At 39.9% G+C, this 72089-nt stretch overlaps 1 long non-coding RNA gene across 1 annotated transcript; it reads left to right on the top strand.

Annotated features, from left to right (window-relative positions):
* The first annotated feature begins 2753 nt into the window (after positions 1–2753).
* On the top strand, positions 2754–27864 carry LOC311081701. The gene is made up of 5 exons (XR_014605972.1): positions 2754–2818; positions 8015–8171; positions 11523–13748; positions 16226–16382; positions 27444–27864. It is a non-coding gene; the product is annotated as an uncharacterized lncRNA (long non-coding RNA).
* Positions 27865–72089: the final 44225 nt, after the last annotated feature.

Consider the following 72089-nt stretch of genomic DNA (forward strand, 5'->3'; position numbering starts at 1 on the left):
ATCTCCTGTGACGCTTTACTATTTGGATATGAAAGTAAGCGTCCTTTAAATCTACTGAAGCGAACCAATCCCCGGGGCGAATTTGCGCCAGGATCTGTTTCAGAGTAGTCATCCTGAATGCGCGCTTGTGAAGCGCTCTGTTGATGGGTCTCAGATCCAGTATAGGGCGGAGACCCCCTCCCTTCTTCGGCACGACGAAGTAGCGGCTGTAGAACCCGCTCTCCCGTTCGCTCGGGGGAACCGGCTCTATTGCCTTCTTCTCGAGCAAACTGCACACTTCCTGCCTCAGCACATGAGCGTTTTGGGGCAAAGTTAATGACTGGATTACGCCGCGGAAGCGGGGTGGTCTGCGTTTGAACTGAAGTGTGTACCCGTGCCGAACTATATTTAACACCCATGGTGAAATGCCCGGAATAGCTTCCCACGCTGCCTGAAACCGACTGAGTGTGGGCCGATCTAAACCTGCGGTCATCGCCGCTGCGGTCATCGCCGCTATATAAGGGCTGGGAACATTTATGTTTAATGACCGTGACTCTGCGCTGCTCGAGGGCAGGGCGGGTAACACAGTGTGTGGTGCAAGAGGGGAAAAGAGCTCTGTTTGTGAAGTGGTAGTTTGTTTTATTGCACAAGAAACAACATTTACAACGTTCACAACATAACTGCACTTGTCGCTCGCAGAACGTTGAGAGACTAAATGCTCTTGAGCGCGTCGCTTGGGCGCGGGGCCAACTTGACGCTCTCTTCTCCTCTTGCCCGAGCGGTCAGGAGGACTGCTTGGGTCTCGCAGGGGGCGCTGCGGGTTTTCTGCGCGGGCTCCTCCGAGCCGTCCTCTTGCTACCCGCTCCCTGCCACTGGCCGCTTCGGCCTCTGCGGGCATCCGGTCCCGGGCGAGGCGCTGGCTGCTGTCTAGCTGCAGCCTGAGGTTGACGGCCCGAGGCTGAAGACGAGCGAGAGCGAGGCGGCGGCGGCGGCGGGGGCGCCCTCCACGGGATAACATGGCTCATTGCCCTCGCTTAGAGACCCCTGTCTTATAGTGGCGCTGCACTTATACTGCACAAGGTTCAGTATTAGCATATTTGCGTCAATTGGCCAGCTCTGCTGGCGTTAGCCTATAAGATTTCAGCGGAAGTGAAGGATGAGAGGAGTTCCCATATACGACATCCGTAATGTCGAAGTTCCGTAGCCTTGATAGGGAACTCAGTTGCAGCACGTACGAAAGATAATTAGTCTTAAATTCGTTTCGTTCGTGAATACACTGAAGGAAAGGACAAAATATCAAACTGAGGTAGATGAAAGAAAAAGACTTAGAGTAAAACGAAATTAGAAAACAAACGAAAAGCTCCAGTTGGAGCTTGTAGTGGAGGGGGTGGACCTCTCTCTGGCGAACTGCCCAGAACAGAGCGTGGTTCCGTGTTTAAGCCACGCCTTTCTCTGGCGCATGACCCAATCATCTGGGAGGGCGCGTGGCGGCACACTTTCTTTGTTCGCGAAGTACATGCCCTCTGGGACGAGGTGCAGAGGAGATTTAATCTGTTCCAAATACATTTATAAACTGATATTGCTGACAGAATGCATAATTTTGTACTTTGTGTTAGGGATTCGACACCGTTAGGTTTTCTTGAACAAAACGATACCACGAATGGTGATTCTGTGAGCCATAATTGCTATTTTTTTTATTTGTAAATTAGCAACTGAATTTTTTAACCATTGCACAGCACCACTTTATCACCAATAATTTTGTATAACTTTGTGGTTTATTGTTTTATGTCACATGTGAGAACAAATGCAAGTTTTTCAGATGATGTAATTTCTGTAATAAAGTCTGTATCATAGAATGGTAACTTCTTTCTGTTGTTATTTTGTAGATGTTTGTTGTAAGTAAATGGCTTAAATGTAATTCAAGATAATTTTGTAAAACCATGGCTACACTGTGGTAATACTACAGTAAAACCATAGTAATCATGGTTTTTGGAGAAAGCCACGGTCACTCCAGTCATAGTTAACTACAGTTTTACTATAATATTACTACAATATAACTGTAGTAAAACCATGGTATCAAAACTGCACCAAAATACCACGGTTACTACAGTCATAGTTAACTACAGTTTTACTATAGTAAAACCATGGTTAATTTTCGTAAGGGATACCATAGAGTTCTTCTAACAATGTTTTATTTTCATCAGATGTTTTTCACTTTCTGACTGTAACAAAGAACATATACAACTTGTATAATCAAATTGCTTGTGTTAAAGGAGCTATTTCTTCAGTGTCATGGCCCTTTACTACAATGCACTTTGTTTTTTTTTCACATATAGTTTTGTTTTCTATCTTTAACTATTTTAGTTAATAAATTACGGTCAAAAGTAGTAAGATTTCTTTCCTATCACAAATTTGATTTTGAGATAAAAATTCTTAATTTGTGTAAAATATTTAAATTTAGATATAAATATTTATATGAAAAATAAAATTTAAATATTTAGGTATTTATTTCTTTTCAATCTTTCATAAAAAGATCAAAGTACTTGACTTTATTCATGATTGAGAATATCACAAATGCTCTGTAGTTTGTATTATAATTATTTACATTTAGATATAAGCCAGAAGCTTTTGGAAAAATCTCGGTGTTGAAAGCTTTGGAAATCTGAAAAGCTTTGGTAATTCATACATTAAATCAATTCTTTATCTTATCATTTGAATATGTTTTCTGTATGTGAATTTGTATTATATTATATTTTGAACGGGACTTTTATTTTGGTGTGGGGGCATGACGTCATAAGGCTGCGCCGCGCTCCTGCATCTGTGATTCTGCTGAAGAAAGGTTTGTGTTTTTAATCATCTAAAGTGTTTAAATCAATACAACCTGTTCAAACAATGATATGGAAAACTGTGAAATAAGTTAATTGTTAATGAATATAACACTGTATTCTATTTAATAGCAGTAATGAGCATTGCTTTTTTAGTAGAGTGCATAAATAACGTTAGCATTAGTAAACAGTTTGTGTGAGTAAAGCGCATCCACACGCGACTAACAGAAACAGTGCGTCTCATTTCGCTGAGTCAGTTCATCATAAACACACTGTTTGCTCTCTGGAAAGTAATAATAGAGAAAATGACTTTTTTTAAGTTAAAACAAAAATCTGAGTCAACTGTAACAAATGCTTATGGAAACAGTGTAAATACAAAGAGAACAAACAATGATCTTTAATGTCAACTTAAAAAAAAAAAAAAACTATTGAAAATGTTTTAATGGAAGGTGCAGTCCATTAAATATAATCTAAGAGTTATTAGATACCAAATATAAATCACAACAAAATAATAATTGTAAGATATGTGTTCTTTTATAAATTTGTAGTGCTAGTTTTGAGTGTTCGTTGTCTAATCAGATCAATTAAAGAGGTGATGACATGAGAAAACAAATTTGCCTTGATCTTTTGGCATATAAGAGGTCTTTGTACCATTAAAACCTCCTGCGAGTTTCATAGCTTAAGACGTCCTCCCTATTATAAAATAAGTATTTATTTAATCAAGCTTTAAACACGGCTGGTTGTGGATCCTAAGGGTGCTAGCTGACGGCACCTCGCTGTCGTTAACTACGCCTGATTTTGGCTCTGAAGAAGTGCCTATTTACAGTAAGATTTTGACGCGTCCCACGTTCCTGGCTCTGTGGAAAAACAGCATGTTTGAATACGCTGCCGGAGGATCCAGACATCAGGGAAAAATGGATTCAGTTTATTTTTTGCGGACGTCCCAGTCACATCAGTGTTCATTTACGCGTGTGTTCACTACACTTCACGGATGACTGAGAACAAATCGCAGTATGATGCTGGCTTAGCCATAACACTTTTGCTCAGAGATCAGGCTGTGCCGACTATTCTGGACCCAACGATGATGCCACAAACTGTGAGTAATGTAAAAACTACTTACTAAAAGGTTAATTGCAGTTTAATTCATGATGAATAATCACAGTGTTTTTACTTGGTGTTCTTGCATATTGTTTTCAGAGTCTGTCATGTTCAGACCCCGCGTTGAAAGATGAAAGACACACACACACACACACACATCAGTGTGTGAAATACACAGCTTGCACTTCAAACCACGAGACCCAAGTACCGTCGCAAAGGTATTATTTATATAATCATACCTTGTCATAATTCTATTCATAAGAAGCTTAAAAGCTTTTTTGACTAAAAACTGAATTATTTATAGTCAATTTTTTTGTAGTACTGCATTTGATAAAAGAAAACTTTATATTGTATTTTCTAACTCTATAGACACACAGACCGAGTCAGCTGGTGTCTGCATTTAGAGCACATATTTAGAGGTGCTCCAGCAGGGCTCAGCGCCGAGGATTGGGTCAGCGGACATTGCATATTCTTTACTGTATAAATTAAATGTAGATGGATCTTGCGTGCGGTTTCATTGTGATTAATTGTGCACTCCTGGTTAACTTCAAGGCCGATGCCTGCTTTCTGAGCGACATATTCAAACACCTGAATGATCTCAATTTGGCACTACAAGGCAGAGACAAAACTGTCATCGACCTTGTGGAACAGATGCGCGCATTCCCAGTTAAACTGGACCTTTTCGCAACTGATTTGAGCACAGGCCGAATGCTGCATTTTCCGACACTCCGCAAATGCATCTCATCCCCCACACAAATGACGGATGTGATGACAGATTTCATTGCAAGGTTGAAAATGAACTTTGGATGGACTTGTTCTGCCCACAGAGTTGGCCGTTTTTGTCAGAGACCCGTTCACTGTTGCAATAGAAGGGGACTTATCCGCCAGAGCAAAGCAAGTGGTTCCTTCCATTGACGAGGGGAAATTCACACTCAAACTTGTTGACATGCAGTCATCTCTAACCATGGCACAGGAGCTTTGCCCCAATGGGCCTACAATGTTTTGGACTGATGTCAACGTTCATCAGTAGGGCTGGGTACCGAGTTCGATACTTTTTAGGTACCGACCGAATTGCCTCGATACTATCGAGTATCGAAAAATGACTTGTTTTTCGGTACCAGATTGCGATACCTAAGGGGTTAACTCGTCAACGTCAGTGCTCAAACAAATACATATGAAATGCACAACGACACACCTAAAGTCGCTCACGCACATACACGCAAACTCTACACACACGAGACGCGCGGAACTCTCCGCACATACTCATATGAGACGCGCGCACACAAACTCTCCACGCACATACTCATATGAGACGTGACGTGAGCACACACACAAACTCGCGCACAAACTCAATGAGACGCGAGCACACAAACTCTCTGCGCACATACTCATATGAGACGCGAGCACACACAATACCCTAAAGATGTGGAAAAGTCTATCAAAAGTGTGGCTACATTTCTCCAGGCTCGATGCAGTATTTGCGGTAAAATAATTGCTGCAAAGACCGGTACCACGACAGATATGATGAAGCCCTTGACAGTGCACTGAGTAAACATAAGAGCAGAAAGTTGCTCCGTCTTCGACTGGTAAATGAAGAGATACCTTGTTGATCACTCTGACAGTGTTTATTATTGCAATAATGACCTACTGAATGTACACTGCCGTTCAGAATTTTTTTCAGTAAGGATGCATTAAAGTGATCAAAAATGACCTTAAAACATGTAATGTTACAAAAGATTTCTGTTTCAAATAAATGCTGTTCTTTTGAATTTTTTATTCATCAAAGAATCATGAAAAAAATTTATCATAGTTTCCAAAATATTAAGCAGCAAACTGTTTTCATATTTCTGTAGGATCATGTGACACTGAAGTAATGACTTCATTTTGAAAATTCAGCTTTGACATCACAGGAATAAATTACATTTTGAAATATATTCAAATAAGATTTTAAATTGTAATACTATTTCACAATGTTACAAGTTTTACTGTATTTTTGACCAAACAAATTCAGCTTTGGTGAGCATGAGCTCTTTATAAAAAAAATTGTTTCTTTGTGCACTGGCTAAGGAGCATGAGTCAAACTGAAAAAATAAAACCAAAGTTTTTCTGAGGTAATTTGTTATGTAATCTTGTTAAAATGGATTTCATAAAATTGGTATCGAAAAAAAGTATCTTTCAGGAACCGGTATTGGTATCGAAATTTTTTGAACGATACCCAGCCCTATACATCAGTTCCCTAACATTAAGAAAGTAGCGATCGTCATGCTCAGTATGTTTGGATCAACTTACTCATGTGAGTCAAGTTTTTCACACATGAACTCCATTAAAAGCAACTCGCGTTGCTCCCTGACTGACCGTACTCTCCACCAATGCCTTCGGATTGCATTGACAACTTACGAGCCTAAAGTCACTGCTCTCGTTCAAAACAAAAAATGTCACTTCTCCCACTAAATCAGCTGGGTAACTGTAGCCTACATCAATATAATGTTGGATGTGTAACAAAGGCATGCCTAATCACAAATGTGGTGATTTAAAATATGTTCCCTCAGTATGTGCTGTAGTCCACCTTGTATTCATGTGTTAGTTATAGCCTAGTTGTGAATACTGTGCACTCTTTATTTTATGCACTTTGAGATGTTCCTGGGTCAAATGTGAGCAAGATGTTTATTTTGTTTCAAAAGGAAACTTAATGTTATTGCTTAATTACTACTGTGCACTATTTTGTTTTATGCTCTTTGTGATCAGATAGGTCAGATATGTAACCTAGGCAGGCCTAGGCACCTCTAGTTTTTTTTTCTTCTTTTGTAAGTGGAAAAAGTAGGGGCTACCTCAGACTCTGTTCAGTTAGCTCTTTTCTTGTATTTTTATGCACCTTTTGATGTGCAAACTGCCAAAGTTAAAAGAGAAACAATGAATAAACCTTACATGTATTCAATAAATTTGTTTGTGTTGGTTTTAAAATGTGTCATTACGAGTTGCTTCGCCGCTGAAATAACTGGCCCAGCTAACCTTCTTGGTTTGAAAATCTGCCCCAACTGAATTTGTAATTGAATAGCCCTGACCTAACCCTTGAAAGGTCTTTGAATTAGAAGTTAACCAAGGTGTGGGAACCCTGAGATTAACATAATTATTTTTATGTCTCCATGCAGCATTATGTTCTTGCTCATTGCAGCACAATTGCCCATTTGAGTATTTATAGCAATTGATTTTTATTTAATATTACATCTTTTTGCGTAGAATTGTCATTTTAAGGGTCGTAACACTATTACTTTTTATCACCTGCTAATATAAACTATAAGCAAATTATGAAAATGTTGCATCGTTTCTAGTACATGTGATACAAAAGTAAGATTTTTCCGTATCAATACTGCGTCTTCAAATTCATATTTGTGCATATGCGCTACCTGTGCATGCATTTTTTCCATGGTACTCCATCATTTCATCAAAATTAGTTAAATATTGTTCACCTTGCTAACAATAACCCGTTTTCAAGTGTCTCAGGGTACAAATGACATGAGATATACAACACCAAATTCCAGATGAGGAATTCAAAATATTTTCACACTTTCCATTTGGACACGGGCTGATCCATTCTTAGTTGTTGTGGAGATGGTTCATTTTCTTCTGATTCCTCATCTGATTCTGGCTCAAATATATAGGGCTGTATCATTGCAAGAGCCATCGCCCCGCAGCAATCGGCAGCACCAGCTACTGTTGTAAACAGCTCCACATGTGTTCAGACTAGGGGCTGTTAATAATTAATGCATAGGCACTGACGCTAGCCAATCATAACAGTGGGCGGTTACACTGAACTCTTAAAGGGGAAAACCCTCCAAAACTGTTTGAGTCAGAGGATGAGAAACAGGGTGGAAAAAGGTCATAAATCACACACATTTTTACGTTTTTCGTCCAAAAACTATAGTAATATTATAATTGCACCTAAGAGAACATAATAAAACAAAAACATGTCATGAGCCCTTTAAGTCCATCTTTATGTCCCTTTAAGACTCTCTTACCAGTGAACTGAACTACGAACTAGATCTGATTGAGACGCTCTCAGAGATTTAGTTTAGAGTGTTTTTCTTTCTGCTAACTATTCTCCTCTTAAACAGGACAGAGTGTCCAAACACACAGAAAAACTCCTGGTGAAGTGACTGAGATCCACGTGACACACTATTATAAAGATGGCGTTTATTAAAGAGGAGAGTGAAGACGTGAAGATTGAAGAAACATTCAGAGTCAAACATGACAATACTGAGGAACACACAGGTTAGTTTCATTCTCAAAGTCTTTAATCATTCTGTGTCATGCATCTCTTTATCTACTACACAACTTGTGACTAAATAAATGACATGTACAAATTAAATTGTGAAAAACAATTAAGAAATAGGATTGGGCTGATCTAAATGCTCAAGGGGTGCATTTCCCAAGAACATCGTTAGTCAACTATGGTTGCTTATTTCATCACTACCAATGTAATGTAGACTTGTCACAACCAACCAAAAGTCCTCATTTGTGTGGTCTCATTACGATTATTTTACTGCTCTCGATTGCATCAGAGCTCCCACGATCCCAAATCGTAAATATCACGTTTGATATTTCGACTGTTGATTGGGGTGCCTCTAACGTTATATCCCCAATATCCACTTGGAGCGAGTGAGCGTCACCTGCCAGATGTTGCGTGCTTCTATAGCTGAAACTTGGCAGCCACAAACATGTCACAATAATGGAGTATTAAGAAAGAAGATCGCCTATGTTGTTCTTCTCCTTTTGTTTTTCGCTGCAAAACTGAACACATGCCTGGAGAACCAGCTGACAACGTTGATTGTCCTCCATTTGATCAAACCAAGCTAGATTTCTAACATCAAATAGCACAGAAACATACCGACAGTCTTATCGTACTGTTATGTCCAGATAAAAATCGTTATCCTAAACATCCACATGCTTCCATGGCATATCTGATCTACACTATATTGCCAAAAGTATTGGGACTCCCCTCCAAATCATTGAATTTAGGTGTTATGATCACTTCCATGGCCACAGTTGTATACAATTAAGTGCCTAGGCATGCAGACGCTTCTACAAACATTTGTGAAAGAATGGGTTGCTCTCAGGAGCTCAGTGAACTCAAGCGTAGTATCGTGATAGGTTGCCACCTGTGCAATAAGTCCATTTGTGAAATTTCCTCACTATTAAATATTTCACTGTCAACTGTTAGTGGTATTATAACAAAGTGGAAGCAATTGGGAACAACAGCAACTCAGCCACGAATTGGTAGGCCACGTAAAATCGCAGAGCGGGGTCAGTGCATGCTGAGGGTCACAGTGTGCAGAAGTCGCCAACTTTCTGCAGAGTCAATAGCTACAGACCTCCAAACTTCATGTGGCCTTCAGATTAGCTCAAGAACAGTGCGTAGAGAAATTCATGGAATGGGTTTCCATGGCCGAGCCGGTGCATCCAAGCCTTACATCACCAAGTGCAATGCAAAGCGTGGGATGCAGTGGTGTAAAGCAGCAGTCCCCAACCTTTTTTGCGCCACGGACCGGTTTAATATCAGACAATATTTTCACGGACCGGTCTTTAAGGTGTGGCGGATAAATTCAACAAAATAAAATGATACGACCGGCATAAAAACTGGGGTATTTTTTAAATATTATAATAAACGTGAATCCAATGTGTAGGCTTACTCGCAACTTTATTAGCAGCGTCCTCGTAACATTGTGCCACTGAGAAAGTCATAATTTAGGACACAAAACTTTTGTCATAATGGGGAGGCGGGTTGTGATTGCGCAGAAATATCATGGGTCTCAACAGCCTCATCCTGCTCTTGTTGGCTTGAAGCCAAAAGTGCACTTGTTGCCGGATCAGACAATGCAAGAGATAACACACCATCGTCCTCCAGGAGCGCCCGCATCAGCCCCTGAAGATTGAGAGATATTCATACCTTCCTAAAATTTGTCTGCGAGCTCCGTCTGCAAAGCCCCATGATTTTGATGTCCTACTCACCTCAGCAGGTCCCGAATGCAAACCACAGATGATTGTCCCAATTCCCTCAAGAAAAGGGACAAACAAGGGTGGAGTTTCTGCATAGAAAATACATAAATATCAAGCTAAAGTAAAGCATCACACATGACAAATAACTGGGCCTGTTTTTATTAGCCTAATAAAAGTCTGATAACTGACAGCTTGTAAGTACACTCACGTAAAGGATTATTAGGAACACCTGTTCAATTTTTCATTAATGCAATTATCTAATCAACCAATCACATGGCAGTTGCTTCAATGCATTTAGGGGTGTGGTCCTGGTCAAGACAATCTCCTGAACTCCAAACTGAATTGTCAGAATGGGAAAGAAAGGTGATTTAAGCAATTTTGAGCGTGGCATGGTTGTTGGTGCCAGACGGGCCGGTCTGAGTATTTCACAATCTGCTCAGTTACTGGGATTTTCACGCACAACCATTTCTAGGGTTTACAAAGAATGGTGTGAAAAGGGAAAAACATCCAGTATGCGGCAGTCCTGTGGGCGAAAATGCCTTGTTGATGCTAGAGGTCAGAGGAGAATGGGCCGACTGATTCAAGCTGATAGAAGAGCAACTTTGACTGAAATAACCACTCGTTACAACCGAGGTATGCAGCAAAGCATTTGTGAAGCCACAACACGCACAACCTTGAGGCGGATGGGCTACAACAGCAGAAGACCCCATCGGGTACCACTCATCTCCACTACAAATAGGAAAAAGAGGCTACAATTTGCACGAGCTCACCAAAATTGGACAGTTGAAGACTGGAAAAATGTTGCCTGGTCTGATGAGTCTCGATTTCTGTTGAGACATTCAGATGGTAGAGTCCGAATTTGGCGTAAACAGAATGAGAACATGGATCCATCATGCCTTGTTACCACTGTGGAGGCTGGTGGTGATGGTGTAATGGTGTGGGGGATGTTTTCTTGGCACACTTTAGGCCCCTTAGTGCCAATTGGGCATCGTTTAAATGCCACGGCCTACCTGAGCATTGTTTCTGACCATGTCCATCCCTTTATGACCACCATGTACCCATCCTCTGATGGCTACTTCCAGCAGGATGATGCACCATGTCACAAAGCTCGAATCATTTCAAATTGGTTTCTTGAACATGACAATGAATTCACTGTACTAAAATGGCCCCCACAGTCACCAGATCTCAACCCAATAGAGCATCTTTGGGATGTGGTGGAACGGGAGCTTCGTGCCCTGGATGTGCATCCCACAAATCTCCATCAACTGCAAGATGCTATCCTATCAATATGGGCCAACATTTCTAAAGAATGCTTTCAGCACCTTGTTGAATCAATGCCACGTAGAATTAAGGCAGTTCTGAAGGCGAAAGGGAGTCAAACACAGTATTAGTATGGTGTTCCTAATAATCCTTTAGGTGAGTGTATTTGGGATGTGTCCTAAAGAAAGCAAAAAATTTACAATATTGATAAGAGGGGCTGAGATTACAGGTTACACCATTTTCAGTTGTTTAGTGGATATAGGATTGAGCATACAGGTTGTTGGATTTGTTTTACTCGTCTAAATGTTTTCATGTCTTTGTGCCATTAAACTGGTGTTAACTTGGTTTTGTTTCTGTTCACCTTAGACCTGATGGAGCCGAAAGAGGAGAGTCAAGAACTGAATGAAGTGGAAGAGAAAAATCATGATTTCATGACTGAGAAAAAATCTTTTAGTTGCTCACAGACTCATAAAAAAGAATTTAGAAACCTTAAAGTCCAGATGAGTGTTTACACTGAAGAGAGCCCTTTGACCTGCCAAGACTTGGAAATCCACCCTGGAGAGAAGCCGGTCATATGCCCTCAGTGTGGAAAGAGGTTTACACAGAAAAAAACCCTTACAACCCACATGAGAGTTCACACTGGAGAGAAGCCTTTCGTATGCCCTCAGTGTGGGAATAGCTTCTCTCAAAGCAGTCATCTGAAGACTCACTTGAAAAAACACACTGGAGAGAAGCCGTACGCCTGCACTTTGTGTGGGAATCATTTCTCACTAAAAGCACATCTCAAGAATCACATGAGAATTCACACTGGAGAGAAGCCGTACGTCCTGCACTCTGTGTGGGAATCATTTCTCACTAAAAGCACATCTCAAGAATCACATGAGAATTCACACTGGAGAGAAGCCATTTGCTTGTGATCAGTGTGAAACAAGTTATAGATATAAATCACATCTTGATCTTGACATAAAACAGTTCTCTCCTGAGTGATTCCTCATGTGAAGACTGTGGAAAGAGTTTCATATGTAGAACAAACTTTAAAACTCACATGAGAGTTCACACTGGAGAAAAGCCTTTCACCTGTCCTCAGTGTGGAAAGAGCTTCACGATTAAAGGAAACCTAAAGATTCACATGAGAGTTCACACTGGAGAGAAGCCTGACAAGTGTCTTCAGTGTGACAAGAGTTTCTCATTTCACTCAAACCTGACACAGCATTTGCAAACTCATTCTGGAAAGAAATCGCAATCAAAATAAAAATCAAATTTTAGCAATCATCTGCAAATTCGCATATCGCGCCTGACGCGCTATTCCTTGTCCGGTGTGAACGCACCATTACAATTGTCTTCAGTGTGAGAAGAGTTTCTCATTTCACTCAAACCTGACACAGCATTTGCAAACTCATTCTGGAAAGAAATCGCCATTTTTCTCAGTGTGACGAGAAGTTGAAAAGGAGAAATTTTAGCAATCATCTACATATTCCCTCTGGAGAAATACAATTAAATTGTGATCAGTGTAATAAAATCATCACACTTAGAAATACAAATGAAAAAAGTCATGTAAATGTGAGACCTTCTGTGTTCTTTGTATCAGAGTACTCTTTAAAAAACAAGTTTATTCAAGTGTGCTATTAGTATACTACTTTTTAAACGCTGGGCCCAGCCAGCTCAAGTTCAATCCTGCTGAAGATATCAGTTTGAGTGACAGATCTGATTTAGCCCATTTTTCTTTGTGACATTATTTATGGTGTTTACATTATCATAAGAAAAACGGTTCCACTTTACTTTTCAACACATTGCTTTATTTTCCCTTCAACACATTCTGTTGACTGTAAGTAACGTTGCGCCTGGATGTCTACTAACTCTCAGAAGAGTATCAGTAGACTGGTAGGGTTAGGGTTAGAAAAAGTTCACATGTACAGTACTTGCAGATGTTCTTATAGTCAGTAGAATGTCTGTTGGGGAGCATCAAAATAAGAGTTCGCAGATATTAAGAAGTCAGTCCACAAATTCTCTAATGCGAGTTAGTTGACATGTAGTTGTTACTCATAGTCAACAGAATGTTTAAAAGGGACCATCACAATAAAGTGTTACCGACAAAAATAACAAATACAATTATTGTATAGCCAAAATTGTATACGTGTTATCCCCAGTCACTCTTTCTTTAGGGGAAATTTTAATGTGAGATTCTGGAAATGAGATCTAAATTCAGCGGCGTCGGTCGGGGGGGCGGTGGGTAGCGGGTGAACACTGAGTGAATTTTAACCGGGAGCGGGTGGATATTTATATTATGATAAGGATTCCATTTTAGTTCAATTAAATAGTTGAGTTTCACTCTGCAACCAAAAACCTAGTTTTTAAATACAAACTTTTTTCCAATCCTTTATAATAATGAAGATCAAGATACTTGACTTTATTCATGATTGAGAATATCACAAATCACCAATTTATTCTTTGAATGAATCCTTTATCTTATCATTTGAATGTGTTTTCTGTATGTGAATTTCTATTTAATGTGAACAGGACTTTTATTTTGGTGTGGTGACATGATGTCATAAGGCTGCGCCGCTCCTGCATCTGTGATTCTGCTGAAGAAAGGTTTGTGTTTTTAATCATCTAAAGTGTTTAAATCAATACAACCCGTCAGTACAATTATATAGAGAACTTTGAAATGAATTACTTTTAATGTAAAATTATAATGTATCTAATAAAATTAATGAACCGGGGGTTTTTGTATCAGTGAAGCACATCCACAAATGAGTAACAGTAAAGGTTCCTAAGCTCCCTATATTGTGAATCAGTTCATCATAAACATGCTGTTTGCTCTCTGGCAAGTTATGATAGAGAAAGAGATTTTCAAAACCAATTGAGATTCAATTGAATCAAATAATGTAGAGTTTGGAAGCACTTGATTCACAGCATGTAAATGCAACAAGAACAACAACACACACATGTGGAATGACAACTTCTACAAATCAACTGAATGTTTTCATCACAGTGTAATCCATTAAATATAGTCAACAAATCAATACATACATGTGAATTATAAATGCCTAAATATGAATTGCCTGTATATAGAGTGCCGAAGTTATGACGTCACTTTGTAGGCCAACCCGGAAGTTAGCGGCGCATGGGTTCCCTCGATCGAAAAGCTATGCATTTTCCCCATAGACTTTTGGAAAATCGCAAAAAATAAGATCTGTGTTCAACAAAGAGTTGTGACCCTTACATGTTTTGTCTATCAAGATAATCTTTACAAGTTAATCCAAAATGTATACATTTTGAAGCCTAAATAAAGCCGTCAGATATAAAATGCTAACGGTAGGCTATAAACGGACTACAGCACACCATGGTCGCGGATCAACGTCATCATCAAGCTTCCACAAGCTTCAGCTTTAACTAATGCTATTTACAAATACAATAAGTGGGTAAAAGCCAAGTTCACAAATATCAGGGTGCAGGACCCACCCTTTCTATAATTATATCCAAACAAGTTACAATAAAAGTCAATAAACCAGGTATTATTTTGAATATTTTAATTAAACACATTTTTCGACGTAACGTTAGCCTTTAATAAAACTGCAGCGGATCTAATCTATTAAACAGTGGCAAAGTAAACAAGCTTTTAGATATTTTAAGAGAAAGACAAAAGGTATTTTAGCTGTTGATTTGGTTATGAAAAACGTTTGTTCTTGCTAGCCTTTATAACTCCATCAGACCGTCAAAGTAACATTAGCGTGTTAAGCAATATGCACCATTAAAGTTTCGTCGTGGCCACATTAAGGCAGTAACGTTAAATACGGTGTTCACATGGAAATCATCGTTGTGTGAGCTTACCTTACGGCACGAACCCAGAGTCTCTGCTGCTGGGTAACATCGGACGGAAAACGGTAAAACGAGCATCTTTCATTTGACGACTTGTGGTTGCATCTCGGGACAAAACAAAACACCATTGTCAAACTACAGTCTCTCCACAAAAATAAAGAACTGGTAATCGGTTACCTTAATATCACATAATTCTGTGTACAACAATATTTGGAAAAACTACAATTTGAAAAGAATAAATATATAACGTTATGTATTACATTTACATTTATTCATTTAGCTGACGCTTTTATCCAAAGCGACTTACAATTGCTATACATGTCAGAGGTCGCACGCCTCTGGAGCAACTAGGGGTTAAGTGTCTTGCTCAGGGACACATTGGTGTCTCACAGTGGATTCGAACCCGGGTCTCTCACACCAAAGGCATGTGTCTTATCCACTGCGCCATCACCACCCGTATTATTAACTGAAAGGTAAACTTCTAAGAACGTGAGGCTGAAACGAACTTTATTATGAACAATGCACAGGACAATATGTACAGAGAACACTACAAATACTGTGCAACCTGCACAACAAAAAATGACATGTACAGACCAGAGGATAATAACATATGAATTCATATATAGAAGGGGGAAATTCAAAATTACACAGTTCCTTCAGGAGATGAAATGTTCTTGTAGCCTTCATATTTTTGAAACGCGGGCAAGTGAGAGATTTCCTGTTGGTCATGATGACGTCTAAAGTCTCCGCCAAAGGATGTAGTCCCTTTTAGCAACTTGTTAGCAACCACCGTTTTTAAGACACAATAAAGTTAAAAAAAATCACAAGCAGGTTATAACTGGTATGTTTTATGTCATAGATCAAAACGTGAAAATATTTAGAGGCTTTGTTAACCACAGACCTTATTTCAGCCGATTTAGCAAAAACCCATTAAAAAAACCCATAGACTTTAGGGCGAGGGAACCGGAAGTGCTAAAATGCTAACTCACTTCCGCGTTTTAACCTACAAAGTGACGTCATAACTTCGGCACTCTATTCTCTGTTCCTTTAATTTGTAGTGCTAGTTTTGAGTAGTAATGTCAAATCTGATTCATTTCTGCGAAACGGTTCTTTTGGACAGTTTATTTCAAAAACAGATTAATCGGTTCCTTACGTCATCAAGAAATGATGGCAGTAGATCTGACTGACACACACTCAGAGATTTAGTTTAGAGTGTTTTTCTTTCTGTTAATTATTCTCCTCTTAAACAGGACAGAGTTTCCAAACACACAGAAAAACTCCTGGTGAAGCGACTGAGATCCACGTGACACACTATTATAAAGATGGCGTTTATTAAAGAGGAGAGTGAAGACGTGAAGATTGAAGAAACATTCAGAGTCAAACATGGCGATACTGAGACACAGACAGGTTGGTTTCATTCTCAAAGTTGAACTCAGTTGTTTGATCCTTATTGAAATGTCTAGCTCTACAGAAATAAATGATATTTTTGAAGAGTGTCCTAATTAAAGTGGTTTTATTTTTATTTTATTTGAGCCGGTCGCCTCATGTGGACAGAAGAACGACATGACAGCCAGTTATATCTTTTGATAGCTTTATTTTCCTGCACACCAGTACAGTAACAAGTCAAGTCACCTTTATTTATATAGTACTTTATACAACAGAAATAGTTTCAAAGCAGCTTCACCTTAACCCTCGGGGGTCTGAAGGGGGGCGCACACCGGACGAGAAGCGCAGGCTGAACATTGAAGGTTGACGTGTTTGTTCATCTGGTGTCGATTACACTGTACATCAAGCTCAATGATGACTCCACTACAGGACCTTGGACGATTGAGAGTGCTACTTTCACCACTTGGTTGAGGGCTGGATACCTCCCTGTTTTCATCACCACTCCACCACATTTCTCCCTGCTTGTAAGTGGCCAGACCGGGATCCACATTGTACCTGATGGATGTGCATCACCTCAGTAGACCTCAGGTGTTCCTCCACAACCTTCTCCAGATTTTCATGGTAGTAGCTCACCAGCAGTCTTGTTGCTGTTACTGGTGGGCTCATCTATGTTAGTAGAAAATTATCTCTTCCTCAGGTTGTTAAACATTCTCTCTGAAAAGGTCCGTCTCAAGCCAAAGATAATCTTGTATGTTGCAGTTGTGTGTGATTAATTAAATTAATTCCCTATTATCACTGTAAAGCTGCTTTGAAACAGTCTGAATTGTTAAAAGCGCTATATAAATGAAGGTTTTATTTATATATATATATACAGTTGCAATCAGAAATATTCAACCCCCTCTCCTCAAAATACATTATAGTGATGTAGATGAACGACAATGACAATAAATGACAAAAAAACTCAAGCAACAAAAAATATTTATTGATGCATGTTTGAGTTATTTTGACAACAGAAATTTATTTAACTTTGAAGTTCAAATGAAACATTTAACTTTTAACACATGCATGTGCAGTATTATTCAACTCAGCTTCAGTACTTTGTAGAGCACAGGGTTGCCAACTCTCACGCATCTCGCGTGACAGTCACGCATTCAGCCTCAATCTCACGCTCTCACGCTCAACAAAGAAATCTCACGCAAAAATAGACATTCTTCTGTGCTGTATTTTTTTTCACTCATGTGCACTAAATTTCAGAATTACTATAAACAATTCAGGCTCTTAACTACTGGATGGACCACTAGTTATGGCGCAAATGATTTAAAAATCTCCCACAATCTAGAGCGAGCACGCATGCGAGACAGAGACTGTGCTCCAAACCAACCGATAGCGCGCGCACGCACGGCAGAGAGGGAAAGTCTTACCCCCCCCCGTTTGAAGTCTTTTGCCCCCCCCCCCCCGTTGGAGAAGTCTCACTCCGAGCTAAACTGAAAAGTTGGCAACCCTGAGAGCATCCTTTAGCTTTTATAATTTCTAACAAAGGTTTTCGGTAAGTTTTCTTACACCTCTCGATCGGAATCGTTTGCCTTTTGCTCAGTGATGTTTGATGGCTTCCGTGCTGCAACTGCCTTCTTTAAATCCCACCAAAGATTTTCAATTGGATTTGAATCTGGTGACTGAGAAGGCCATTCTTGGACGTTCCTGGATCTTTTACTAAACCAAGCTTTGGTTGACTTGGAGGTGTGCTTGGGATCATAGTCTTGCTGGAAAGTCCAATGATCACCAAGGTTTAATTTGTCAACAAAAGGCATCACATTCCTCTTTAACCCCCTGAGGTCGACGGTATCGCCGGCGATACCAGCTCGCTTTTTTTTTATCAGTGTAAAAGAAACTCATGAATACTCTGTTGACTTTGATTTTCCATAGGAGTTCCATACATCAATCGATTCTGTTAAATGTGTATTATTTTTGTGTATACTCACAATAAAAACATAGTGTTGTGCTTTTCGACAAATAAAGAAAAATAAACACGAAGCGAGTTCTGCCTTCTCTCTGTCCGTGTAGTCCATTCTGAAACGCGTCCGAAAATGAACCATAACTCAGTGAGTACTTCTCACACATACACGTGATATATGTCTTTATGAAGCTTGAAATCTCTTCTTTTAAATGAAGTAATTTATATAAAAAACAAATATTCTCATCTTGTGAAATCTGTATTAAAAGAGAGCGATTCCAGTCGACCTAATTAGAGCTAATTCAAATGTAATGTGACTCCGCCCACGGAGAGCGCACGCTATTCAAACGCAAATGGCTGAGGTAATCCGCGCAATCCTATGAACGCCCCCGTATCAGCTCGAGAAAACCAAAACTCAAGTTTATTCAGAACATTACTTGCTTACACCGTCTCGCAGCGCTGTGAGGAATAATGAGGAATACAAGGAATACGAGCTGAGGAATACTAGTAAGTTTTTCCTTCTCGGGTATCTGTTTATTGACGAATGAACGGCATAGATGCGCGCTGTTTACCACAGCTGGCAAAAAACATATTACGTGACAGTTCTCCATTATGGACGCGAGCTCTAAAAAAAAAAACACTAAAAGACTTTCAAACTTTCACAGAGACCTCAAAACAGAAAGTACAAATCCTTTCTTTAAAACGAATTTCGTTTTGTATCAATTGTATCTTAATTTTAATAATATTTTCATTAACAAATTTCCTGGATTTAAAGTAAATAAGCCTATCGTCAACGAATGATGATGTTTTAGCAAACTGTATTGCTATACTGAGATGAGTAAAAATCGACTGAAATATGCAAATTAACATTTATATGCCCTAATATTTCATGAAAACAACTTTACAGTCAGGCGAAATATGAAAGACAACATTTTGTTTAGTAGATTTGGGTACAGTTTTTACTGTAGAATATACTGCCTCGTCAAATAAGCTTTTGTTTAGCAATTTCTATATATAAAATAGCCTAATATTTTTGTCAAAAATAAAGTCATCAACTAAGATGTTAGCTGTTCCAATGTTGGCTATATTCAAAGTAATGAATACATAGATAAAATGTAGGCCTATAATCTTTCTTTTTTTTTTTTTATAAAGAAAGAGTACACTTGAAATATTGTTGAAATTGTAATTATTGTTGTAATTGTAACCTTTTTAATAAAATAGCACAACATATGTACAAGATAGATGTAAGCAAAATCTTAAATGGTCAATATAAGTCTTCTAAATATCTTTTGTCCTTTGTGGCTCAGCCAGTTTCACACCTGTGTGAATGGCTCATCATTATGCAGAGTGGGTGGTAATTCAGGTGAAAACCACTCCTCGTTCACGCCCCCTCGCATATTGGCTTTCCAAGCAAAACCTGTTTTACATCAATTTAAATCAATGTATGATTTTATTTGAACGATAAAGCAAGACTATTTTCACATAATTTTGAAGAAAAAACTATAGGCGAGGACATCCATTGGTCAAAAGTCTTATTGACACATATTTACTATGTGTTTTGTGGCCTTATTTCAGAATTTTTAGTTTTTAGTTTTTTCAATATCCACGCATAAACATTATTCTCTCAAAAATTAAAACATGTACATACACGTGGCTCACATATTATGGTAGCCCTGTTTGTGCTTTATAGAGTGAATTTACACCTTTGCCATTAATATGTTTATAAGCAACTGAAAAAAGCACAAATGTCAGGGCATGTCAGAACATCTCAAGGGCCCAGAAAACCGCTCAGACTCCAGAGGGTTAAAATGGCCTGGTATTTCTGGGAATCCACGATGCCAGGTACACCATCAATATTGCCAGTTCCTGCCACAGAAAAACAGCCCGACGTCATCAGTGACCCACCTCCATGCTTGACTGTGGGGATGATATTCTGGTCATAAGCCTTTCGCATGCCAGACATGCCGCTGGCCCAAACAGTTTCAGTTTGGTTTAGTCAGTCCATAGAACTGTCTCCCAAAACTCTGTAGTCTTATCCAAATTCCTCCTGGCATATTTTAGTCGACTTCAAAGCTGAAGCAAATGAAGGATCATTATAGAGTTCCCAAAGGCTTAATTATGTTCCAACTCCACTTTAGGCCATAAAAACTTTCAGAAAGCTTTAAAAACAACAATATTATATATATGGGTTGAATAACTGTGACATGGCTATCTTTGCAAGATATCCTGTTTCACACAAATACTACATCATGCATTTTCTGTGCTGATTTTATTTATCCCCTCCTTGAACTGCCACCTTACCGTGGTGGAGGGGTTTGAGTACCCGAACGACCCTAGGGGCTATGTTGTCTGGGGCTATATGCCCCTGGTAGGGTCTCCCAAGGCAAAACAGGTCCTAGGTGACGGGTCAGACTAAGAGCGGTAAAAAAAAAAACCTTATGATGCCTATAAATTTGAGGACCGTGACGTCGCCCGGCATGGCGCAGCCGGGGCCCCACCCTGGAATCAGGCCCGGGGTTGGGGCTCGTATGCGAGCGCCTGGTGGTCGGGCCTCCCCCATGGGGTCCGGCCGGGCTCAGCCCGAAGGAGCGACGTGGGGCCGCCCTCCCGTGGACCCACCACCTGCAGGAGGGACCGTAAGGGGCCGGTGCTTAGTGGATTGGGCGGCAGTCGAAGGCGGGGGCCTCAACAACCTGATCCCTGGACACGGAATCTAGCTCTTGGGACATGGAATGTCACCTCTCTGGCGGGGAAGGAGCCTGAGATTGTGCGTGAGATTCAGAGATTCCGGCTAGAGATAGTCGGGATCACCTCCACGCATGGCTTGGGCTCTGGAACCACACTCCTTGAGAGAGGATGGACTCTTCACCACTCTGGAGTTGCTGATGGTGAGAGGCGGCGGGCTGGTGTGGGTTTGCTTATAGCCCCCCAGCTCAGCCGCCAACAGTGACACCTGGAGGGGCGTGATTGGGAGGAACGGCCCCCCTGATCTGAACCCGAGTGGTGTTCTGTTATTGGACTTCTGTGCTAGTAACAGTTTGTCCATAACGAACACCATGTTCAAGCATAAGGGTGTCCATCAGTGCACATGGCACCAGGACACCCTAAGCCGGAGGTCGATGATCGACTTTGTGGTTGTTTCATCTGACCACCGGCCGTATGTCTTGGACACTCGGGTGAAGAGAGGGGCGGAGCTGTCAACTGATCACCACCTGGTGGTGAGTTGGATCCGATGGCAGGGGAGGAAGCTGGACAGACTCGGCAAACCCAAACGTACTGTGAGGGTCTGTTGGGAACGTTTGACCAAATCCCCTGTCAGAGAGATCTTCAACTTCCACCTCCGGCAGAGCTTCGACCAGATCCTGAGGTAGTCTGGAGATATTGAGTCAGAGTGGACCATGTTCTCCACCTCCATTGTCAACGCTAAGGTCTCCGGTGCCAGTCAAGGCGGCAATCCCCGAACCCGGTGGTGGACACCGAAAGTAAGGGATGCCGTCAAGTTGAAGAAGGAGTCCTATCAGGCCTGGCTGGCTTGTGGTACTCCTGAGGCAGCTGACGGGTACCGACAGGCCAAGCGGACTGCAGCCCGGGTGGTTGTGGAGGCAAAAACTCGGGCCTGGGAGGAGTTCGGTGAGGCCATGGAGAAGGACTATCGGTCGGCCTCGAAGAGATTCTGGCAAACCATCCGGCGCCTCAGGAGGGGGAAGCAGTGCCCTACCAATGCTGTTGACCTCGACTGGGGATGTCATCAGACGGTGGAAGGAATACTTCGAGGATCTCCTCAATCCCGCCATCACATCTTCCATTGAGGAAGCAGAGGCTGAGGGCTCGGAGGTGGACTCGTCCATCACCTGGGCTGAAGTCACCGAGGTAGTCAAGAAACTCCTCGGTGGCAAGGCACCGGGGGTAGATGAGATCCGCCCCGAGTACCTCAAGTCTTTGGGTGTTGTGGGGCTGTCTTGGCTGACACGCCTCTGCAGCATCGCGTGGCGGTCGGGAACGGTACCTTTGGACTGGCAGACCGGGGTGGTGGTTCCTCTTTTTAAGAAGGGGGACCGGAGGGTGTGCTCCAACTATAGGGGGATCACACTTCTCAGCCTCCCCGGGAAAGTCTATGCCAGGATACTGGAGAGGAGAATACGGCCGATAGTAGAACCTCGGATTCAGGAGGAACAGTGCGGTTTTCATCCCGGTCGTGGAACACTGGACCAGCTCTATACCCTCTCCAGGGTGCTGGAGGGTTCATGGGAGTTTGCCAAACCAATCCACATGTGCTTTGTGGATTTGGAGAAGGCATTCGACTGTGTCCCTCGCGGCATCTTGTGGAGAGTGCTCTGTGAGTATGGGGTCTGGGGCCCTTTGCTAAGGGCTATCCGGTCCCTGTACGACCGGAGCAGGAGCTTGGCTCGCATTGCTGGCAGTAAGTCAGACTTGTTCCCGGTGCATGTTGGACTCCGGCAGGGCTGCCCTTTGCTGCCCTTTGACTCCGGCAGGGCTGCCCCGGTTCTGTTCATAATTTTTATGGACAGAATTTCTAGGTGCAGCCAGGGGCCGGAGGGTGTCAGGTTTGGGGACCACACAATTTCATCTCTGCTCTTTGCGGATGATGTTGTCGTGCTGGCCCCATCGGACCAGGACCTTCAGCATGCACTGGGACGGTTTGCAGCCAAGTGTGAAGCGGCTGGAATGAGAATCAGCGCCTCCAAATCCGAGGCCATGGTTCTCAGTCGGAAAAGGGTGGCTTGCCCGCTTCAGGTTGGTGGAGAGTTCCTGCCTCAAGTGGAGGAGTTCAAGTATCTTGGGGTCTTGTTCACGAGTGAGGGAAGGATGGAACGGGAGATTGACAGACGGATCGGTGCAGCTTCTGCAGTAATGCGGTCGCTGTACTGGTCTGTCGTGGTGCGGCGAAGCTCTCGATTTACCGGTCAATCTACGTTCCTACTCTCACCTATGGTCATGAGCTGTGGGTCATGACCGAAAGGACGAGATCCCGGATACAGGCGGCCAAAATGAGCTTTCTCCGCAGGGTGGCTGGGTGATCCCTTAGAGATAGGGTGAGAAGCTCGGTCACTCGGGAGGAGCTCAGAGTAGAGCTGCTGCTCCTCCACATCGAGAGGGGTCAGCTGAGGTGGCTCGGGCATCTTTTCCGGATGCCTCCTGGACGCCTTCCCGGGAAGGCCCTGGGAAAGACCTAGGACACGCTGGGAAGAGCTGGAGGAAGTGTCTAGGGAGAGGGAACTCTGGGCATCCCTGCTTAGACTGCTGCCCCCGCGACCCGGCCCCGGATAAGCGGAAGAAGATGGATGGATGGATTTTATTTATCAACTCATCAAGAAATCATCCAATGCAGAATCTTGCTCTTTGAAAAAACTTTAATTGATAAATCCTTAAAATCTTTAGGGGGTTGAATATTTCTGATTGCAACTGTATATATGAAAAAAATTGCAGTTTCTTGTTGTTACCCCCTTATTAGGGAGCAACAATGAAGGAGGAGGAAACGTTTACGGCGGTTACAATACTCTTTTTATTTACACATTCTTTATAACAAAGACTGTCTCTCAAGTTCTCGCTATACGCCGCAACGCCGATCAACATCTCGGTCCTGGCCAAGGATCGATGTGACAGAATGGAACGCTGACTAAGGACGCCAAACAGGAAGCTTTTATTGACAGGCACACCTGTGCACCGGTGCACCCAATCCACCTCAGGGTTTTTCCTACATTGAAAATTTTTTGGCGGCCGCCAAAACGATTTTTTGTCCCGCCAAAGCCTTATTTGATCTGTAATTGGGTTTTGTGAGTGAAGCAGGCTACTGACGGAGTGACGGAGAGAACGATCACAGCGCCCTACCCCCGCGCGCGCAGTCTCCGTCTTCAGTTCTGTATTTGCTCTCTCCCTCGCATCAAAATCAACTGATCCTAAAGGTCGGAAGACCGAATCCATGTTTCACGTGGTGCATTCGGAGAATATTTTTGCTGAATTAGCGCTGGGTGTGAATTGCAGTCAAAAAAAAAGTTGCCTTATCTTCTCTTAAAACTTGTGACAAGCATTCCGCACATGCAGCTGACATAACTTTAAATAAATGCAAAAAAGCTGTTGCTAGCTAGCTGCTAATTTTATATGGTAAAAAATTACACTATTATACATCCGAATACTATTTTTTTAATGCTACTTTTTAATTTATATGATTATACTAAAATAATTATCAGGTCTATCAAAAAAGGATTTTATCTTTCAAAACAATGAAAGCCAGTCGTGGAAAAATCACAGCTTTTTTTGCAAAGAGGGCAAGAAAGGATGACAGTGAGAGTGACAGGTAGGCTAATATCTGTGTCTGATAATTGCATAGTCTATATAATTTGGAAGAGATTTAAAATTGAATAATTCTCAGCCACCGTCTGGAATAAAATGATGGCCTAGGGGTGTGCGATATGACGATTTTTTATTGTGGACGATTTAGAAAAATAAATTAAATTATTAATAAATTGATCTTGCACAGTGTTTGAGTGTGCGGCTGCTGTATTTTTACAATTTATCGTGGACGATTAAAATGTTTCCACGATCTGCTTTTGAAGAAATATCGTAGTATCGTCGTGCATCTGTTCTGGCGCCTGTCCCAACATACTGAACAACGCGACGTATATTCACATAAAATGTTAACGCAGCGGAACGGGACACTGCAGTTCACAAAAGTTCATAATTTGCATGTGCTTTAATGCCCTGTCGGTTAAACATTTAATTCGCGTGCTGATGCGCTGTTCTAACGCGTGCGTTTCTCAGCGCATGCATGTGAAGCTCACATGCATTAAAAGCCTGTCTACCAGCGCCTGGATACTGGACCAAGTTATCTTTCGAGTCTTATTGTGCTTATACTGTTAAATACACACAAGGTTTAAATAAAGTCGGTTATGTCTAAAGTGAAAGCAAACTTGAGAAAATTGAGTAAATCTGCTTGTAAAATGCATGTATATTAGACGCGTCGCGCGCAGCTCTTAAAGAGACAGTAGCAATAGTAAACACTCTGCCGCTTGTCCTTAAAGGGATAGTTCACCCAAAAATAAAAATTATCTCAGCATTTACGCACTCTAATGTTGTTCCAAACCTGTATTAATTTCCTTCTAATATTTTCTAATATTTTTCTAATATTAATATTTTGAAGAATGTGGCTAAACAGTAGCTGGTCCCCATTGACTAGGACCATAGGAGAAAAATATACTATGGTTGTCACTGGGGTACATCAACTGTTTGGTTACCCACATTCTTCCAAATAACTTCTATTTTCAACAGAAGAAAGACACTTATTCGAGTTTAAAACAACTTGAGAGAGTAAATTATGACAATTTGAATTTTTAGGAGAACTATTCCTTTAATGTTAATAAAACAACAAAATGCAAAGAGAAAATCACTCACTGCTCTTGACTGATAACTTTAATAGTAGCTTTAATAAGTATCAATGTATAATTTATACAGTGAAGTCTGTTTTGTTTTATTTTCATATTTGTTCATTTAATTACTTTCTGCAATGCTACTGTTAAATACACCTGTAGCTGAAAACATAAAGCACTGTTTATTTAATTTGTATATTAAGTTGTGTATGTGTAATGTGTATCTTTGATCTTAACATTTAATAACAAAGAAAATAATGACAAATATTTTTATCTTTGCCCATGTCTGACATTTTTTGTTGTTGTTGTTACCTAAGGCTTTGTTTTTAAAATATGGACATTAGTTTGGCTGTAATGCTCAGTCACAAAATAGTATTTTGTAGTATCTTTTTATGTTGTCAACATAAAAAAGAATCGTGATAAAATCGTGAATCGTGATTTTCCTGAAAAAAATCGTGATATATTTTTGCCATATCGCCCACCCCTATGATGGCCCCCCAAAAAAATAAAATAAAAAGAATGAACAACCAAATATTAACAACGAGGAACAAAAGAAACAAACATCAAGGTATAGATATAAAATAAGCTGTAATCGCTTTCTTTTAATATCTAGCCTGACAGTGATCATTTTTTCATGAAAAAATAGGATAAGAAAAAAATCACAAACTGTTTCTTTGTATTTATTTTAAATTGAACATTTATTGTCAATATTGGGCTTGCGGATCATGTGGGTACTAGGGTACTCTTTGCTGTGTGTGGATGACCATGTCGGTCAGCCACCACCGAAGACCAATTTTGACCCAGGAAAAACCCTGCACCTGATTACCTCAGCTCCGCAGCGCACCTGTAGGAGGAGCAAAACACACCCAGACACGGCAAAGACGACAATACAAAGTATACAGCCGTGACACTTGTTGAGTAAAATGAACATTTTTGATTATATGGTTTCCATTGCAGGTTTGGTCTTAAATATCATATAAGGTGGTATTTTATATTAAAAAGGTCTTAAAAAGGTCTTACATTTAACTTGTTTATATCTCTAGACACCCAGATAACAGTACATTTGCTAAAATCTAACACCTTAGTCATCCCATCATTTATATCATTATTAATATAACCGGACAAAACTTCACTAAGTTAGCAGTGTAAAACTAAGTATTGTTGTCATAACAGTGAATGACAATGTCCCTTAGGGGAAGCATAAACAATGAGAAAAGCAGAGGACCTAATACTGAGCCTTGTGGCACACCATACTTGTGTTTGCATAATTATATATTTAATATATTTAAATTTAATAACATAATTATCAATATCAGAGAACGTTGTGGTCTCTGTTGTCAAAATATCTAATTAACTTTAGTATCTTTAGTTTATGTGCTACAATGGGGCTTCAATTCTGACTGAAATATTGTTTTTCTGCAAAACTGAGCATAGTTGAGAGGACAATATTTTATTCTAACATTTTGGGATTGATCTATAATAAACCAATTATTCTGGGTGAAGTGATAAGGGGTTTGATAACTTCCAGCTTTCATGGACTAAAGCTTTTTTTATGTTCTAATGAAAGTGAACAGTTAATATTGAGAAGAGATTGTGAGATTACTCTTTCAATAGCTTAGTGTATATCGGATCTAGCATACAAGTTGTTGGTTTTTATCTTGGTTCTTTATTGTGGTTTTGATTTCTGTTGCTTTGTGCCATTAAACGGGCGTTAAATTATTATTATTATTTTTTTTTTCATTTTAGACAAGATGGTGCTCAAAGAGGAGAGTCAACAACTGAATGAAACTGAAGAGGAAAATCAATTTGAGAAACATCATGATTTAATGACTGGAGAGAAGCTTTTCACGTGCCGTCAGTGTGGAAAAAGTTTCACTCAAAAACAAAGTCTTGAAGTTCACATGAGAATCCACACTGGAGAGAAGCCTTACCATTGCAATCAGTGCGGAAAGAGTTTTAAACATAAAAAAAATCTTGATTGCCACATGAGAATCCACACTGGAGAGAACCTGTTCACATGTGATCAGTGTGGAAAGAGCTTCACAATAGAGCTAAACCTTAGGTGTCACATGAACAGTCACACTGGAGAGAAACCGTTCACATGTCATCAGTGTGGAAAGAGTTTTGCTCATATCAGTAACCTCTGCGTTCACATGAGAGTTCACACTGGAGTGAAGCCTTACACCTGCAAACCGTGTGGGAAGAGCTTCACACAAAAAGGAAATCTTGAGACTCACATGAAAATTCACACAGGAGAAAAGACATTCATCTGCCAACAGTGTGGAAAGAGTTTCACAACAGAACAAAACTTTAGGTATCACATGAGAATCCACACTGGAGAAAAGCCTTTCATCTGCCAACAGTGTCGAAAGAGCTTCACAACAGAACAAAACCTTAGGTGTCACATGAACAGTCACACTGGAGAGAAACCATTCACATGTCATCAGTGTGGAAAGAGTTTCACGTATAACACTAGCCTCTGCGTTCACATGAGACTTCACACTGGAGAGAAGCCTTCTCTCCAGTGTGGCAAAAAAAATTAATTTTTCATCCAGTGGTCAGTTTTGAGATTTTGGGCTAGTTTACTCCTTCAATATGTGTTCTTTCAAACTGCTATAAAGAAAACGTTGAACATATACATTAAGATGTGTATTTTATGACATTTTGTTTACTTGCGGCAGTAAGTTTCTCTCGAATTTACCAGGAAGGTAGCATTCCAATGCGACACGCCGAGTTCCGTCTGTCAAGAACAAACTTTAAGACTCACATGAGAATTCACACTGGAGAGAAGCCGTTTGCTTGTGATCAGTGTGAAAAAAGTTAAAGATATAAATCACAACTTGATCTTGACATATAAAACAGTTCTCTCCTGAGTGATTCCTCATGTGAAGACTTTGGAAAGAGTTTCATATGTAGAACAAACTTTAAGACTCACATGAGAGTTCACACTGGAGAAAAGCCTTTCACCTGTCCTCAGTGTGGAAAGAGCTTCACGATTAAAGGAAACCTAAAGATTCACATGAGAGTTCACACTGGAGAGAAGCCTTACTGTGCGTTCACACCGGACGCGAATAGCGCGTCAAATTCGCGCCTGCCGCGTCTAGTTATACGCTTGACCACTTTGTGTTAATAAAAACAAAAGTTTGAAGCGAAATTTACGCGCGTCAGACGCGAAAGTTTCGAAACACGTTGGCAGCCATCTTTTTAGATGTTTATCGAGCATTAGCATTATTCGAGAGAGTCACCGCTCGTATATGCTCTGGAGAGCAGAAACAGCTGCGTAGGGGACATCGTCACTGTACTCGGGTCCACCAGACCCTCCGGAGGGTTTCAGGGTTTCACAATTTGCTCCAGGAGCTAGGTTTGGTGGACCTAACGGTGAGGACGCTGATAAGGACAGCGTAGGCCGTATAAGGCCTCGGCCTCGAGTGGTCGCTGCCTGACGAGCCCGCGCTGTACAGCCCGGCGCGAGGTTCACCCTCGCCCGCACCCACCTAATCTGTCATTTATTTTTGTTTTGATAATAAATGGAGCCAGCCTCCAAAAGTGAAACCTGTCCTGTGATTTTTTTTTATTATAGTTTTTATACACTAAATTGTGTTTGTTGTCTTTACATTAGATTAATAATGTTTCATATAATCTAGAATAGATATGGAATAAGTAGCATTCAATACAAAATGAGTATCTCTCATATATTGAAATCGAGTTTTTATGTGAAAGATTTGCTTTGTTGTGCATTTTAGTGATATTACAAAATAATTTATTGAGGCCAAACATAAAATAACATTATAAACTGTCACTTACAGTAACTGTGACAGCAGCAAGCAGGCTCCTGATTGGTTAACGCGGTGCGAATTGACGCAGAAGTTCAGATTTTTCAACTCGGGCGGCAGACGCGAATTCGCGTCAAACGCGTGAATGCACAAAAAGCACTACATAAAATCATTCGCGTGTAACGCGCTTAACGCGCCAGATGCTCAATTCGCGCGAACGAGGCGTATTCGCGTCTGCCGCGCTCTACGCCTCATTCGCGCCGCAGGAATTTTTTACGTGCATAACGCGTCTTTGCATTGACTTAACATTGAAATCACTCGCGCCTGACGCGCTATTCACGTCTGGTGTGAACGCACCATTACAAGTGTCTTCAGTGTGAGAAGAGTTTCTCATTTCACTCAAACCTGACACAGCATTTGCAAACTCATTCTGGAAAGAAATCGCCATTTTTCTCAGTGTGACGAGAAGTTGAAAAGGAGAAATTTTAGCAATCATCTGCACATTCCCTCTGGAGAAATACAATTAAATTGTGATCAGTGTAATAAAATCATCACACTTAGAAATACAAATGAAAAAAGTCATGTAAATATGAAACCTTCTGTGTTCTTTGTATCAGAGTACTCTTTAAAAAACAAGTTTATTCAAGTGTGTAGTATACTACTAATACTACTAACTTAGTATACTACTTTTAAACCCCAAATAAGTATGTATGCTTTAATTAGGAAGTCTCGCTGGGCCCACCCAGCTCAAGTTCAATCCTGCTGAAGATATCAGTTTGAGTGTGAAGAATATCAAATTTTAAGAATCTATTTCAAATATGCTTCCGTACATAACATCACAGTAAAGAATATTGTATTTAGCTTTTAAGGTTAAGATAATGATTCTGCTCAGCAAAGTTGACATTCCTGTTTTCTCCTTATTGTCTTTAATGGCTCTTGGAGACCCAGTTTCACTCAGACTGATGGGATTAGCACACGAATGATAGTGTTATGCTGATGAGATCAGGAAATCTCTGTAAACGAGCTGACTCGTGTAGGCTACTTCATTTACATGCTTTGTTCAACCTCAATGTAAATCCCTCCCCCTAAAATGTATATAAATTTGCAAGACAACTTTCATTAAATCAGACAGACTGTTTTGGAAGAACTGCAGCACGCTCAATAAAGAATTACTTCTGTTTGAACGCGATCCCAAATGTCTCCTGGTTTCTGCTTTGAAGAAGGAAAAAGTTCCCTACAATTTTGGTGCCGTGACCCGGATGGAGAAAAAGGAAACTCAACAAAGAACTTCAAGCTCAAAGATCTGAATCTCGAAACTTCAAGCTTAACAAAGAATGAACTTTTCCAGACTGAATCTTGAAACTTCAAGCACAAAGAATCTCAAAGACTGAACTTTTCCAGATGGAATCTTTCTCTACAAAAGTTTCACTCCATTCAAAGAACCGTTGCAAACCAGTACAAGTTTGATATCCTCTGCGCCGTCAGAGAAGAGTTAACAGACAGCTGCAGGGTTTGTTAACTAAGTTATCCTCTAAAGTTGTCTTTTAGAGATGAAGTTTATCCTCTGTTTTCAGGCAGGGAAGATTAACATTACATGTTAATATTGTTTATCCTCTGCTTTGCCAGGGAAGTGTTTCATCCTCTTGCTAGAGAAGGTTTTATCCTTTATAAAGTTAGGGAAGATTAGCATAAAGTGCTAATATGTTGTATCCTTTGCTTTAGGCAGAGAAGAATTAGCTTTACGTGCTAGATATTTCTGTTGATCCTCTGTTCTTGTCGGCAGGGAAGTTAAGTGTGAAGTGTTGGTAATTTGGAAAGTTAACAATAGTTAAGCAAAGTTTACAAGTGTACCCTCTGTTGAAGAGAGAAGTTTTAGTGTTTTGTGATTGTGAAGTAACAAAGGAAGTCACAAAATGGTTAGAAGGAAAGCTAGGCTGATTCCCACGACAGAGAAAGGTGGATTAGCTAGCCCGTTATGGACAGACAATGAGACTTTGTTAAGAGAGCACATGGACTCAATCGTGACTGAGGAAGTCAGATTGAATTTGACAAAGAAATTTGGCATTGATGCAGACAAAGTATGGTCTATTGAAGATTGTAAAAAGGTGCTTGGAGCAAGCATCCGCAAAAACAATGTGAAAGGCATTATTTGTTGTCACAGAGAATTTGTTTTAGCAAAAGCTACAGAACAGTCTAAGCGCAACTCAGAGCTAGAGAAACAGATCAAAGAGCTCCGTGCAAGATTATCTTCTGTGACTAAGAAAGTAAACCGCAACAAAGATGCAGAAAAAACTGATGTGGAAGAAGTTAGTCAGCCTGATAACAATTATCCTGACTTAAAAGCTTTCTTTGAAACAGATGTAGCCATCCAATCAGTAACTGATGAGCCTGTAGATTCAGTGCAGGTTTGTGGGGCTAGGAGAAGATCTCAGGGAACTGAAAGTCTTACTCCCAACTCTTCTGTTGTCCAAATACAAACTGTTGCCAAAACATCTTTAGGTCCTAAAGACATAGAGAGACTTGCTGAAAGCTTGCCATCAGTGCAAAGAAATTTTTCTGAGTTTAAGAGAGAGTTGTCCAAAAAGATGCGGCTCTATGAAATGTCTCTAGCTGAAATCACCCAACTAATATCACAGATTTTGACAGAGTAAGAATTCAATGATTTTGAAAGTGCTGTAAACAATTCTGAGTTTCAAAATGCCAGAAAAGATTAATTGAGAGAGCGAGTTCTGAGAGTGCTAACGAACATTGTTGGACCAAAGGTTGACTGGTCAAATATCATTAGATGTGTACAGAAGAAGGGTGAAACCGTGTGTGAATACACAGAAAGATTTTGCCAGATCGCTGCAGCCTACAGCGGGATTGCTGACACTTCAGAGAAGGTGCTAGATCATAATGGTCCTCTAGTTCGCGCATGGTCCGATGGTCTTTTGTCAGAACATAGAAATGCATTGCCTTTCTTAGATCTTACATGGTCAAATAGAACCCTGCAAAACAACTTGGACAGGTTAGCTACTTGGGAAAGAGACTCTGATGTCAAGGCAAGAGTAAAAATTGCAGCAGCATCCTTTAACCCTCTGGGGTCTGGGGTGTTTTTGGGGTCCTTGAGATGTTCTGACATGCCCTGACATTTGTGCTTTTTTCAGTTGCTTATAAACATATTAATGGCAAAGGTGTAAATTCACTCTATATAGCACAAACAGGACTACAATAATATGTGAGCCACATGTATGTACATGTTTTCATTTTTGAGAGAATAATGTTTATGCATGGTTATCGAAAAAACTAAAAATTAAAGTTTCTGAAATAAGGCCACAAAACACATACTAAATATGTGGCAATAAGACTTTTGACTAATGGATGTCGTCGCCTTTTTCTTCAAAATGATGTGCAAATCATCCTGCCTAATCATTCACATAAAACGATACATTGATTTAAGTTTTGTGAAACACTTTTAGTTTGGAAAGCCAATATGCGGATGGGGCGTAAACGCTCCAACAGCATCATGCATATTTAGTAGTTCACACCTGATAAGACAATGTCCCTGCATACTTAATGAGCCATTCATTCAGGTGTGTCACCTATAGCTAACTTAAATATACAAGCTTCATAAAAATGATCATTCTAGAATAAAATTTCAGATGGCATTCAGAGGCTTTTGCATCTGAACTCTTCATATGTACACACACATATATATATATATATATATATATATATATATATATATATATATATATATATATATATATATATATATATATACACATACACACACACACACATATATATATGCATACACATACATACTTTATAATCTATTCAAAACTAGTCAACGTCTTTCAAAACTATACATTTCAAAGTATACATTTTATCATACGTATTTCAAAGTAAAGGATTCATTAGTTAGTTGATGACTTTATTTTTGACAAAACACATACAGTATATATTCCTCATCTCAGTATAGCAATAGAGTTTGCTAAAAGCTGTTCATTCAATACAGCAGTATTTGAAAATCGATAATATTTTGTAAAGTTACATTTATATTTGCATTTATGTCAAAACCTAGACACTTTTAAACATCAAAAGGACATTTATTAATATGTATTCGTGTCAAAATGACATATAAACAGATTTTCCTATTCAATTTTGCATGGAAACGTTTCCAAGACGCTTGCGTGTCGCGTGAAAAATAGGCGTCGGTTCTATTTCTAGCATGCGCGTGTTTTCCACGCGGCTCGTGCCGCGCCTGAGACGCGCGTCTCACACAGTCAGTGTGCAAACTCTGAACTGTTAACATGGGAGCCGAAATAAAAACGGACACGCCATGCAGCTGAGACGCTTACGCCACGCATCCAGTGTTTCACCGGCCTTATCCAGCGGATATGGGCGTTTCACAGGTTTGTATTGTATGCATCGCCTCACATTTGCGTTTGTATAGCATGGTCTCCGTAGGCGGAGTCACATTACATTAATTAGCTGAGATGAGAACGACTGACATCTCTCTCTTTACATACATATTATATAAACTGTGAATATTTGTTTTTTATAAAAATTACTTAATTTAAAAGAAGAGAATTCAAGCTTCATGCCTGTGTGTCTGTATGTCTGTTTGACTGAGTATTCTCTGAGTTACAGTTCATTTTCGGACGCGTTTCAGAATTGACTTCACTGACGGAGAGTAGGCAGAACTCGCATCATGTTTATTTTTCTTTATTTGGCGAAAAGCACAACACTTTGTTTTTATTATGAGCATACACAAAAAAAATACACACTAAACAGGATCGATTGATGTATAACACAAGCATATAAGATAAAAATTTATATTTTTTTATTATTATTTTTTTGCACTCATAATGAAAAAAACGAGCCTATCGCGCCGACCCCAGGGGGTTAAGGTCAATTCAGAGAAACCGAAACGCAAATGTCCTAAGAGAGAGGGCAGCTGTAATTACTGTGGTAAACCTGGCCATTGGATGAATGAGTGTAGGAAAAGTTAACAAGGTTACTCAGCTTCTGCTTAGCCTGCTTGCTACTCTGAAGCAGCCCCTCCCCTCCTCATTAAACTCGTGGGGCAACTTGATAATGTGTTAACCATTTAGGCTGTGAGTGCTTAATTTCCCCAGAAACAACAACAAAGATGAAAGACTGATTTTTGTTTAACAAAAGGAAAGTGACTGTCTCAGCCTCCCTTTGGGGGACCCTGGTTAAGTCAACTCACAGCCGTAAATGTTATACCACAGAAATATTCCAGTCAGACCCCCATCTTCTATTATGACTGATGTTTCACTGGAGAATGGAAATGTTCCAATTTTCTCACACACTGTACAGTTGTTTCCCCCATCTACAGGGACAGGATAGGACACACGGACAAGTGAGGTGCCCTGGGAAGAACTGAACGCAACAGGCATTTGGGGGTGAACCCAGGGTGAAGACACTACCTGATAGGCCTTTCCCCATTTAGTCCATCCTTACCTCACTGGTCCATAGGTGTCAAATCATTTAAGAAATAGGGAAAGAATGAAACAACAACAGCAGACTCTGAAAATGCTACAACCCTAGTGTTTAAACAAATACTGCTACAACCCTAGTGTTTGGACAAATACTGCTCTGTCGTCTTTTGTTTTCTTTCTTCCTCTGTGCAGATACCACTTGATGGCTCTCCTGAGACCCATATGCAAAGGCCTCCTCACCTGCATATTAAGCCACAACCTCAAGAAATCAACTAGACCCACTGCCGAGCCAACCAACACAGAAGAAAAATACACAACGCAGAGACTCGTTTTAAGGTTAAGATAATGATTCTGCTCAGCAAAGTTGACATTCCTGTTTTCTCCTTATTGTCTTTAACCCTCTGAGGTCGGAAAACGCGCCTGCACGTTTTGCTGGATTTTCTTCACATTGTAGAACTATAAACTTAAATTACTCCGTCATTTATGGTCATACAGAAAAAAGAAATATAAAAAAAGAATCTGTGATATTTCTACTTTTGTATGTGTCCACTTACAATCAAATCAAAACATTGTGCTTTTGTAAAATAAAGAAAATAAACAGGGTGTGCGTTCTGCGAACTTTTTTTTCTTGAGCACGTCTATAAACTGAAACAAAACTCAGCGAATACTTGTCACACATTTATGAGCCATATACCTTTATAAACATTTAAGTGTGTACTTTTAAATGATCGGATTCAAACTGAAAACAAATATTCTCTGTTTAAGTAATTTGTATAAAACCAACAAGATGTCCAGCTTCTCAAACGCTTCCTAATTACTTTTAATTTGAACAGGCCCACTCGCATATTCACATGCAAATCTCCACATGGAACGCGATCGCGCTCATTACCTCAAAAACAAAACACCAAAACACTTCACAAGTCTCTGCTTTTCGTCGAGTTTGAAAGGCGCACCGTGAGCTTACCTTGGATTTAGGCTACCTCAGAAGAAGAAGAATGCGATTTGAAGACAAGAAAGATGTAAGGTAAGAAATTCTTACATATTAGTTTGTTATTGTTGCATAAATTTCACATTGCAGTTGAACTGTTGCTAGATATATGGTGAATATTGTAATATTTAGACCCGTGTTTACTGTTACTGTGTTTGTGGATATCTGCTCAAACGTAGATATGTATATGGTAACCATAATGTTTTATATTTGAGCGTGATCGCGTTTGAATGTATCATATTTTGGATCGCGATTGCCTTTGAAAAGCAAAACGCACCAAACGGCTTCATGTTTTTACTATTATCTCATTTCATATCATCATAACGAATGGAAACATTTGAAGTAACATGATAATCAATATATTTTTCTCTAGCTTAGTTGTTACTGAAATATTTTGGAAGATTTATAGGCTGCTATGGTTATTGTTATTATTATTTTATGCAGCACTGCGCATAGCCTATGCCTACAAGGCACAACAAACCTGGTGTTCATTATATTATTGTTGGAAACATTTGTGTGTGTGTGTACTCTGTGAATTTTAAAAAGCAATTTTAACCAGAAAAATCTAAAATGTATTCCCAAAATCCTGCAGGCCTTTCTCTTGATATCAGTATGTTCAGGGCCCAGATGCCACTGAGTCCTGCTGACTTCAACATTCACATGAGTCTCTGTATATGAACATGGTAAAGTGAAAATCAAACACCTTGGAAATGAAAGGTATGTACAATGTTTTTAGGAATGGCACAAAGGTCTCTGTCTTTGGATCATTGGTTATCTTTGGATTATGTTGTGTTGTAAATAAATCAAACAATCTAAAAGCCATTCTTTTTTAAATCTCCTCATTCTTTGTGCAAGGTTGCTCAGAATGATAGGGGCCTAATAGCTCCTAATAGGGCAGTTAGAGGAGGGTCTTTGTCTTTCTCAGGTGTGAAAAGCTTACATATTAATGAGCTCCCGCATAAAGCTTTGTGGCACAAAACACGTCGTAAAAACTTTAAATCAATATATTGTCTTATCTGAATGAGGAGTCAGGGTGATTTTCACATCGTTTTAGAGCAAATATTCTAGGCTACGTCATACAATTTTCAAAAGTTTTGTGAAGAAATAATCAGTATGGGTTTCATGGCCTTATTTCAGTGAGAATATTTTTTTGTATTTTCACAAACCACGCATAAATGTCATTATCTCAAAACTACAAACTTTTATACATGCTGCTGATATATTATTGTAGCAGAGTTTGTGCTGAATACAGTGTAATTAGACTTTAGCCATGAAAATGTTACAAGTAACAGAAATAAGCACAAATGTCAGAGCATGTCAGAACACCTCCAGGGCCCAGAAAACAGCTCAGACCCCAGAGGGTTAAAAAAACGCAACTTGATCCTACAGAATTAGTCAATTACAGGCCGATCTCGAATCTACCTTTTCTGTCAAAGATACTAGAAAAGGCAGTGTCTTCACAACTGTGTTCCTTTTTAGAAAGAAATGATATCTGCGAGGATTTCCAGTTAGGATTTAGACCGTACCATAGTACTGAGACTGCCCTCATTAGAGTCACAAATGATTTGCTCTTATCATCCGATCGTGGTTGTGTCTCTCTATTAGTGTTACTCGATCTTAGTGCTGCATTTGACACCATTGACCACAACATTCTTTTAAATAGACTCGAAAATTATGTTGGCATTAGTGGAATTGCATTAGCATGGTTTAAATCATACTTATCTGACCGTTATCAGTTTGTAGCAGTAAATGAAGAGATGTCTCATCGATCACAAGTTCAGTATGGCGTACTAGGACCGCTGCTGTTCACTCTGTACATGCTACTATTAGGAGATATCATTAGGAAGCATGGCATTAGCTTTCACTGTTATGCCGATGATACTCAGCTGTATATTTCTTTACGCCCAGACGAAACTTACCAATTCACAAAATTAACGGAATGCATAGCTGATATAAAAAATTGGATGACTCGTAATTCCCTACTTCTAAATTCTGAAAAAACAGAGATTTTAATTATTGGACAAAAAACGTCCTCACGTAATAACCTAGAACAGTGGTTCTCAATTCCAGTCCTCGGGACCCACTGCTCTGCACATTTTGTATGTCTCCCTTATTTAACACACCTGAACCAGATCATCAGCTCATTAGGAGAGACTCCATGAACTGAACTGAGTGTGTCAGATAAGAGAGACATACAAAATGTGCAGAGCAAGGGGTCCCGAGGACTGGAATTGAGAACCACTGACCTAGAATACTGTCTAACACTTGATGGCTGCTCTGTTAAGTCTTCGTCGTCGGTTAGGAACCTGGGTGTGCTCTTTGATACCAATCTTTCATTTGAAAGTCACGTGTCTAGTATCTGTAAAACTGCATTTTTCCATCTTAAAAATATATCTAAATTACGCCATATGCTCTCATTGACAAATGCGGAACAGTTAGTCCATGCGTTCATGACCTCAAGGCTAGATTATTGTAATGCTCTACTGGGTGGTTGCCCTGCACGCTTAATAAACAAACTACAGCTAGTTCAAAACGCAGCAGCTCGAGTTCTTACCAGAACCAGGAAGTATGACCATATTAGCCCGGTTCTGTCAAAACTGCACTGGCTCCCTATTAAACATTGCATCAATTTTAAAATATTGCTGATCACTTACAAAGCACTAAATGGTTTAGCTCCGCAGTACTTGAGCGAGCTCTTAACGCATTACAGTCCTTCTCGTCTATTGCGATCTCAAAATTCCGGCCAGTTGATAATACCTAGAATATCAAAATCGACTGCTGGCGGTAGATCCTTTTCCTGTTTAGCACCAAAACTTTGGAACAGTCTTCCTACCATTGTCCGGGAAGCAGACACACTCTGTCAGTTCAAAGCAAGATTACAAGAGACACATCTCTTTGACCTAGCATTCACATAATACATTATAAACTTCAATAATTCAATGTTAGGCTGCATAGATTAGGTCAGCTGGAACCGGGAACACTTCCCATAAATCCTGATGTACTCGTTACATCATAAGAAGAATGGCATCTACGCTAATTTCAGTGTCTTTGTTTATCCCGAGGTTTTCCCGCAGCCTGCCGGATCCAGGCCGTATCCAGATCTGATGAAGGACCTGCGCCTGGACCCGATGACAACGCAGTGCTGAAGTACCAACTAGTCTCTCCCAATGGAGGATCCCTTTACTACTCTACAGATAAAGCGTCGTCGGGAAACTCAATTCGCGTATCTACCCCGAATTGATAAAATAAAATAAAATTCTGTATCAAAAATTATAAGGAAACACCAGTACTTTGTTTAGGCTTGGTTTGTAGGAATTACAAACCTGCGCACATATATTCAAACGCACATAACTATAGAACCAATTCTTAATGCGGATGTGAACGCCATGAGCGTTTCTCACAGGTTTGCGTTTAAAGTCTGTGTTATTAACGGATGATTGTTGCGACGGAAGTGAATCAATCAAAACTAGCTTTGGCTGGAAGGTGACTTTGTTAAAGAGCCGCTGTAAAGCCAAAACAATCTCTGTTGCCTTAAATTATACATTTGTCTCTGTAAAGCTGCTTTGAAACAATCTACGTTGTTAAAAGCGCTATATAAATGAAGATGACTTGACTTGACTTGACTTCTATTGAGAAAAATCAGTCCATCAAAAGATCCAGACCTGAATATAGAAATATAGCAGAATACTTTCTGAATCAGAAAGCAGTGAAGAATATGAGGTAAGCTAGACCCAGATGATTGCCACTTTCAGCTAATTTGAAGGTTGTATTTGTAATTATATAATTCTATTTTATTTACAGTCGGTCAGTAAACAAGTTTCTGAAAAGAGTGTCAAAAGGATAAGAGCCTGATCCTTTCTGCAGCAGTATAATCTAGAAAAAGTAAGATTATTTCAACAAAGTTACATATATCAGGGCTCTAGACTCATTCGAGATGTATTTAACAGTAGCAAACGAGAAAGAAATTAAATGAACAAATATAAAAAATAAAACACTACATAGACTTTACTGTATAAATTATACTTTGAATCTTATTAAAGCTACTATTAAAGTTCTCACAAGACTCTTATTTTCACAGCACCCATTCACTGCAGAGGATCCACTAGTGAGTAAATGATGTAATGCTACATTTCTCCAAATGATGAAACAAGCTCATCTACATCTTGGATGGTCTGGTGTTGAGTACATTTTCAGCAAGTTTTAATTTTTTGACTGAACTACCCCTTTAATAACTACATACAAACTGTATTAACAAATGTTTTACAATTCTAGGAATCAAGCAGGGAGGCAACAACATCAACAAGGACAAACAATGACAGTGGAGTCAATTTATGTGTCATAAAACGGGCTTAATTTTAATGGAGATCATTAAGTACTCAAATATTCGATTTCTTGGGACCTGTCAATTATCGAAAAGAGAAATTGACAAAAATGCCTCTCCCTAGCAGGGCTAGGACGATACACCTATCTCCCGATTCTATACTATCACGATACTTGTGTGCCGATATGACATGTATTGCGATTTTTTTTATTTAAGAATTGCGATTCTACAAGTATTGCTAATCGATATTGCAATATATTGCAATATTTTTAACACTAGACCATCGGAAAAAGTTAAATCATACACTTATACAGACTGTACATGATGTATAAGATGAGTCATATTTACTAAAACAAATAATTTCTGACTTTTATTTCATATTTGAACTTTAAACTTTTATCCAAGTACTTTTATGATCATTTTATCTATTGTATCACAGAAATATGAGGTTTAAAAGACCTTTTGTGAAGCGGTTTCATGACGACTCTCTCTGGGTCAGCGGCAGCACCAACACAGCTTTGAATGTTGTGATATGATTTTCTCAAAGTTTAATAGACAGACGAATTGAAAGAAAATTGCGAGTGTGTTTGAATGGAGATCACAGTATTTTAAAGATGAATCGTGCAGCTCTACTGTCTTATCTCTCTCTGCATATGAGCAGCGCGAGGGCTTTCAGTGCGTTCAGTCTCACGTCTCTTCCACGCGTCCACTTGTGATGTTACATCACTCAACACTCATAGATAACGACACATTTCATCAAAGAGTATAGAAGTACCAAGAGGCGAAACTCAATAGAACGTTCCATTGCAACAAACGCACCCATGCGCAGAGCTGCAGCTTCGCCATCTTGGACTGAACGCAACACAGCTGTCATAGAATTGAACGAACCGGTTCTAATTCAAAAGCGGTTAAGGGAACTAAATAGTAGTTTCTAGTTTTTAATATCTCTATAACAGACATCCCAAGTCTCCTGGAAGTTCCGGGAGTCTCCCGCATATTGATAGCGGTTCCCTGATGCCCGCAAATTACCTAAAATCTCCCGGAATCTAGAGCGAGCGAGCAAGAGTGCGCAGCTCCAAACCGTGTAGAGCACACGGCAGAAAGGGAAGGTGTGTGCAGTGCACTGCCTCAACAAGCTCATTTTTTGAGATATCAACCTAAAATGTGGAACACAACTTGTTCAGATTTTTTTGCTTTCATTGTCTTGCAGTTATAGAGTAAGATATATTTTGTAATATATATATTTTATATAAAATATAAATAATTATATTTTTTAAATTTGTAGATTTTAATAAACTCAAACTTATGTAACCCACTTCAGAGTATGTACACCCTAGGTTCTTAGGAGCTGAGAAGTACAGTAATAACCAAGCAACACAGGTGTAACATTTGACATGTGTAAACTTTTAGTTCAACAAAATGTTTCAACATTTCACAACAATTTTTGTTCACAATACCTATGGGCCCAAAATAAATTTAGAATAAAATAAAATAAAATGTCCTTTGTTTGTTGAAAATGTTCCTTGGAAATTTTCCTTAAGAATTCCAAAGTTAAATCCAGAATTCAAGTCAGTTAGTCAAAGGAAATAGTCAAAGTCAAGGGAAAATCTCATTGGTGCCGGTTAGTTGAACTGACACAATCCTACCACAGGCTTCCGGAATGCTGTGGTGGAGATTCACGGCTCATTGGGAAGGCTCGCCATCTATGGATCAATGGTTCACCTCGTATTTCAAGGACTGGAGCTTCTGGAATTTCTGCTCACCTCATCAAAAAAAGACCTGACCAAGAGAGGATCTTCAGTATGAAAAGCCAGGACAGATAAAAGCGATTTCTGGGTGGCTATCCAACTTCTTTTATTCTCAGTTTTTCCAACTCGTGGGAGAAACCCGAAGCAGTGCTCCATCTGATTTTAGCGATGTGAAGCTAACGGAAGTATTTTAGCGCGCTACTTCCGGTTTCCCACAAAATAAAATGTATTTTTCAAAATAAAACCCCCATTACTCATAAACGTGAAGTATGGATAAATAATGATAATAATTGAATACAATTAACTGGTTAACCCCTTTTTAGGTGGGTTACATCCTCCCCCTCTTAATTAACATGAGTCCCTTCATGTTCGTACAAGGGTAGGGGCACCTTCAAATGTTTCAACCAAAACTTTGTTAAACCCATCTAGTATAGTTTGTGCAAATGAAATCAGGGGTTTACCAAGCTGTGGATAAGTAAACTTAGCAGGTGGCTTTCTCACCCTTTCAGATCTGCGTATTTGGTCAGCAGTCTGATTGTTAGGAGCATCAGGATCTGCTAGCTCAAGAGAACTAACATCTTGTTCAGCATTGTCCATTTCAGTAGATTGTCTCCGTTCAGTGTCTTTGGACTGTTCGACTCTCTCAGGAGTTGTGGTATGAGAGTAATTGTCCGGTAGGTCATGTTCCATTTCGGTAAGTCCACTCTCTTGTTCATTTTCAGGTTCCAGTTCATTTTGTGTCACTTCCGCTAAGTTTCCATTTTGGTTTGACCTCCGTTTTTCCACAGGTTGATCCAGAATTCCGGGAGGTACGTCCATAGGTAAGTTTTCAGATTCCTCAACCTTGGGGAGATTCTCCTTTGTAGCATTCGTGTTTGAACTCACATTGTTTGGTTGAATAATCCTTGTGGTTGTTTTGATTGTTGTGGGGCAATAACTCTGAATATAGTCATCATCACTGTCAGAGTCAGGGGTATTTTCCTCTGGAGAGACAGAAGTTTGCCTTGTTTTGGGTTTTGAGGCCTGCTTTGGCTTTGCCATTTCCTCATCCTCTTCAGATAGAAATCCACAAGGGAGCAGTAAATCGCGGTGGAGTGTGCGCAATGGTCCTTCCTGACCCTCAGGACAGACTATATACACAGGCATATCTCCCGCTTTCTTTTGTACAACATAAATAGTGGACTCCCACCGATTGGCGAGTTTATGTTTTCCACGAAAACGGAGATTGCGCACTAGAACTCTATCGCCTGTATCAAGTGTTGACTCCCTTACTCGCATGTCAAATCTGCGTTTGTTTTTGTCAGCGATTTTCTTTGCATTAGCGGATGCCAACTGATAACTTTCTTTCAAGTATGTCTTAAGGTTTTTCACATACTGCGAGTGAGACATGCCCGGATTGTTCTTAACTGGTAGTCCGAACGCAATGTCTATGGGCAGTCTAGGTTGGCGCCCGAACATTAACTCATAGGGCGAAAACCCGGTGACGTCACTCCTTGTGCAATTGTATGCATGAGTGAGAGGCCGGACGTACTCGCGCCACCTAGTTTTCTCTTTGTCCTTGAGCGTACCCAACATACTGAGCAACGTACGGTTATACCGCTCGACGGGGTTGCCCCGGGGATGGTAGGGGCTCGTTCTTACTTTCTTAGTACCGACCAAGACGCACAACTCTTTGACAACCTGTGACTCGAAGTCGCGGCCTTGGTCGCTGTGAAGACGTTCAGGGAATCCGTAATGGACAAAGAACTGTTCCCAAAGGCATTTGGCTACAGTTAGGGCTTTTTGGTCTCGAGTCGGAATAGCAGTTGCATATTTCGTATAGTGGTCAGTTATGACCAGAATGTCCTTGCAATTATGGCTGTCGGGTTCGATGGACAAAAAGTCCATACAGACCAGTTCCATCGGGCGACTTGCCTGTATGTTGACTAATGGTGCGGCTTTGTCGGGTTGGCTTTTTCTTTTAACGCACCTTGGACAGCTTTTAATCTTGGACTCAACATCTCGAGACATTTTTGGCCAATAAAAACGAGATCTGGTTAGCTCAAGAGTTCTTTCAGCTCCTAAATGGCCCATTTCATCATGTAAGCTGTAGAGCACGGGGTTTCTCAAAGTTTTGGGTAAGACAAGCTGGTAGATGGTTTTGTTGTCACACTGTCTTTTCCGATACAACAGACTGTCTCTTATCTCAAATCGACTCATTTCTTTGAGCATAAGCTGGAGTTCAGGACAGTTATTACCATCAGGGACAGGTTCTGCTGACTCACATGACTGTATGATTACACTGATTACCGGATCAGCTCGTTGCAACTCAGCTATCTCAGCCTCACTGTACTTAGGGACGGTTGAAAGACCACTGAGATTCTCATCGTCGGAAAATGCTGAGGAAATAGCATCTGGATGCACGGCAAGTGACTCAATGTAACATGGAGACAGTTCAGGGTCATTTTGAAAAATAGTGTGGAGTTGACATGTGGCTTGGACAACGTTCACAGGTGCAAGATGGTATGAGGTAAAGTCATGTATTCTTTGACTCTCTTCTTGAGATGCACTGTCACTGATTAGTTCACCATGTGGCCTCCTTGACAGGCCATCGGCGTCTTGATTTTGCTTGCCTGCACGATATTTGATGTCGAAAGTGAACGTAGACAAGGCTGCTAACCATCGATAACTAGTAGCATCTAGTTTGGCTTTGGTTAGAACGTACCGCAAAGGGTTGTTGTCAGTAATGACTGTGAACACGTTGCCATATAAATAGTCATGGAATTTTTCGGTAATAGCCCACTTTAAAGCTAAAAATTCCAGCTTGTGGGCTGGATAGCGGGCTTCACACTGCGAGAGACCCCGACTCGCATACGCAATGATGCGGGTCTGGCCGTCCTGTTCTTGATATAACGCTGCGCCCAGGCCTGTTGTGCTCGCGTCAGTATGAACAACATAAGGCAATCTTGGATTTGCATACCCTAAAACAGGTGCGGATGTTAACTTTTCAATGATCTGGTCAAAAGCGTCTTGGCAAGATTGGGTCCACCTTTCCCCGAAAGGTTCTTTGGGATTATGGTACTTGGCGGCTACACTGATAATCTTTGCACCTTTACGCACAGGAGGGTAGCCAGCTGTGAGGTTGGTTAAGGGCTTTACTATTTTAGAATACCCCTCCACGAACCTTCTATAGTACCCGGAGAACCCAAGAAATGACCTAAGGTCTTTTAAGGTCTGAGGTCTTGGCCAGGTCTTAAGTGCTTCTGTCTTTTGAGGATCGGTTTCGACTCCGTCGCGTGATACTATATGGCCTAAGTAACGAACCGAAGTTTGAAAGAAACGGCACTTTTCAGGAGATAACTTTAAACCGTTCTCTCGCAAGCGGGACAGGACGTTCGTGAGACGGGTTTCATGCTCCTCTAGCGTTTTGGAAAAGACAATAATATCGTCTAAGAACACAAGCACCTCGCACAGATTGATGTTCCCCATGCACTTTTCCATTAAACGCTGAAAAGTGCTGGGCGCGTTTGTGATCCCCTGTGGCATACGATTCCACTCCCAAAACCCAAGAGGGCACACGAACGCTGTCTTGTCTTTGTCACTCTCAGTCATCTCAATCTGGTAATAGCCGCTTTTTAGGTCCATTACTGAAAACCACTGAGATCCGCTCAAGGCTGAGAAAGATTCCTCAAGATTCGGTAATGCATACGCATCTTTGATCGTTTGCATATTTAATCGTCGGTAATCTACACATAATCTGACATCACCGTTCTTCTTTTTGACTACGACTATTGGAGACGCAAAAGGAGACTGTGATTCGCGAATGATCCCTGCTTCAAGGAGAGACTGCAGGTGACGCCTCACTGCATCAAAATCCTGAGGATGAATAGGACGTGGGCGTTGCTTGAAAGGTGTTTCATCCTTGAGTTTGATTGAATGTTTCACTTTTGTTGCATGTCCGAAGTCGAGATCGTGATGAGAGAAAATGTCTGAAAATGTGTTTAACTTGTTTGTCATACGAGCTTTCCACTCCTCGGGAAGTGATTCTCCAAAGTTGAAGGTTAGGTTTGAACTTTGCTGCTTATTTGTTTGGCTAGTGGGCTGTTGGTGGCTACTGCAACTAGCGGGGTTCTGAGTTGGAACAATCTTTTTAACAGCACTAAGTTCACCGATGATACACCTAACAGGAAGGGAGATGTTTCGATCAGTTTCATTCTTTACCACTACAGGTATCTTGTATGGGGTGTCTCTTGGAACATTAATGAGACAACATTCGACAAAAATTCCCCCAGGTAAGGATGACACTGTAGGTTGCTCAAGCAAAACACATTGTTCATTGTTTGCCTCGTCGATATTTGCATATCCCTCTAGCACTATCCTTTCACCAGCACAGATTACACTTGGCTCATTATTTCTCAAGGTAACGAGACCCAGTCTGCCATTTAAACTATGCTTGTGTCTGATTTGTAGAGTTCTCAGGACTTGGTGGTAGCCACAGTAAGCACTCTTTCGAAATGTATTGTCATCACAAAACTGTTCGTACAGTGGATCGAGGGTGTTAGTTCCTATTAACAACGGAGTGAGACTGTTGGACCTAACATCTGGCACTACGAGGGCAAGTGTCTCTAATTCAGGCTGACTACCAATGAACTCTTTGGAAAACTGGAGTATGACTTTGACATACCCCAGGTAGGGCACTGACTGACCGTTAGCCCCTTCAATCTCTAGTAAATCAGCTACTGGGTGAATGGTCTGATCTGAAAGGTAACGGTTGTAAAACGACAGTGACATAGTTGTTACCTGCGACCCGGTATCAAGTAGTGAATTGCACTCAAGCCCATTAACTTTAACGTTAGCGGTGCTCTTGCTACCAACTAGCCCTTTAGGTAAGGTTCCGGTTTTTGTCACTTTGTGCTCTTTTAACTTGACTTTCGATTTGGTTTTTGGTTCAATTATGGGACTTTCAGGTTGATTTGTTTCCATTTGTCCCTCAATAGAAACACTGTTCAGTTTAAATGTTTATCGAGGGTTGGATTGTCTTTTTCCCAAGCTCGTTGTTTCTCTTTTAGCAGAGTTCTTTTTGCAGACACTAATGTGGGGTTGGGAGGATCATCACAGTTTGTGGCAATATGTCCATCCTCGCCACAACTGAAACAGTACCATGGTTTTGGCTTTGATTTGACTGTTGCGGATGCGGCTCCTGAGGTAAGTTTTGATGTTGATGTCTTTTTGTAAACAGGTTTCTCTTTTCGTTTCTCCTTTTCCCTTTTTTTTTCAGGTGTGTTTGTAGATGATGTCTGTTGTTTAGGACTCGATAGGGCAGCAATTTGAGCTTGTAGCTCAACAATTTGCTTTTGAAGCTGTTTCATAGCTGGTTGCTCGGCAGAGAAAGACTGAGGTGAATCGTATGTGTCTCCCACGTATACCTCATGCACTTGTGCTGCAGCTTGAGCTTTTGGTTTTTGAAACCCCAGATGTTGCTTCATCCGGTTCGCTTTTGCAGTTTGTTTGTCCTCCTCTGTGCGTAAAAGGAGTAAAAACTCTGGAAAAGTGGGCGGGTTATTTTTGCGTTGCTCAAGTTGAAGGTTATTAATCAGCACATTGTTCCAGCAGCCCCTACAGAACTGCTTTAAGAGCTGCTTGTCCGAATCTTGAGGCAAAATGGTTTTCATTTTCACAATTCTATTCAAAAGGGTCTGCAATCTCTGGAGATAGTTGGAAGGTTTCTCGCCTGAGTTCTGATTAACATTTAGAAACTGGGCGAAAAGTTCATCTCCATCTTCCACCGTAGCATAAGCTGAGTCAAGCAGATCGAGAAAGACTTTTGGATTTGCACGGTAACCAAGCGACTTGACAACCAAAGCGGCAGGGGGAAGCAAACTATCAACAATGCGTCTTACCAGCTGTGCACTGGAAACGGTAGGATCAGCCAAGTGACATTCAATGCTGTTCCTCCAAGTCTCATAATCGACTTCAAAGTTTGGGCAAGGGACTTTGCCGGAAAAAGGTCTAACTTTTGCTGGTGCGTGTATTTGCGAAGAGAGGTCAGAACTTTTGACAATATGTTCGACCACTACACGCTGCACCTCAGGCGGAGTAAGTTGTTCAGCAGTTTGCAAGAAGGAAGATACTGGCAATTGAGTGGGCATAGCATTTGCCATAGGTCTGAAGGGAGGGCTAAAGGGGTCAAGAGGACTTTGCTCATCATTGACTGAATCCATTTGAGTGGCATCAAGGGAAATGGGACCTGTGGCTGTTCTAGCAGGTGCCACAACTGTACCCTGAGGTCTGCTAGACTCACTCGGCTCTTTCAGTAATCCAGTGATTCGTGCCAACTCATCATGTAGCAGGTTTTCAAAAGATTTTCCACTGAGTTTTGCAACATTTTGGAGGTCAGAAAGAAATGTTTTAGTAATATCGGTACCCTTTTCACTTGAGTATGAACTGGCTAAAGCTTCAACGTGGAAGACAACATCGTCATCTGTATCACTGGTTCTATCAAAGGGTAAATCTTTCTCAAGTGTCTCCACAGCAGCACCAGATGCATATTCTACAAGGGCTTTACCATAAAACTCAGAGGTTTTGTCTAAAACCTTCACAATTCTGTTAATAGATCCAAATTGCTTTAAATCTTCATAAATCTCTTCGTCTACATCGGTATTTGTCAAACCTGACACAATGACGGCATTGGGGACCTTAATACTTTCTTTCTCAATCACATCCATTTTCAAAAAACAAAAAAAACAAAACCAAAAATTTACACTTTAAGGACACTTTTTTTTTTTTTTTGGACGAAAAGGCACCTGGGTTATTACTTACTCAAAGCTCCTGGCTGGCTCGCCAAATTTTTACCGTGTAACCCACTTCAGAGTATGTACACCCTAGGTTCTTAGGAGCTGAGAAGTACAGTAATAACCAAGCAACACAGGTGTAACATTTGACATGTGTAAACTTTTAGTTCAACAAAATGTTTCAACATTTCACAACAATTTTTGTTCACAATACCTATGGGCCCAAAATAAATTTAGAATAAAATAAAATAAAATGTCCTTTGTTTGTTGAAAATGTTCCTTGGAAATTTTCCTTAAGAATTCCAAAGTTAAATCCAGAATTCAAGTCAGTTAGTCAAAGGAAATAGTCAAAGTCAAGGGAAAATCTCATTGGTGCCGGTTAGTTGAACTGACACAATCCTACCACAGGCTTCCGGAATGCTGTGGTGGAGATTCACGGCTCATTGGGAAGGCTCGCCATCTATGGATCAATGGTTCACCTCGTATTTCAAGGACTGGAGCTTCTGGAATTTCTGCTCACCTCATCAAAAAAAGACCTGACCAAGAGAGGATCTTCAGTATGAAAAGCCAGGACAGATAAAAGCGATTTCTGGGTGGCTATCCAACTTCTTTTATTCTCAGTTTTTCCAACTCGTGGGAGAAACCCGAAGCAGTGCTCCATCTGATTTTAGCGATGTGAAGCTAACGGAAGTATTTTAGCGCGCTACTTCCGGTTTCCCACAAAATAAAATGTATTTTTCAAAATAAAACCCCCATTACTCATAAACGTGAAGTATGGATAAATAATGATAATAATTGAATACAATTAACTGGTTAACCCCTTTTTAGGTGGGTTACACTTATATAACTTTTTTTCTGTTTCACTTTCAGAATTTATTTCACTTCAACAATAATCTGGCAAATGTCTTCTTTAACCCCCTGAGGTCGGCGGTATCGCCGGCGATGCCAGCTCGCTTTTTTTTTATCAGTGTAAAAGAAACTCATAAATACTCTGTTGACTTTGATTTTCCATAGGAGTTTCATACATCAATCGATTCTGTTAAATGTGTATTATTTTTGTGTATACTCACAATAAAAACAAAGTGTTGTGCTTTTTGCCAAATAAAGAAAAATAAACACGAAGCGAGTTCTGCCTTCTCTCTGCCAGTGAAGTCCATTCTGAAATGCATCCGAAAATGAACAATAACTCAGCGAATACTAAGTCAAACAGGCATACAGACACACAGGCATGAAGCTTGAATTCTCTTCTTTTAAATGAAGTAATTTATATAAAAAACAAATATTCTCATCTTGTGAAATCTGTATTAAAAGAGAGTGATTCCAGTCGAGCTCATTACAGCTCATTCAAATGTAATGTGACGCCCACGGAGAGCGCGCGCTATTCAAACACAAATGATTGAGGCAATCCACGCAAACCTGTGAACGCCCCCATATCAGCTCGAAAAAACACAAGTTTATTCAGATCATTACTTGTTTACACAGTCTCGCAGCGCTGTGAGGAATAATAATAATGGAAAATGTACCTCAGAAGTGCGGGTATATCGAGGAGCGAGCTGAGGAATAGGCCTACTGTAGTAAGTTTTTTTCCTTCTCACGTGAATCGGGTTTCTGTTTGTGAATGAATGAACGGCAGAGATGCGCGCTGTTTACCACAGCTCGCAAAAAGACAGTTTAAATTTAAATCGCGTGTGTGAATGAATGATGATGTTTTAGCAAACTGTATTGCTATACTGAGATGAGTAAAAATCGACTGAAATATGTTGAAATAAAATGTAGGCTATTTGTATTGCTAAGCTACGTAATATGCTATCAGTTTCTGATGCAGAAAAGTTAGTTCATGCATTCATGACCTTGAGACTAGATTATTGTAATGCTTTATTAGCCGGTTGTCCTGCATCCTCAATAAACAAGCTACAGTTAGTCCAAAATGCCGCCGCTAGAGTTCTTACTAGATCAAGAAAATTTGATCATATAACACCGATTTTATCATCACTGCATTGGTTACCTATAAAGTTCCGTATTAATTACAAGGTATTGCTACTAACTAATAAAGCCCTAAACGGCTTAGCTCCAGTCTATTTAACGGATCTTCTATCGCCCTATAATCCATCGCGCTCTTTAAGATCACTTAATTCAAGGCTTTTGGTCATACCTAGGATATCCAGAACCACCAAAGGAGGGAGAGCATTTTCACATTTAGCTCCAAAACTCTGGAATAGCCTTCCTGATAGTGTTCGTTGCTCAGACTCGCTCTCCCAGTTTAAAAAAAGATTAAAGTCGCATCTCTTCAGCCAGGCATTCATATAATATTTTTAATCTTACAGTTCAAATTACAATCCGGCCTCTAGTTAATAAACGCCAGAGGAGAACTGGCCCCCGACTGAGCCTGGGTTCTCCCAAGGTTTTTTTTCTCTATTGGGTCACCTGATGGAGTTTTAGGACACCATTAGGTCACTTGATGGAGTTTTTCGGTTCCTTGCCACTGTTGCCTTTGGCTTGCTCAGTTGGGGATATTCTGGGGATATTTAATTTGATTTTATCAATCAATAAATTCCACTAGAAACAAACCTTGTTGTATTATTTTAATTTAATACTGTGAAGCTGCTTTGATACAATCTGTATTGTGAAAAGCGCTATACAAATATACTTGACTTGACTTGACTTGTATAAGCAACGTATTAAACTGCAAATTAACATTTATATGCCCTAATATTTCATAAAAACAACGTTACAGTCAGGCGAAATATGAAAGACAACATTTTGTTGACTAGATCTGGATACAGTTTTTAATGTAGAATATACTGCCACATCAAATAAGCTTTTGTTTAGCAATTTCTATATATATAAAATACTATTTTTGTCAAAAATAAAGTCATCAACTAAGATGTTAGCTGTTCTAATGTTGGCTATATTCAAACTAATGAATACATAGATAAAATGTAGGCCTATAATCATTTTTTACAAAGAAAGAGTACACTTGAAATATTGTTGAAATTGTAATTATTGTTGTAATTGTAACCTTTTTAATAAAATAGCAAAACATATTTACAAGATAGATGTAAGCAAAATCTTAAATGGTCAATATAAGTCTTCTTCTAAATATATCTTTTGTCCTTGCATTGTGGCTCAGTCAGTGTCACACCTGAATGAATGGCTAATTATGCAGAGTCATTACGCATAATGGGTGGGACATTGTAATCTCAGGTGTAAACCACTCCTCGTTCACGCCCCCCTCGCATATTGGCTTTCCAAGCAAAACCTGTTTTACATCAATTTAAATCAATGTATTGTTTTATGTGAACGATAAAGCAAGACTATTTTCACATAATTTTGAAGCCAGAACTCAAAGCGACAACATCCATTAGTCAAAAGTCTTATTGACACATATTTATTATGAGTTTTGTGGTCTTATTTCAGCAACTTTCATTTTATTTTTTTCAATAACCACGCATAAACATTATTCTCTTAAAAATTCAAAAATATACATGCATGGTGATCACATATTTTGGTAGCCCTGTTTGTGCTATATAGAGTGAATTTACACCTTTGCCATTAACATGTTTATAAATAACTGAAAAAAGCACAAATGTCAGAGCATGTCAGAACACCTCCAGGGCCCAGAAAACCGCTCAGACTCCAGAGGGTTAAAACAAGACCAACCATAGGTCTACACTCACCTAAAGGATTAATAGGAACACCATACTAATACTGTGTTTGACCCCCTTTCGCCTTCAGAACTGCCTTAATTCTACGTGGCATTGATTCAACAAGGTGCTGAAAGCATTCTTTAGAAATGTTGGCCCATATTGATAGGATAGCATCTTGCAGTTGATGGAGATTTGTGGGATGCACATCCAGGGCACGAAGCTCCCGTTCCACCACATCCCAAAGATGCTCTATTGGGTTGAGATCTGGTGACTGTGGGGGCCATTTTAGTACAGTGAACTCATTGTCATGTTCAAGAAACCAATTTGAAATGATTCGAGCTTTGTGACATGGTGCATTATCCTGCTGGAAGTAGCCATCAGAGGATGGGTACATGGTGATCATAAAGGGATGGACATGGTCAGAAACAATGTTCAGGTAGGCCGTGGCATTTAAACGATGCCCAATTGGCACTAAGGGGCCTAAAGTGTGCCAAGAAAACATCCCCCACACCATTACACCACCACCACCAGCCTGCACAGTGGTAACAAGGCATGATGGATCCATGTTCTCATTCTGTTTACGCCAAATTCTGACTCTACCATCTGAATGTCTCAACAGAAATCGAGACTCATCAGACCAGGCAACATTTTTCCAGTCTTCAACTGTCCAATTTTGGTGAGCTCGTGCAAGTTGTAGCCTCTTTTTCCTATTTGTAGTGGAGATGAGTGGTACCCGGTGGGGTCTTCTGCTGTTGTAGCCCATCTGCCTCAAGGTTGTGCGTGTTGTGTCTTCACAAATGCTTTGCTGCATACCTCGGTTGTAACGAGTGGTTATTTCAGTCAAAGTTGCTCTTCTATCAGCTTGAATCAGTCGGCCCATTCTCCTCTGACCTCTAGCATCAACAAGGCATTTTCGCCCACAGGACTGCCGCATACTGGATGTTTTTCCCTTTTCACACCATTCTTTGTAAACCCTAGAAATGGTTGTGCGTGAAAATCCCAGTAACTGAGCAGATTGTGAAATACTCAGACCGGCCCGTCTGGCACCAACAACCATGCCACGCTTAAAAAGGAGATTGTCTTGACCAGGACCAGACCCCTAAATGCATTGAAGCAACTGCCATGTGATTGGTTGATTAGATAATTGCATTAATGAGAAATTGAACAGTTGTTCCTAATAATCCTTTAGGTGAGTGTACAAGCTTTTTCCTTCCCAGGCTTCTCTGACACCTGTAAAATGTCAAAAACAAGCAAAACAATGCAAAGTCCTGACCAGACAGAATATGAAACTCTGAAGAAAATCACAATTGAGGTTACATGTCTATCTTAAATTATGCAATGGTGTTACTCACAACTGGTGAATCCATGTGTTAATACTGTAATATGTGTTATTATTATTATTATAACTGTCTAAATTGTTGTTTAAGTACATACGTGATTCTATTTCTGAAGAGCTGGACCCAGATAAAATCACAACTCCTGAGGATGATGTGGCATGAACTGGTGGTGGAGATGCCGGTGAGGAGGGACCTGACGAGACCACATGGATTGGTGGTGGAGATTGTGGTGATGGCACTGGTGGTGGAGATGCCGGTGAGGACAAGGCTGACGAGACCACATGGATTGGTGGTGGAGAATGTGGTGATGGCACTGGTGGTGGAGATGCCGGTGAGGAGAGGGCTGACGCGACCACATGGATTGGTGGTGGAGATTGTGGTGGTGAAGATTGTGGTGATGGCACTGGTGGTGGAGATGCCGGTGAGGAGGGACCTGACGAGACCACATGGATTGGTGGTGGAGATTGTGGTGATGGCACTGGTGGTGGAGATGCCGGTGAGGAGAAGGCTGACGAGACCACATGGATTGGTGGTGGAGATTGTGGTGGTGAAGATTGTGGTGATGGCACTGGTGGTGGAGATGCCAGTGAGGAGAGGGCTGACGTGACCACATGGATTGGTGGTGGAGATTGTGGTGATGGCACTGGTGGTGGAGATGCCGGTGAGGAGAGGGCTGACGAGACAACATGGATTGGTGGTGGAGAATGTGGTGATGGCACTGGTGGTGGAGATTGTGGTGATGGCACTGGTGGTGGAGATTGTGGTGGTGGAGATTGTGGTGATGGCACTGGTGGTGGAGATTGTGGTGATGGCACTGGTGGTGGAGATTGTGGTGGTGGCACTGGTGGTGGAGATGCTGGTGAGAAGGGGGATGCAAAGACTACAGAAACTTTTGTCATTAATTGTCATTAGATTGATTCAACGCGAGTGAACGCTGGCGCAACCTGCTGCCGCTGCTTGCCGTTAGCTCACCTGTTCTGTCCTGGCTTATGCCTCATCCGCCGTTCTTTCTGGCCGTCGACGCTGCCTAAAGTACAATGCGGGCTGGCAGGAAATACATTCTGCTCGTCTGTGTCTGGCTCTTTCTACTGCCTGTTCACCTGCTAGTGACGGGCTTGCTCCAGTATTCGGCCATTGATCTTCTCCGGCTGCGCTGTCACCTGCCTGGACCTGCGCCTGAGGCTCTCCACCTTCATCCGGACATTGCCTTCCAGCCTCGCCCGAGATATATTCACCGAGGTTCCCGCCGGAATTTCCACCACAACAGCTTAACTGCAATAAAATCCATCTGGTCCAGCTCTCCTCGCCCTCCACGATCCATCAACCGGGCTGTCGACCACAGCGTGTTAGCCCGCCTAGCTCGGTCGGCTAGCACCACCACCAGCTGTGACAACACCGCACTCAACTTCGCTCTGCTCAACATCCGCTCACTGACAGACAAGGGACATCTCATCCAGGACCTCATTTCAGATCGTAAGCTTGACTTTCTTTGTTTAACCGAGACATGGCAACAGCCCAACAACTTTTCTCAGCTTAATGAATCCACTCCTAGTGGGTTTGTTTACATCTGTCAACCACGCAGTTCCGGCCGGGGAGGTGGTCTCGCGATAATCTATCACGAGAAGTTGAAAGTCTCGCCGGTCTCTGTGCCTGTCTCTAGCACGTTCGAATCTGTTGTCTGCAAGCTTTCTGGTCCCACTCCAACCATTATTGCTACTGTCTACCGCCCCCCCAAACCAAATAGTGAATTTTTAAATGATTTTGCTGTCTTTCTTACTCATCTATCCTCTCTTTCATCAAACATAATTCTGCTGGGTGATTTTAATATCCACATGGACAATATCAATCTGCTCCTCACTAAAGACTTTTCCTCCTGTTTAGAGAGTTTTGGATTCCAGCAACATATCACTTTTCCCACACACTCAAAAGGACATATCCTGGACTTAATCTGCTGCTCTGGTGTAACCCCTTCTGATTTTACACCTGCTGAACTCCCCATAACTGACCATTATCTCATCTCATTTTCAGTGAAACTCACTCTATCCATCTTTAAAAAACCACGTTTTATTTCATTTCGGAATATAAAGAATATTAATCCTGCCACTCTCACTTCAAGTTTTCACTCCTTCTGCCCTCCCGACACTCATTATTTATCCTCCCCCGATGATCTGGTTTCTCATTACAACACTGGACTCCATAAAATTCTTAATTCCCTTGCTCCGTTAAAAACCAGATCCGTTTCATTTTCCGTCTCTTCCCCCTGGTTCACCACCGATCTTCGTCTCATGAAAGCCAAAGGTCGGCAACTTGAACGTCTCTACAAGAAAACTGGTCTCACTATTCACAAAGAAATGTACAATAATCACATCTTACAATACAAGGACTCCATCGCTCGCACTAAAAGTCAATATTACTCCAGTATAATCACTGCTAATAAAGGAAACTCGAAGTCACTGTTTTCCATACTTAACAATATCACTCAACCTCAGGACTTTCTTCCCCCTCACCTGTATACAACCACATTTTGCAACTCCATTATGTCATTTTTCACTGAAAAAATCAAAAATATTCATCAGAACCTTGGACATATCCCTCACCTCAGCATCTCAGCCGATTCTCACCCATTCACACATTCATTCTCTTCCTTCCACCTCCCAGCTATCTCTGAAATCACTGAACTGATCAGGAAATCTAAGGCTTCCACTTGCCAACTTGACCCCTTCCCCACACAACTTGTTAAAACTTGTCTCCCATCCCTGGTTCCCCACATTTCTGCTATCATCCACTCCTCTCTCACCACTGGAACTGTTCCAACATCATTCAAAACTGCTTCCATTACTCCAATTTTGAAAAAAGTTGGTGCCAATCCCTCTGACTACAATAACTTCCGTCCAATTTCAAATTTACCATTCATTTCCAAAATCCTAGAAAAAACAGTTGCCTCTCAACTCCATTCTCATTTATCCCAAAATAACCTGTATGAACAGTTCCAGTCTGGTTTCCGTCCACTTCACAGCACTGAAACAGCACTTATCAAAATCACCAATGACCTCCTTATGGCAGCGGATTCTGGACTCCTTACCATTCTCATTCTCCTCGACCTAAGTTCAGCTTTTGATACCATCTGTCACACCACCCTCCTCAACAGGTTATCTGCCATTGGTATCACTCACACTCCGTTAGACTGGTTCACTTCCTATCTCTCTGGCCGCACTCAGTTCATTCAATTTAAATCTTTTAAATCCAGTCCCTTCAATGTCACTTCAGGTGTCCCCCAGGGCTCTGTCCTGGGGCCCTTGCTTTTCATCATTTACATCCTTCCCCTGGGTAGTATTTTCCGTAAATTTAACATTCAATTCCACTGTTATGCTGATGACACCCAGCTCTACCTCTCGACCAAACCCTCATCCTCTCTCCCACCCACCTCCCTTACTGACTGCATCTCAGAAATAAAAATTTGGTTTACACAGAACTTCCTCAAATTAAATAGTAATAAAACTGAGGTTCTCCTCATTGGCACTAAATCCACTTTATCCAAAACCAACAGTTTTTCTCTCATTATTGATAGCTCCTCCGTTTCACCCTCCCCCCAGGTTAAGAGTCTAGGTGTCATCCTTGACAGCACATTATCTTTTCAATCTCACATCAATAACATTACCCGGTCTGCCTACTTCCACCTAAGAAACATTAATCGTCTCCGCCCCTCTCTTACCCCTCACACAGCCTCCATCCTTGTCCACAGTCTCGTCACTTCACGCCTAGACTACTGCAACTCTCTTCTTTTCGGTCTCCCTCACAAATCCCTTCATAAACTTCAACTGGTCCAGAATTCAGCTGCCCGCATAATAACACGAACACCATCCATTCACCACATCACCCCTGTTCTCCAACAGCTTCACTGGCTCCCGGTCCAGTTTCGTATCCAATTCAAAGTCCTTTTATTAACATTCAAAGCCATTCACAACCTGTCCCCCCCATATCTGTCCGATCTCCTCCAGGTTCCAACCACCTCCCGCTCACTCAGATCATCCTCCTCCATACACCTTTCTGTCCCCCGTGCCCGTCTCACCACTATGGGGAGCAGAGCTTTTAGCCGTTCTGCTCCCCGACTCTGGAATGCACTACCACCACAACTCAGAAACATTGGTTCGTTCTGTCACTTTAAAATTCAACTTAAAACACATCTGTTTAAAACTGCCTATCATATCTAATGTACTGTAACATGCTCTGCCTCTTTTAATTGTTCTTAATATTGTTTTATTCTCTATTTTTCTTAATCTGTGCTGTTTTTAATGTATTATGTATCTTTGTACGGTGTCCTTGAGTGCCGAGAAAGGCGCCTTTAAATAAAATGTATTATTATTATTATTAAACTGATGGTGATGAAGACTGTATTTTATGTGGGATGCGGGGTTGTTCCTCAACATGTAGCCTCAAATGATCTACATTTATTCTTGGGAATTTCACCCCCCCTCATCTTCGAGGTCTGCACTTTTCCCTTCCAATAAAGTGATCGTATAGGAGCCAAGAAAGTTTGCCTCCAGTTTGCCACCCTTTGTTGGCTCCTTATATTTTTCCTTCACACTCTGTCCCCCACTTTGAATTTGTTCAGGGCTTTCTTTTTTGCCTAACCCTTTCTTGTGAAGCTCTTGTATTAGTATGAGCCTCAGTTAACCCTCTGGGGACCAAGCTGTTTTTGGGGTCCTTGAGATGTTCTGACATGCCTTGACATTTGTGCTTTTTTCAGTTATTTATAAACATGTTAATGGCAAAGGTGTAAATTCACTCTATATAGCACAAACAGGGCTACCATAATATGCGAGCAACGTGTATGTAGATGTTTGTATTTTTAAGAGAATAATGTTTATGTGTGGTTATTGGAAAAAATAAAAATGAAAGTTGCTGAATTAAGACCACAAAACACATATTAAATATGTGTCCACAAGACTTTTGACTAATGGATGTTGTCCCTTTGAGTTCTAGCTGCAAAATGATGTAAAAATAGTCTTGCTTTATCGTTCACAAAAAAAAATACATTGATTTAAATGGTGTAAAACAGGTTTTGCTTGGAAAGCCAATATGCGAGGGGGAGGAGTAGTTTACACCTTAGATTACAATGTCCCACCCACTCTGCATAATGAGCCATTCACTCAGGTGTGAAACTGACTGAGCCACAATGCAAGGACAAAAGATGTATTTAGAAGAAGATTTATATTGACCATTTAAGATTTCGCTTACATCTCTCTTGTAAATATGTTTTGCTATTTTATTAAAAATGTTACAACTACAACAATAATTACAATTTCAACAATATTTCAAGTGTACTCTTTCTTTGTAAAAAAAAAAAAAAAAAAAGATTATAGGCCTACATTTTATCATATGTATTCATTAGTTTGAATATAGCCAACATTGGAACATCTAACATCTTAGTCTATGAATTTATTTTTGACAAAAATAGTTGTTTTTTTTTGCAGTTTAATACGTTGCTTATACAAATACATTTTATTTCAACATATTCCAGTCGATTTTTACTCATCTCAGTAGGCTATAGCAAAGCAGTTTATTCTTTCACACACAGACGCGCGATTCATATTTAGGCTAAACAGTCTTTACAAATATGTCCCCTTCATTCATCTCACAGAAAGGCGAGTTATATTATAGAAATGCGATTCATCTTTTTGCGGTTTACATAGGCCTACACTAACGTTATTCCATAACGTTATTCCACACGTGAGAAAAGAAAACAGCCTACCTCACTCCTCAGCGGAATCTGCTCCTCATTTCAGGAGATATTGCTCCTCATCAGCACTGTTCTGAGGAATCTTTTCTCCATAAGGTAGGCTATAATGTCTCACTCGCGAGGAGTTGCGACGCGCTTTGTTTACAGCTGATGTGGGCGTTTCACAGACTGAAATAGTTCTCAGAATTTGCGTTTGAATAGCATGCGCTCTCCGGGGAGTGGTCACATTACTGTGAATTAGCTCGTAATGAGCTCGACAGGAGTCGCTCTCTTTTTATACAGATTACAGAAGCTGAGAATATTTGTTTTTTATATAAATGACTTCATTTAAAAGATGCGATCTCAAGCTTTATGCCCGTGGGTCTGTTTGCCTGTTTGACTGAATTTTCGCGGAGTTATAGATCATTTTCGAACGCGTTTCAAATGGGAGTTTACTGACAGAGAGAAGGCAGAAATCGCATCATGTTAATTTTTCTTTATTTGTCAAAAAGCAAAACACTTTATTTTTATTGTGAGTATACAGAAAAAAAATAGAAACTGAACAGGATCGATTGATGTATTACACGAAAATGAAAGATCAAAATTAACAGAGCATTTAGTGTTTATTTTCATTGCTAAAAAAAAAAAACGAGCAAAACGCGCGGGCGCGTTTGTGGTCCCCAGAGGGTTAAAACCTCACTCATAGCAATAGCCGATTCTGTCAATTGTTCCACTGACATTGTGCCCTCCACACTCTTGTCAATCTGACAAAAAGTACAGGACAATACTGTTAAAAAAGTGCTACCTATTTATCATTAATGATATTTATTTGAAAATCGTAACAATCTGCAGTTACCCGATAGTGCTCAGGTATTTCGGAAGGGTAACGGGCCTCTCTTCCAAACATTAAAAAGTACGGTGAGTACTTAGTTGTCACCTGCCGCTTTGTCCGAAGCCCAAACATTACGGCATCTAGGTGTTTATGCCATTCATTGGGCTTGTCTTTGACAAGCTTGCAAAGGGATCTGGTAATATAATAACATTATTTTCAGGTTCAAAGCAGTCAGAAAGGAGCATTTACAATCATGCATCTGGTACACATTTTTATCCCATTTAAATAATAGTGTATTCAATGTGTACATAGTCATTATGTGCATTTGCTAGGACCTGAACCAATGAATTTTGCATTTCTATCATCATGCTCTACTTACATAAATGGCAAGTTCTTTGCAAAATTGTTGTCAGTGTGAAGAGAATTAGAATTAAATTATTGTTACCTCTGTATTGTCGCATTCATCCGTTCCACAAGGCCGTTCGTCTGTGGGTGGTAGGGTGAACACAAGGACCTTTTAATGTTTAACACTTTGCAGATATTACTGTTCAGCTGCAATTTATAAAAGAAAACAGACTCTTAAAGTTTTCATGGAAAAGATGAAAGGTGTGTATATTGAAAAAAGTTGACATTTAATCATTTTTTATCAATGTTTTATCCGTGAACATGTATGACTCACTGTGTTTACGAACTCTTTCCCCTGGTCTGTGAGGACTCTCTTAGGTGCCTCAAACTGATGCACAAATTTTAAAAGGCAATCAGCAACCTCCCTGGCAGCCTTTGACTTGAGGGGATAAGCCTGGGGCCACTTGGTCATGTAGTCAATGATGACACAAATATATTGGTTACCATTTTCTGTTGGTGTTAATTTGCCAATTAGATCCATCCCCACAAGTTCGAAAGGCTGTTTAACCTAGTTCATTAAATAGAAACAAAATAATTAGTTATATAACTTAATTGTTATTTCTAATTTAATTCTTAAAAATAATAATAAATAAATGTGTGATGGAAAGGAATACCACAATTGGAATGTTTTCATTTTGCTCCTTAACTGATGACCTGCTGGCCTGACATGGTACACACTGTGCCACCTGTGATCAAAACAGTATAATGTTGGAAATCATTAGCATTTTATAATATTGCAAAAGTATTAATTCTGTACATGTTATTACCCAGGTGTCAATGTCCTGTGACATGCCAGGCCAGTAAAATCTTATAGATATTGCGTTTCATGTTTTTTTTTTTTGTCCTGTGTGAGCTCCGAGGCTGCTTGCATGAAACTCCTCAAAAAGTTTGTTTGCCTCTTCTGCCCTACACACAACTTTTAGTTTACTGAAAAGAAAAATAGACAAAAAAGACAAATTAATTAAAAATAGACAGTGTATATACTGTGTGTGGGATCGCCAACATGGATCTGGGAATCTGAAGGATCTGGAGAGATTCTGTATGGAGGAATGGTCTCTGATTTCTTGTCAGTTGTTCTCCAAACTCATCAGGTATTATAGGAGAAGACTCAGAGCTGGTTGAAAAAAAAAGTAAAAAAAAAAAAAAAAGTATTTAATAAAAGGGGTAAAATAATTTTGCCCAAGGTGTTTTAGAGAAAAACATTTATTTCATTATAACCATATAACCATAGTTTTACAGTTTTTCTCGATTGCTTAAACTCATTTCTTGAAACTATGCCTCGTATTCTCAAAACTGTAAACACAAATCCATAACATCTCACCCAATTCCCCAAACATCCTATTTTCAGGTCAAAATGAAGCTCTACACTCAAAACCATTCACTCTTGCTGAAAAACCAAACTTTGCCCTCAGACAGGACACACAAGCCCTCATAATCACACACACTACAACATAGACTTACACACTGGTGCAATAAATTCAAAACAACATTTCCAAAACTGGTCAGTTATGTCGCTTGTGGGCCCTTTTATCTATCTACTGAAGGATCTGATTGATGTGTGTTAAATTTTGACTCTTAGTGTTTCCACTTGGGTAATTGTGTGCTAACTGAGCTGAAGCTGTGCTGACTTGAGTGAACAATATTGAATGCTAGTGCTTTCTAAATGACAACAATGGTCTAGTCAATGAGAAATAAAGGGATTTGTGTGTAGAGTTTTGCAGTTCAACAAATCTGACTCATGTTTCAAAACAGGGAATAGTGTTTATAGTTTAGGGAAATGGGTGTGCTTTTTGATAAATGGCATTATGGTTTTGAAATTTTAGTTCAAAAGCCTGGTTATAGTGTTTAAGCAATCGAGAAAAACTGTAATATAGTAAATATGTTTTTTTTTTACTGTAGTAAAACCATGTTTAATTTTTGTGATTACGAATGTGTCAGCTTTAAAATGCATGCAGTACTGTATAGTGTTATGAGTTAGAGTTATGCATCTAAAAACTCAACTAATTTATACTGCTAGCGAATATAAATGGCATAAATGGTAAATTACAAAAGAGTGGGTGATTACCTCAAAATTTCTAGCCCATATTTTACTACTTATGCTAATTATATATATTTTTTTAGATACAACTAAAAATTATTTGGATTTTTATTTATGGCGATTCAACTTTGCAGCGTTCATAATTTTTTAACGTGTGCATTGTTTAAAGGAACACTCCACCCATTTGCATTAAGCTTTGCAATGTTAGAAACCCAGTCATACTATTGAATGGTCGTGCAACATTTTCTCATTTTCCCCTGAGACGAGAGAAATCTGTATTTACCTCTTTACACTTCCTCCTACAATGACGCAAAAATCGTCATTTTGCGTCATTGTAGGAGGAAGTGAAAGGGGGGGATTTCTGTTAAGACTACAAGCACTAGTTCCCACCCTTTCAAACCCGCCCACAGGGGGTTGGACCTAATGCGCTAACAGACCTATCACAGATCAGTGCCAGTGCGTTTGATTTCACCGGCAGAAACCTGCAGAAAACATGGACGAAGAAAGCTGAGTAGTAGGGGTTACCATACACTTTTTCCCGGACATGTCCGGCCGTCGAGATTGTCCAAAATGTCCGGGATTCGGCGTTTGCTTTCTGCAGTCGCCATTCATTGTTTACATGCTCACCTTTTGTTTCAATCTAACTGAATTCATTCCAATTGGTGAATCTGAATGTAGTGTTTACATGAACGCTAAACAAGTGATCGGTTGATGTGCGTTTTAACTAGAGATGTTCCGATACCCTTTTTTCCTTCCCGATACCGATTCCGATACCTGGACTCAGGGTATCGGCCGATACCGAGTACTAATCCGATACCTGGGTGTATATCTACAGCTGCAATTCATACTAGCCCTGTATGAATTGATAGAATTATTTTATAAAAGGTATTTTAGTTTTACAATATAACTGTATAAAAAAGTGCAACAAATAAATCTAGGAATCTAAAAAATTATATATGAATAATAGGGGTGTAATGGTCCACAAAATTCATGGTTTGGTTCGATACCATACACTGGTGTCACGGTTCGGTACGTTTTCAATACAGCAAAAAGAAAGAAATGCCAGAGAAATGTCCTTGATTTACATTTTTTATTCATTTATTTTTTATTAAAACTAACATCATAAAGTATGATCATTTTTTACTTTGAGCAATGATGGAGCTATAATTGACATAAAACAAAAACAGCTCCTTATAAAAAAAATGAAATGTAATATTGTAGTAGTTATAAACAAAGGTTTATTTTATTTCAGATTAACATTTGAGGGCAGCAATTTTATTCATAATGTCAAAATAAAACCGACGTAACGTTACTTTAAAGCACAATGTTCCTGGTTTCCACGTCAGTGCAGTTTGATCCGTTAATAACGGAGAAATGTGAATGTTTCTCACTAGATCTCGCAGTGATGTTATTTCTTCAGTGGCGAATTCAAATGCTTTCTTTACTGGATCTCTTAGCACTGTGGAGTAACAGTGTAGCTTGATCAAGATCAGCTCGCGCTGCATTGTTCCAAACTGTTTAATGGTCCGTGAAGCACAAAATAACGAGAAAAACAGTTTTGTTACGTTTTCATTACGTTTGCCATTTGATGTTGGGCGCCAGCGTCTCTCACATGCGCGTCTGCATGTGAAAATTTGCGTTTTCATTTCTTCTTCGCTGCTCTAAACAGTGGTTGATTATGGCAACAGCACAACTTCCTGTGTTGCCACAAGCAACCACTGTTTAGAGCAGCGAAGAAGAATTGGTCTCCGATTTGCAGCGTTAAGCAAAGCTAGCGTGCATAACTAGGTATTGTTTAATAAAATGGTATCGGATCGGTACATGGGTAGATGTACTCGCCGATACCGATGCCAGAATTTTTATTGGTATCGGCGGCATTTCCGATACTAGTATCGGAATCGGAACAACCCTAGTTTTAACATTGCTAAGAAAATTCCCGCACCTCCGTGAGATGCAAGACCGGTGCGTCTCACAGGTCTCACTCATCAGTAATCACGCCACCGGCCTCGGGCCGTTCTCCCGCGCCCCTCAGCCTCATCCTGCTCGCCACAGTAAACATGATGAATGGTGACTGTAGAACGCAAAAGCCGAATCCCGGACATTTTGGGCGATCTCGAAATCCCGGGCAAACTCGTCACGGAGACTCACTCGTAGCCTAGCCTTGTTGTTTTCAACTGCGCTCTCACCGGTAGGCGTGGCTTGGGAGTGGCCTCGTAGGGCAGCGAAGCAAGTGCATTCTGGGAGTTGTTGTCTTTCATCCACATAAGCCAAAAATACATTTTCTGGCTTTTCTCAGCCTAGAAAGCTCCAAATTCAAAAATAATTTCACATTTCTTCTACATAAATGACCTATTTTAAATACACATTCATCTTTCCAGAGGTGGAGTGTTCCTTTAATCATGCATGTCCTCACATTGAATAACATACGTTGCAGGTAGTATATTATGTACTTTTTTTAACCTAAAATACGTAACGCAAAAAGCAGGGCTAGCTATGTTGCACGTGCACATGGCCTCACCTTTAGCATATGAGATACAAATTTAAGATCAAACTTTAGACCATTTTTACCAAGAGAACTGATAACATAATTTAAAAAATTGTAAAAAAAAAAGATTTAATTAACAAAAGATACCACAATACTACAAATACAATACAATACAATGAAACTGCTAAAGAGTACTTCAATGCGCAGCACAAGGATGGTAAATATGGAGTATTGAAAGTACTGAAAATACAAGTGAACTATGTATAGTAGAATGTTATCTGATATGTAATAAGGTGTAAAATATCTGATGTCTAATTTAAACAACAACTGAATAACAATTTGTAAAAAGAAATCTGAAAAACTGAAATGTTAAATCATAGACAGTTAACATGAACATACACACTATACACTAAAAAGAGTTTTGGTTAGTCAATAGCCAAGTTCCATGCAGTCACATGAGTAGTCTGGTGATGGCAACATCATGACTGGTAAGGTGTGCTGCAGTGGAGGAGTCAGACGTGTCAATGCTCATGCATGACCAGTCAATCACATGCCACAACTGTATGTCCTTGTGAGTTTCATAGTTGCTCTGGCCTGAACCTCAGAATGAGAGTAGATGGGGTTCGGTGGTACCCAGTCTGATACTGAGGTCTCACTTCCTGCCCTGGAAAATCTACTTTACACTGATCCAACAAATGGAGTTTTATTTGGAGTTAGTTGGAGTTGGATAAGTGTGATAATGGGCCTTAAGTTGTCTGGCATTTGTCCTAGTATTTATTTATTTATTTATTTTAGGTTAGCAAAAAAGAAAAATTGATTAATTTCAATTCAATAATAAGTATTTTACATAAGGGAGTATGATTTTGGCAGCACTGCTGAATTCACCCCCCCCACACTGATATCACTTTAGCTGGGTCAGAGACCCATAAAACTGTAGAGTACCTGCAAAGAAGCACAAGTGTTCATATTCAATAATAATATTTTACATAAGGGAGTATGATTTTGGCAGCACTGTTGTTTTCATAAAGAAAATGTGCAGGCAGTAAAGTCAAATGAGAAATTTGTCTGCATCCCTTTAGTAATGATGTTCATGTTTAGATGTAGGCAACCTTTACGAAACTAAACCATTGTTTTACTACAAAAAACACTGTAGTGTTTCAAAAAACACTGTTTTATTATACTGTAGTAAAAACACAATATAAGCGAAAAATCACAGCTAGACAGTCCAAGTTGTAAATCATGCGAGTTTGGTCAAATACATGATCAAAGACAAATAACTAATAAATACATGATCAAAGATCAACACACAAATTGCTATCATGTCATTTCTTACGCCGTCTGATGCCTGTCTGTTTTCGCAGCTGGCGGCATGAATTGACATCATGCGCGTGCATGCAAGGGCAGTCAGATTCTGGCAGGGAGTCGGAATTCGGCACAACACCTGTCAAAACGGAAAGACAATACAGAACGCACCATCTAGTGGATTGAATTATAAAAACACATTACAATTAATCTTCATGAAAATGCTGTTCTAAAAACAAGACTTGCTGTAAACATTGTGTTATCTATGTAGCCTTTTTTTAAATTCGGGCTATAAAAAAATACACACTAACAAAATAAAGGAAACGAGTCTATTTAAAGGGGTCATATAATGCCATTTTTGTACAAGCTAATATGATTCTTTAGGGTCTAAATTAAAAGTTTGTAATATACTTTAATTAAAAATTCTCATTAGTATTGTAAGAAAACACTAATTTTACCTGGTCAAAAACAGCTCTGTTTTCAGCACGCCGTTTAAGTGCATGTGTCTTTAAATGATAATGAGCTTTGCTCACCCCGCCCCTCTGTTCTGTGCGTACACCGTTTGAAATAATAACACAATAACCATAACGCGTTGTTCATTATAAACGTGATATTATGAATTATATTGAGAATGTCGTACATAGAAAACATGCCGTAGCCTAATGTACCCTGAGTGTAAACAGCCGCATTTGCAAAGATTAATATAAATATTAAAATAAAGGTCAATAAAACGTTACACTCACTTCTTCTTCTGGAGGTGCAGCAGGAACACGAATAGTTGGTACCGATCCTTTTTTCAGGAGAAGCTTCTTAGCAAAACCAGCTTTATACTGATCCTCGTTTGTGAAGCAGTCTGGTGTGTGAAATGATTCACGCAAACATGAAAGCATTGACGTTGATCGCGGGAATATTCCCTTCGAAAACAAACTCAGCCACTGCGTCTTCAGCGGTTCGGATTTAGGAACATCAAAATGACTGCTGTGTTCCTTATTACACCCAAGAACAGAACACCACAATCGCTTGGACGCCATTCTGCTCATAGACAGTGCTCCAGCGTATCAACAATGACCGCGCCGGTCCGCGCGGAGTATGATTGACAGCTCGCTCACGAGCGAGGGCGGGTCTGTGTTGAATCGCTGCTGTCAATCAACAATCGTGGGAGGGGCGTCGATTTTGTGATGTCACAAAATCGAACGGTTTCATTTGAGAGAGGGGAAAACATAAGATTTAAAAAAAAACACTGGATGGATTTTTATCATTTTATGATGGTTGTGTACAGGCACTGCCAACACACATTTCAGTACAATCAACTTGTAAAAGTGCATGTACCATTATATGACCCCTTTAAGAGTCATTTGATTCCAAACAAGTACATTTGAGTCTTTTGGTTACAGTCTATGGTTACAAGTGAATCACTTTCAAATTTAAGAGTCATTTTGTTTCGAACGAGTCAATTTAAGAGTCATTTGATTCCATACAAGGACATTTGAGTCTTTTGGTTACAAGCAAGTCAATGTATAAGTTATTTTGTTTCAAATGAGTCAGTTTAAGGGTTATTTTGTTTCGAACTAGTGAATTTCACAGTCATCTGATTACAACTGAGCCAATTTAAGAGTCATTTACATTTTTTACATTTAATCATTTAGCAGACACTTTTATCCAAAGCAACTTACAAATCAAAAGAGCAATAGAAGCAGTTAAACTAAGAATAGGACGAAGTGTATATATTTTTATAAATACATACCAAATAAAAGAGAAGAGAAAGCATTAGAATTAATTAATCAAGTGTTGCCGAAAAAGATGTAATATTTGATTACATACAAGAAAAGAGTTATTCTGTTTCAAACGAGTCAATTTAAGTCATATATGTTAAAAATTTATTTATTAATTTTAATGAGTAATTCAGTTGCATTTGAGGTAACACAACTGCGCATGCTCGACCAAAATCAAACTCCACTAAATAAATTAATTTGCGTACAGACATACTTTACTGCTGTAAATACATAATGACAATTGTATTAAAATTCCCAGTTGAACTCAAAGCTCAACAAAAGCCCAAGTAGCATAACAATAAAAGATTTTGATAACTTTCAGTAAATACTAATTATATACTTATTTGAGTAGGAGTAGTTTTTTAAATAGCAGTAACATGCGATCAAACATTTCCAGATTAATAAATGTTTTAAATGACTATAACAAACTTTATTAACACCACACCTGATAAATACAACATAACATACTGTAAACAAAACAATATTTGCATATATACATCTGGTAAATAATATATTTAAAATAAAAACTGATGAACAAAATATTCATCAAAAAAATATGACACCAAAATTAAACATTGTGCCCTTTCTGCACTTTCAAATCTAGAAAATTCCACCAAATATAAATAAATAAAATACGATAAAATAAAATCTCTGCTCTTAAGGCTGTTTAACAACTTTTAACATGTTTACACGTTCAACCAAACATTTTTTTTAAATACAAATAAATAACAAGTGCCATTTGAATAAACATAGTGTGCATCTGTTGCTGAGCAGAAATTCAAAACAAAATTCTTCTACTGCGTGTATATTATGAACAAACGCATCGTAACCTCACAATCCTACTTCCTTATGGCACAACTATTCTGTAACCACCACTAAATCTGTTCCCCTTCCATAGCGGCCATTGCTCCTGCAAGATCTTGATCTTCTGTCTTGCCACTTTCAGCAGTTTCCACCACTTTGTCAAGTCCAACGACAACATCTTGCTGGATTTGAACTCGCCATGCATCGCCACTCAACAGATGCTCTTCCACAAGATGCTCTTTGTCCTTCAATAAGCAAATGCGTGATGGCTTCCTTCTCCAAGTAACGCCTGATGACAGAATTTGTCACACTCAGGTCCATTTCCCTACCCTCTTGCAAGAGTGCGACCCGTCCACTGCAGTACACTGATAAAATTCTGCTTTCTGGAGAAATTTACAGCGTTGGCATCGATGGAACTTTAAAGCCGCGTTGAAATCTGGCTGCCACGCCTGGCATTTAGTGCACTTCTTCGAAACAGCAATTTCAGCACGAATGATGCTTCCAATCAAAGTGGTCACCATCTCCTCCTCAGCTTCAAAGTGTACAGAGGAACTTGCTCCAGCCACTTCTTGAATTTCAACAATCTCAGTTTTCCGAGTTGTGGTGAGGAACACAGATCCCAGATATTCACGCGTGCTGAGATTGCGCATCTGATAGGAATGGCCACTCACCACCAGCCCTATCTGGCCAGCCCACGACTGCAGTTTCATGTGGCCGGACGAGACTTGGACGTAACAAATCTGAGATTCCACATTGGCACCCATTATCTCCACCATCTCTGTAGCCACATCAACATGGCAAACTTTCACCTCCATTTTGCCAACCTAACAGAAAAACAAAGAAACAGTTAAAACATCATATTACATGAAAACCGCACAACATAAAAAAAAAAAATAATAAATTCCTAGGTCGCACCGGTGCACCTAACGTCCTCGCATCCGCTGCCTCTCCATGAACTAAGCATTTGTTCTCCTTTGAAGGAACTCACACTCATGGGAACTCACACTCTTCTCTCACGCGGTGCCACAGCTCGCACAACACTACAGCCCTGCTTAATGAGTGACGATGGAGGACAGAATTAAACATTCAAACGTAGCCTTTAAGGTCTGTGATATTAGTCTGATTTTATTTTAGATTTCGGCTTCCAAAGATTATAAATTATATATTGAGGTAAAACCATTAAAAACTATACATTCTGCCTAGCGCAACTTCTTCCCTTCGCAGCATTACGCTGTCATTTCTCCCTAAAACTTTCTCCCTAAAACTCAAACTTAACGACAGAATCAGCACGATCCGTGATTGTTGTAAAATGCAGTCTAGCTACTGTTGCTAAAGATGCAATTTTAATTTAATAATTAAAAGAGCTATTAAAAGCACAAAAATCTGCGCAAGAGATGCTATGTCAAAAGTATGTCAAAATGACCGGCTTGGAGATTCACTAAAAACAGTTTATGTCTTAAATGGACGTAGTAGAGGTAGAGCCTACTGCGCCTGAGCTAGAGACTCAAAATAGTTAGTTTGGCAGCTCAGTGGAGCACTTTAAACATTTTTTATTTAAAAAAAGATTTTTATTTTTATATATACAGTATAATTGTGCTTCAAATAAAAAAAACGTATTTACCTACACCTTATTCTTGTTTAAAATCATTTACATAATATATATGAATGTATATGGAGCGTGATAAAAAGGTGACCTTGAAATTGTGGCGTTAAAGGTGACGCGAGCCGAGGAAAAATTTGGGTGCACCCAAATTTTGTGCTGGTGTACCTAAATAAAAAAGTTAGGCGCACCAGTGCAACCAAGGCAAAAAGTTAGTCTGGAGCCCTGCTCATGCAGCCGTTCTAGAGAATCTGCACAAAATGACCCAGCCGACTGCTCTCTAATTACTCTCACAGTACTTTGAAAGCATACGTTTCAAGCATGTAACGTCAGGACTGTCTCAAGACAAACAATATTTCTAAGAGGCATGCATTGCTTGAAGTCAGCCACCAATCAAACTGTGCAACACTTTATAAACTCACACAAACCTGGAGTGTGCACCCATCTGTTACAGAGTGCACGTGTATTTGACTTTGTTTTGAATGCAGTTGCAGCAATTACTAGAATGTATTTAATTCTGAAATGTGCACGTATGTGCTTTAGCCAAACACAACTGTTGGTGTTATCTGCTTTTGCTGAAAAAAACAACAACTTGTAATAAAAAACATGCTTTCAATTATTTTTATTTTTAAAAGTTATCTGTATTTTTTAAGCTATTATTACTTACAGGGGTGCAAACACATGTATGGTCAAAAAAGAGAGAGGTAATCGAAGCCCTCGTCCCGCGGCAAATATCCAGATACTACATTGCCACCATCCCCAACCCACCCCTATAGGCACATAAGAGTCAAATGAAATTTAGAAAAACTATCTTGCACTTCTTCTTCTTGCTTTACTGCTACTTCCTGAAAACAATTTCACCTGATGATTTGAATAGCTCTTTTTTATAAAGAATTAATAATTCTAGGATGATTGGGGTAATTGTGTAGGGTAGGCCTAGTGCATCTGCATAGAAACTAATAAACAAAATACAAATATAAATACAATAAAACACAAATACACAAGAAATAAAGCAGTGCTTTATGTTTTTCAGGTAAATTAACTGTATTAAGTATTAATACAGTTTATCTTTTGACAAAACGTGATTTTTCTCTTTCTCTTTTGTTGTTTGATTAACTTTGGTGACACAAACAGCTGCAGGTATATTGGGTGCTGTCCCTTTAAGACGAATGCACGTATCTAATACCGGTAATGACACGCATTCGTTTTATTTTGACTGCGGTTACGGGGAAACTCGTTGAGACGGACACTGGCTTATTTTTTCGTGCACATGTCTGTTCAAACACAAATAGATAAGAAAGAAAAGGGAATTCGGTGTTCACGAACTTCAGGTGCTGTCTGCGACTGCGTGGCTCTGTGAGACGACAGACCATCTACATTTGGATGTTAAACATAATATAT

The sequence above is a fragment of the Abramis brama genome (assembly GCF_963993115.1).
Source record: "Abramis brama genome assembly, chromosome: 4".
NCBI classification, from domain to species: Eukaryota; Metazoa; Chordata; class Actinopteri; order Cypriniformes; family Leuciscidae; genus Abramis; species Abramis brama.